Source organism: Ailuropoda melanoleuca, chromosome 15, assembly GCF_002007445.2.
Source record: "Ailuropoda melanoleuca isolate Jingjing chromosome 15, ASM200744v2, whole genome shotgun sequence".
NCBI classification, from domain to species: domain Eukaryota; kingdom Metazoa; phylum Chordata; class Mammalia; order Carnivora; family Ursidae; genus Ailuropoda; species Ailuropoda melanoleuca.
Genome location: NC_048232.1, coordinates 31,807,351 through 31,879,439, shown reverse-complemented (window position 1 = coordinate 31,879,439; position 72,089 = coordinate 31,807,351).

Here is a 72,089-nt window from a genome sequence, read left to right as displayed (position 1 = left end):
GGTTTTTCAGATAAGTAAAAGAAATAGCAAGGGGTTATGAAAATCCCTTATTAGTAGAGGAAACAGAAACTTAGGAATTTGCCTGATTCTTAAGAATCAGGTAGGTACAGTATATGACAATTAACCTTCAACCATGACCATCCAGTAGGATGCAGATCTCCTTACTAAAAAAGGCTTTGCTTCAAATAAGAATAGTTTTCATGTTGCAGTCTATGGACACTTAGAGGATTAACAGCAATGAGCCATGTCCTCAAGCAAGGACATGTTTTTGGAGAAGCTCCACAGCCTTAATTAAACTTGCAAAATAGCCCAAGCTTAACTAAAAACATCAGTGATGTCCAGTGGTCGGTGTGGTGTGATCACAGGAGCCCGGACCCACTTCCCCCTTTAAAAATGACCGGTCTATTTTTGCTTCTCTGACAGCTGATTTCTTATATCTACCAGGCTCCTTATCTCTATCTGACCCCCCCGGATATTCCCAACCCCTAGCTATTGTATACTCTTCGCCTTTGCCTTGATTCTGGACTCTGAAAGCTGCACCCACTTCGGTGAAATTCTATGCTGTTTTCTGCCCATCCATACATATGTCAGACTGGCAAATCCCACTTCACTGCAAGAAGATTCCTGTTCTGTGAGTTGTTAAAAACATTTATGAAAGCCTTTTGCAATATGCATCATTAAGGTCAATAGAGACATTATGAGTAACTTAAAATATAAAGCCTTCAAGTGTATTTAAGCAAAATATAATGGCTGTAATTTCTTTCTAAATCTTTAAACATACATACATTAGAAAATAAAGCTAATACACTCTGTTATTTAACTGGATAATTTCAAAATGAATATACTCTTGGATAGTTTCCATAATTGACTGGGTCATATATCCACATACTTTTTTTTTTTTTAATAATTTTTTTTTTTTTTTTTAAGATTTTGNGTATTTTACTTATGTGACAGAGAGACAGCCAGCGAGAGAGGGAACACAGCAGGGGAGAGGGAGAGGAAGAAGCAGGCTCCCAGCCCAGGAGCCTGACGTGGGACTCGATCCCGGAACGCCGGGATTACGCCCTGAGCCGAAGGCAGTCGCTTTAACGACTGCGCTACCCAGGCGCCCCCCACATACTTTTTAAATAATGGAGAAATTATCATTGTTTATATATGAAATATGGATAGCACATATCAAATACTGGCTTGCTGAAGGACAAAGCAATGAAAATTACTTTGTTATTGAATTTCTTTGCAATGATAAATGTTTGATTAAGTTAAAATGCCAAGCTACAGAGAAGTGGAAATTCTAGGATTCAGCAAAAGAAATGATGGTATTTTCCACGGAAGATCAAAAATTATATAATATAATTAAAACATTTTATTAAGGGGAAGGAACATGCTCTAAGAACTGTCCTAGAATCACAATTATGACTGTAGGCTTCAGTCACACTAACATTTGACTGGTTCAGTAACTGTTTTGCTGGGGGCACAATAAAAAAATCTTAATTTAATTTTTTCACTATTTTCAGGGTCAGATATCCCCAGCAGGCCCTAGAGCATTTGTCCACTGACCTGCACTTTTCAGAGGAATGTGAAGGAGCAGTGATAACTAGAAATCTACTGAGCTTTGATTCTGACCCTCCATACTCCCCCTGGCAATGCATTTAAGTCCCAACCATGAAGAACTGAATCTCTACTCATGGACTGACATCATGAGAATTATGCCAGCCTGAAGAAAAACTTAATCAATTCTGAAGGAGGAAAGACGGAGTAAAAATGTCATGTGTAAGGTGGTTGGCAGGGTGAGAACATCTTGCATTTGTGTGTACTTGTTTATAAAATATTTTGCATAGATTACTTTATTTGATACTCCTATCCACTTTGTGAGGTAGAGTCGAGTGTTTTTAGGCTTTTGATAAATTATAATTTTTCCTAATTAGTATAGGAAGAGGAAACATCGGGGAGGGTATGGTGTACACATAATATGGTGTTAAATGCTGTATAAAATGGGGTGAGCTCCCCAAACAATCCTTCTGGTATCCTATCTACATCTTCCCACAACTGCTAACGTGAGCAGGGAGGGAATCAAGTTATGTTACTGAGATGGCCTTTTGCTGGCAGTTCTGAGCATGCAAATGTGGAAGGTTCCCTTCCTCATTCCTTGCCTCACACTTCAGAGAAGTTGCCACATATTTAGTGCTTTACTTTCCTTTACTCAGCAGCTTCTTTTTAAAGCTTACCATCTGGGGAGGAACCTACTTTCCCATTAGTAATATGGACATGCTTTACCACTGTCATTCCACGCCTGTTCTCCCAGCTCTGCGGAAAAGCCAGAGGAAATGAGAACAAGAGCAATTACAGAGGCTGTTCATGTTTCCCTTGCTGGGATTTGGTTTCCTTGTATTTAAAATGAGGGTCTAGGACAAAATAAATCCCCAAGACCCATGTCAATTCAAACATGAAAGTTTTGCAGTTTGTTAAAAAAAATTTGGAAGTCAATCTTTCTTATAAAACTTATCTGTAAGGCCACTGGAGAGTCTTTAGAGGTTCCATTAATTTATACTTTCACTGCCAATGAACATTTTGATCCAAAGCCACATCTAAACAATCCCATAGCTATTATCACAGCCTTGCAAAGAGCATCTGAAATGCTAGTAGAGACAACCCTTACCTATAAATGACTCAGGAATATGAACAGCATGTGCAAATGCCCCTTCCTCCCTTTGTCTCCTCACCTCTGGAACCCCTGGTGCTCCTGCCAAAAAGCCACTCTGGGCAGGCAAAAAGCTTTAGAGAAATTGGAGGTTCAGAAGTAAAGAAAGGAAAGATACTGTGAAAAAGGAAATGCAGCATGGAGCTGACCAGGGACAGGTACGCAGAATGAGCTGACCTTCACCAGCCCAAAAATATCTTTCCCCTACTGTGCCTGAAGTTTTGACTTCACTTTGGCATGCTGACTGAAATCGCATCACTGAGACATGCTTTCTGGATAATAAGCAGGTTTTTTTTTTTTTTAACGCAACTAACTTGAGATTTCAGAGACTGTCAAGCCCTTCATGCATTTATGAGTTCATTGTTTTCCTCCTCATGCCCAGCTGAGATCCAACAATTCTGAGTTTTAACCAGAGTTTTGAACACCTGGAAAGGAAAGGCAGGTAATTTTGGTGAAAGATAATTTGAGAGGATGTGCTAATTTTGGCTAATGTTGCTGGAGAAGTTTAGAAGTCTGTAAATTAGGACACTAGAAATTGGAGGAGTTGTGGAAAGTTCCTATCCAAGAAAGCAGTTACTGGCCACTTTGCCAGATGCTTCATGCTTTTGAGAGTTAGGTAACATTATTTCTTTTACAGATAAAGAAACTGAGGCTCACAGAGATAAAGGAACTTGCCCCGGTTGGGGTCAGATCATGTTACTGCCAGCATTTCACACTGCTTTCATGCTTACTCTCTTTCTTACCCTTCTCCTTTTTGTTCTCTTACCATCCTCTTCTCCACTGCTACTAGGACTTAAATGAAGAGGAAAATGTCATTCAGCTGCAATTTCTGTGATCCAACCTGGAAAAAAATTAATGTTTTGGGTTCCAAATAGTCAATTTATAAATGAGCTATTGGGATACAATTGTTCTTAAGTTGAGTAATTCATACATTCTTGATTTTTTTCCAACTACATAATTATTTGATGAAAACTGTTGAGATAATTCCTTATTTGTAATTTTGTGTAATTATTACACAGTACCGTAGTCATGCTAGACTGCAAACTCTTCAAGTAAGGACTTTCCTGCACTCGTCAGTAAATGAGTGAATAAATAAATGTGAATGAATAAAATCTAATCAAAATGGCCTACTTGATAATACAGTTGTATACAGTTACTTTTCAGACTGGACACCACAGAAAACAATGGGCTAGCTCTGGATCTGGATGCCAACAAAAGACTGGTCAAAAGCAACTATTGGTGGCACATTTATGTGGTTTAAAATGAACGGTCTGGACATGAATATGTTTAATATCTTCTGAAATTTGTACTCCCCTCTTTTGTCACTTTGTATTCTTTATTTTTAAATCCAAGAGTTTCTTTTGACAAGGGAGTTGATAAGAGTGGAATAATTATGGGACCCAAAATAGTTAAATTTGAAATTTTAAGAGCATTGACAATTTCAGGATCAGAATAATACACTGAGGGTACATTGCATCATAAATCATGAATTAAAAAAACCTACAGTCACATGGAGTTCAGTAGCTGAGGTGTTAATGGAACAGTACCATTGTGGAGCATGTTAGGAGCAAAAGCTTGAATCTCCCTCTATTTCCATGATCAATCTTTGGTTCAATTTAAGGGAAAAAGATTGACCACTATTAATGATAGATCTTTTGTAAATTGAGCTATCTGAAGTAGCAGCTCAAAAAAATTACTTAATAAGGCAGTATCTGCAGTGACATCATTATTTCCAGGGCATGATGTAAATGCAGGAGAAAAGACAAATATGATTTGAACCATGATCCCCTTGCCTGAAGGAAGGGGCAGAGGTGCCCTATCAGACAATAGGAGCTGGATGTATGGGAAAGGGTTCAGGAAACTTGGCAATACTAAATGCAGTTATTTAGGAGCTATGCGCTTAGGTCCAAACCCCACGACCACTACATCTGACCTGTGCAGCCTGGGCAAGTTACCTAAATTTCCTTCATTTTAAAATGGGGGCTGATAATAGTACACACTGTAGGGTGGAATCCTGAGATCTAAATTAGTTAATATGTGTAAAAGTATTTAGAAAAGTGCTTGGCATAGGGTAAGCCCTAAGTCAGGCCTATTGAAGTCCCTGCTTCTCCGGATCTCATTTGCCCCATCAAGATGATACAGTGAGTCAGCACTGAGCCCAGGCCATGTTCTCCAAGCAGAATTAGTGATCCTTCGGGGGAGTAAGCATTCATCTTTGTACCCTTCAAAACCATAGCATAGAATTAAAGTGGGGGAGATTACAAAGTTCACTGCAACCACTTCCCTGTTAACAAAGGCTGTTTCCTAACTGCTGCTTAAGTTCAATTACAAGAAATCTACTACTACCTAGTGGCCAGCCTGCCCCCTTAGCTTGGAGATGTGAGGTCTAGGCCAAACATTGCCCATGGAATTGGAAATTAAAGCTTTTGCTCCTATGAAGTGCTAAAATGGTATCAGTTAATCAACGCCTCAGCTTCTCTACTGCAATGACTGACGTGTGGCGGTATTTTTTTAATTCATGATTTATGATTCAATGCACCTGCTACAAGTTATTCTGATCCTGAAATTTTCTATGCCCTTAAAATTCCAAATTTAACTCTCCCTCTTTGCCCCAGTAATGTCCTTCCCTGAAAGCATTCCTTTACATACCCATGAATTTCACCTTCAGTCACAATTCGTTGCCCTAACAGTCACTCCCGAGGCTGAGTCTGTCATAACCTCTTTACGTAGAACTCTCCCATCAGCATTTCAGCCCAGAAAATTCCAGGCACAATTGCCTTCTGGGGATCTAAATCAGGTTATGGTAATGTGACAGCTCATTCAATATCCTGTAACTCCCCAGCCTCTTGCCATCAACTCCCATTCACAAATTCATATTTTATAGAAAAACTTTAAATGAAAGCTAGATTAGGCAAAGACTGTAGTTTGTTCCAGCTACCTGCCGGGATTTACATACTCCATGGAGGAATTTGACTAATTCCAAACAGCAATTAAACACATTCAATATTGCTTAAAAGTTTGGGTTTCTCAGAGAAGGCAAGTTGACTGCATACAAAGGACAGTGGTCTGGAACTTGAATGAGGCACCAATAGATTTCAAGTTTCAAACTTACTTTTTATAACATGGCTATGCCACAGCTCTTTTGGTTCAGGAAGAAAATGTCTACGTTGAGAGCATGTTTGGATAGATCATACTTTTGAGAATCTTGGGATATTTGACTATGGGAAGAGTCTAGTACGTGGGCCAGCAGCTGAGTGGAAGTCAGAAGCTTGATCAATGAGTTTTACTGTTAAACCACTAAATGAGTATGTGTTCTTGGACAAGCCACAACTCTCGTAGCAATCATTGTTCTCATCTATGAAATGAGGGTAGGGCAAGATGACTACTAAATCTCAACCCATGATCCCACGCTGAAAGGCTTTTCCATGTACATTCAGCAGCCAAATCCAACTGGCAAATCCTAAAAAGCCAGAGTCTAAATGTAATTCTCCTAGTGAAATTGGCTCATGCTGATGGTTCTATACTTGTCCACTCTCTTCGGAACTATATTTGCAAGATCTTATCCTAATACCAAATTGATATAAATTCTATTTTTCCTTTAATAGGAGTAATGAGATAGGTTTTCAGTTTTGAAACATGTCTGTTGGTCATATCTGAATGTAAACTTACAAGGTTGGATCAAGAACAAAGATTGCTTTTGCCCAAATCAGTAGAACTTGTCCTAGACTTTTTATTTTTATTTATTTATTTATTTAAAAGATTTTATTTATTTATTTATTCGACAGAGATAGAGACAGCCAGCGAGAGAGGGAACACAAGCAGGGGGAGTGGGAGAGGAAGAAGCAGGCTCATAGTGGAAGAGCCTGATGTGGGGCTCAATCCCATAACGCCGGGATCACGCCCTGAGCTGAAGGCAGACGCTTAACCGCTGTGCCACCCAGGTGCCCCTGTCTTAAACTTTTTAAAAAAAATTCTCATTTATGAAATCATGGTTTCACATAGGAAGACACCAAATAAGGAACACATGCTAACTCTAGAACATCTAATCCCAGTTCTATATCCAGGGTAAGTGGTCTTATGTCTATGTTACTTCCTTCCTAAAGGTAAAGAAGTAGAGGTGGTCTTTAATATACATTCCTGCTATAAAATTCTGTTATAAATTCTGTTATAAATTCCCCTCATGTCAGCCTAAATTCTTGTGGGAACAAATCTCATGTGGGAAAAATAAGAGTCAGGTAGATTAAAAACTATCTATAGGGGCGTGTTCCCTCTCTTGCTGTTCCCTCTCTTGCTGGCTGTCTCTCTGTCAAATAAATAAATAAAATCTTTAAAAAAAATCTATCTATAAATACTTGTTTAATAGAAAACAAGTGAAGCACAGGTACCCATTGAATTCTAGTGCGCTCAAATTTATTATGAGCATGAGGAAGAACAGAAGATTTCAGAGGAGGAATATAAACATATGCCATCACCTTTTCTGGCAACTCCTTAAATACTCACTTATAAATTCACATTAGGAGTGAATTTATACCTCCCACAACAAACTCAGATGGCTTATATGCCATGTTTGCAGCTAAACAGAATTTTTTTAAAAATTATATAATGTTCTCTGCACTATCACAAGATGAGTCCTGTAGGTATATCCTTTGAGATTTTCAGTTGCCACAAATGTACCTACTCTCATGCATGGCTAAAAGATTCCAGAAAGTTTATTGTTGTGTTTGGGATTGTTCAAGAAAAGACAGACATTAAAGAAGCTTCCTAAATCAGGACTATAGCCAGAGCAATCTCAGCTATTTCGGAACAGATGTGTTTTACAATGTGGTTAAAAGATAATCTCCCAGGGCGCCTGGGTGGCTCAGTCGTTAAGCGTCTGCCTTAGGCTCAGGTCATGATCCCAGGATCCTGGGATCGAGCCCCGCATCAGGCTCCCTGCTCGGCAGGAAGCCTGCTTCTCCCTCTCCCATTCCCCCTGCTTGTGTCACCTCTCTCACTGTCTCTCTCTCTGTCAAATAAATAAATAAAATCTTAAAAAAAAAAAAAAAGGTAATCTCCCAAGATACTAAAAGCTGTTGTGTTATCTGGGGAGAGATGTTGATGGGCTGTGTGACCTTGAGCAAGTCGCTTAGTTTCCTATTTATAAAAACAGGAACCTAAACCAGATATCTTTTCCAGCTCTACAATTCTATACCTCTGAGTCTAAGAATTAATGCTTTCTCGCTGATGAAGTAAACCCTGACACAAACGATACAGTGTAGTTCAGATATAACCCAAACAAAATCACATCTCCGCCAGCACAAAAACGTCAAGAGCAAGCAGGATTTACATGGGAATTAGATCTAGCCTCAGATTTCAACATTATTATGGGTTCTCGTCAGAGTGCCCTGAATTATTCTCCACCCTGTTCAACTGTGTAGTAAATCTTCAGGATGTGAGATCAGTGCTAACTCAGATAAATAAATGAATCAATGTTAAGCAAATGTAGTAAATCATAAACTTCCCTCACCTCAGTCTCCCTTCCCTGCCAAATTCCTATGGAAACAAACAAACAAAAAAGTCAGAGGAGAAAGGAAAGCAGAAAATATTTTTGGCCTACTACATTATTTGTATGACCAAGATTGCCCTACATTTTGTCAGCATGCCCTCCACCTGCCCTCCCACCTAGCAGAACTATTTTCAGCACATAGGCCAATGCTTATTTTTGTAGATGTATTAAGCCATATCTCCTGTTATGCAGTTTTTGTTAAGGAAGTTATTCCTTAAGCCCATCCAGCTGTTTTCTCAATTGTACCTTTAGGAATAAGGGGACAGGAAGCCTGAGAAGACATAGCTAATTCAGCACCATCCCTTACAACTACAACCCAAGAAAAATATCTCACAGGAACTTACCTTGTTAATAGCAGGTCAGCAGCACATCCTTGTATGAAGGACAGTCATCTCAGTTTCTTCACTTGGCCATTGTTAAGTCCTGGATAATTACTTTTCTCATTCTAATTTAATTTGCATTAAGCCCAGTGTGTTTAGTTTTTGAGACCTAACACTCAAATCTGTCAGACATTGGCCTGTGGTTAGGAATGCAAGACTCCTGGGAAAACATCTGGTCTCATTCTGAATAAATGCCTGAATTCACTATATTCTCATCTGGGAACTCTCTGAAAGTCCTTTCTAATGAAGTATACGTTGTACATACAGTATTTAAAATAAAAATAGATTAACAAATGACCACTGAGAGAATGATGAATAGGAGAATGTTTGATACTTTACTATGAATTAATCATTAAAATGTTTCATAAAATTATCCCATTATTTTAAAGAACCACATGCCAATTCAAGACATTCCAAATTGACAAATAATTTTGAATGGATTGCGGCATTTTTAGCTTTCTCTTTTATCCTCACATTGTCATACTGCAAAGTGTAAAGTGCTGAATAACCTTTTTATATATAGTACCTATTATGTGGTTACTAAGGGATGCAGAACTTGACAAAAAAGACTACAAGGGTATTTAGCTATAAATTAACTAATAAGCATCTGATAGATACTCTTAGATTTTTAGTAACATACAAACATGCACACACATGTACTGACATACATATGTGTATGCATATGCATACAAATACATGTGTGGATATATACACCGGACAATAAACTGGGAAAGTTTCTATGTCCATTTATGGACTATATTTGAGAAAAAAACATTTTTTTCCAAACATTGATGCATGTCTAGCTAAAGTCTTAGGAATACTGTGTATTACCTTCTTTAGTGTAAACAGAATCTCCAAGAAAAAATTAACTTAATTCTAACTATTTATCTTTGTCTAAGGGCTGGAAAGCTGAAAGACGATGCACACTTAAGTTGATAAAATGTTGTTGAAGCATCCAATGTAAGTGGACATGGAGTTCAGTTGAATTTAATGCGAGCAAGAACGATATGATCCTTGTATTTCTGCATTTTCTTCTTCAGAAGTTTTGACCCCCAAATGGCACTTGACATTTGTGGTATGAGAAAATACAAATGGCCAAAGCAGTGCATGTCAAACTCAAGGCCTTAGCCCTCTGTCTTGATTCAATAATTCTCATGAGTTACCATTAGTTTTATTCTAATCTGGCATGGACAATTGAATGGTATTTTATTTTTTGTAATAAATAAATACAGTAATATTATTTCACCCCATTATTATTTTTCATTAATTGTTCTCAGCAAGTAGTTCCATTGAATAGCATACTCTCTTCCAGCCCTCCTGAAAATATTTAAAATTTGTAAAAAGTTACATTAAAAGATCTTATAACAGAAGAACAAAACCACAATATTCTAATATTTAATCTGAACTACAAATAATCGCTGAAAATTCCTGGATTATATTAGCTCATAAAAGTTGTACCACCTCACCAGATAGGATCCCTGATTGATGTGATAATTGTGACACATGCCTGTTTCCTCATTCTCTGAGACTTATCTGAATTCCCTGAAATTGATCCTTTCACAAGGTTCTCTGAACACTTTATTGGTATACATTCCTCAGTTCTTCCCCTCCCTCACCTAAGTCCCACCAATGTCTAGAGTTTGCTAAAAATATCTACTCTACGGAACATATTTGTAACAATTTTGACCTGGTGGTTCGGTTCCACTATAGCATTTCAATGCCAGGAGCTCTCTGACATTGTCACAAGCTATTTTAACCCTCAACATTTTGATACAACCTAAAAAAATAAAATAAGATATTATAAGATAAGCTTTTAAACTAGTAATTTCTGTGCAAAGCCACTCTGTCCTTGAACCTTTTCCATTTCAGACCTGCAGCCTGTAAGGTGGGCATCAGCAAAGAGATGTGGGTCAAGAACAAGGAGTCAGAGGTGGGACAGAGGTTGGTCAGACCAACTACAGAAGACTGAGAGCCATGTTCAATGCTCACCCCCAAAATAGACAACCAGCCACTCTGAGCAAACTATCGGCTTTTTCTCTGAGAAGTCATCTATATTTTGAAAGCTCTATATCACAATTTCTCAGACTTCTCCTTTATATTCAACAATACATAATTAGAAAGATATAAAAGCAAAAAAGCCATTCAGGTTGTACGAGAAATCTACAATTACATTTCTCTTAATAATATAGTTCACATATAGAACATCTTTGAACATGAAGAATAGGACCAAAAGCTCATGGAGGCAAATCCATTTTAAAAATGAGATTTCACTTCTGTCATGACAGCATAAGACCCACTCCCCAGGAAAAACTGGTAAAAATCATTAAATATATATTAAATCATTAAAATTATAAAATATGTATTAATAATTTGTATATTTAATTTATTTTAAATATATACTACATATCTCTATGTTTCTATAGAGATATATATACACACTCATACTAGAGTCTTGACTGCCCTGTCTTAGTAGGAAAGATAGAGGTTCTATAATCAAAGAGGCAAGAAGACCTGAGGATATTATGCTGCCTCCTGCAACTGATTACTAAGTTCCTAAAGCAGTGGTATCACACAGAGAGAAGCTTGGCCCTGTCTCATCCCCAAGTCCTAAGTCTTGGCTCAGAGATTTTTTGCCTGGGAAGGCATGAAAAAGCTATTCTCTTCCCAAAGAACTGACTTCACTTGCAACTGAGTGCAAAGAAGTTAAAGCCTAAGGACACTCAAAAATAGCAAAGGTTGCTGCCCCCACAATTAGAAAGAGGTTGGTGGATTCATTGACAAAAGATGCTAAACCATAGTCTGAGTAGTTTGCAGGAGCAAACTGGGAAAAGACACAGTAGGGAGGAGACTTCAGAGGTTCAGAATGTATGTTAAATACTGACCAGATAGCAAGGTGTGGTCATAGTAAGAGGCAATTAAAGAAAACCCTATCAAAACACTGTCATCCCAACATGACTGTGGACAAAACTAAGACTGTAACCCTCCCTGAGACACAGCGTCATGAGAGGCTTCACACTGAGGAATAGGGGTGGATCACAGATCTCAGCACAATAATGCAGCCAGTCATTAAACAAACAGTCAAAAACCAGATAAATTAACAAGGTCCCAAAGCCCCTGGGGTGGGGAGGTAACCACTAATAAAAGCTGCTACACCATAAGATTGAAAATATCTAAAATGTCCAAATATGCAGGAAAACAGGTAAGTATTACCTATAAACTGGAGGGCAGGCAGGCAATAGAAACTCTTTGAGAGTGACCAGATACTGTCATATTTAACTGACAAATAAATATGCTCAAAGAATTAAAGGAAAACCACGATTAAAGAAGTAAAAGAAGGTTTGGTTACAATGGTACCTCAAATAAAGAATATCAATAAGGATATGGAAATTATTTTAGAAGAACCAAGTGGAAATTCTGAAGTTAAAAAATACAGTACGTGAAATACTAAAAATTTCCTAGAAGGGCTCAACAGTAGATTTGAATTCCAGAAGAAAGAATTAGCAAATTTAAAGACAGGTTGGAAGAAATTATGCAATCTGAGGAACAGAGAGAGAGAGAGGGAAAAAACGAATGAAGAAAAATGAAAAAGGTCTTAGGATAATGTCGGACACCACAAACTGTACCAACACATATTTAATGGAAGTAAGAAAGAGAAGAGGGGAAGAAAGGAGCAGAAAACAAACAAACAAACAAAAAACATTCAAAGACATAATGGCTGAAAAATCCTCAAATTTATTAAAAAACATAAATGTACACATATGGGAAGCTTGACAAATTCCAAATAGGATAAACAAAAGTGATTCACTAAAAGAAGAGAATACTTGAACAACATAACAAAGTAAACCGGACAGACGTCTATAGAACACACTACCCAACAGCAGCAGAGAAAACATCATCCTTAAGTGCACATGGAAATACACTTTTCCAGGATAGAACATATGCTAGGCCATAAAACACACCTCAACACATTTTTAAAAAATTTTTATTTAAATTCGATTAATTAACATACAGTGTCTTATTAGTTTCAGAGGTAGAATTTAGAGATTCATCAGTTGTATACAACACCCAGTGCTCATTATATCAAGTGCCTTCCTTAATGTCCATCACCCAATTACCACATCCCCTACCCCCTTCCCCTCCAGCAACCCTCAGTTTGTTTCCTATAGTTAAGAGTCTCTTATGATTTGCCTCCCTGTTTTCATCTTATTTTATTTTTTCTTCCCTTCCCCTATGCTTATCTGTTTTGTTTCTTAAATTCCACATATGAGTGAAATCATATGGTAGTTGTCTTTCTCTGAGTGACTTATTTTTCTTAGTGTAATACCCTCTAGTTCCATACACATCATTACAAATGGCAAGATTTCATTCTTTTGATGGTTAAATAATATTCCATTGTAGATATACACCACATCTTCTTTATCTATTCATCTGTAGATGGACGTCTGAGCCAATACATTTGAAAAGATAGAAATAGTAAGAACAATGTTTTCTGACATAATGGAATAAAATTATAAATAACAATATAAAATTTTTAAGAACTTACAAATAGGTGGAAGTTAACATAATCTTAAATAAGCAATAGAAATCAAAAGAGAAATAAGAAATGCTTTGAAAGAAATAAAAATGAAAAAAAAATACAAAACCTATGAGATGTAATTAAAGCAGTACTGAGAAGGAAATTTATAGCTGTAAGTGCCTGCATTTAAAAAAAAAATCTCAAATCAATAGCCTAATTTTCCATCTCAAGACACCAGAAAAAGAAGCAGCTAAACCTAAAGCAAACACAAAGATGGAAATAATAGAATGGAAATTAATGAGATAAAGAAAAGAAAACCAATAAAGAAAATTGATGAGACCAAATCTGGTTCTTTGAAAAGATGAATAAAATGGACAAACTTTTAGCTAGATTGATGAGCGTGAAAAAAGTGAGAAGAGTTGGATTTCTAAAATAAAAAATAAAAAGGGATATTACCATTACCCTATAGAAATAAAAAAGAATTTTACAGAAATACTATAAACCATTAAATTAGATAAAAAATTAAATAAGAAATTCCTAAAAGGCACAAACTGTAGAAACAGACTCAATCTGAACAGACCAATAACAACAGATTGAATTAAGAATAAAAATAAAAAAAAAAAAACTACCCACAAAGAAAATCCTAGGTCCATATAGATGTCTTCCTGGGTGAATTCTACCAATCATTTAAAGAAGAATTAGTACCTGTTCTTCACAAACTCTTCCAAAAAATAGAAAAGATGGTAATACTTATCAACTCATTCTCTGAAGCCAGTGTTACCCTGTTACTAAAACCACATCACAAAGAAAACACCTACAGACCAATATCTCTTATATATATATGGAAAAAAAATCCTTTACAAAACATTAGCAAATTAAATCCAGTAACATATAAAAGGATTTATCAAAAAATGCAAGATTGGTTTAACATCTGAAAATCCATTAAGGGAAAGAATCATATCAATCAACTAAAAAAACCAAAATCACATGATTATATCAACAGTCGCAGAAAATACATTTGACAATATCCGATACCATTTCCTGATTTTATATATATGTAAGTATATGTATATATATTTATACTTATTAATATAAGTTTACATATATTCAGGAAACTAGGAATACAAGTGAAATTTCTCAATGCAATAAGGGGCATCTATGAAAAACTGACATCTTGTTTAATGATGAAAGACAGTTCTTTTTCCTCAAGATCAGGAACAAAGCAAGGTGTCTGCTCTCACCACTTCTATTCAACATTGTACTGAAGGTTCTTGTCAAGACAATTAGGAATGAAAAATAAATAAAATGCATTTAGGTCAGAAGGAAAGTAAAACAATCTATTTGCATATGACATGATCTAGAGATCGACAATTCTAAGGAGTCCGCTAAAACTGTTAGAACTAATAAAAGTTTTCAGCAAGGTTGCAGGATACAAGACCAATATAAAAGTCAATTGCATTTCTATACATTCACAATGAAAAATCTGATAATGAAATTAAGAGTACAGTTCCAATAGCATTTAAAAAATAAAATATTTAGGAATAAATTTAACCGAGGATGTGCAAATCTTACACTCTAAAAACTATAAAACATTGTTGAAAGAAATTTTTAAAAGATCTAAATAAATGGTAATTATTCATAGTCATAGATTGAAAGATTTAATTTAAGATGGCAATATTCCCCAAATTGATTTACAATTCAATGCAATCTCTATCTGAATCCCAGCTGGCTTCTTTGAAAATTGACAAGCTAATTCTAAAATTCGTGTGGAATTGCAAGTGACCAAGAATGGGCAAAACTACCTTGAAAATAAAGGATAAAGTTGGAAGATTCACATATCTTAATTTTGAAACTAACTACAGAGGGATGGTAATCAAGAGAGAGTGGTACTGATGTAAAGGTAGACATGCAGATTAATTGAATAGAATTGAGAGTTCAGACATAGACCGCTGTGTCTATGGTCAACTGATTTTGAGAAGGGTAAAAGGTTGTTCCATGGGGAAAGAATAAACTTTTCAACAAATGGTGATGGAGAACTTGATAGCCTAGTGAGAAGAATGAACTTAGATGCTTTATTTCATACCCCATACAAAAATTAATTCAAAGTGAATCAGAAACCTAAATGTAAAAGCTAAAACTTAAAACTCTTAGCAGAAAACATAGAGGTAAATCTTTATGGCCACAGATAGGCAATAGTTTCTTTGCTATGACACCAAAAGCACAACCAACAAAAGAAAAAATTAGACAAATTATATTTGATCAAAATTAAAAAACTTTTAGGCCTTTATTTTTTTTAAAGATTTTATTTATTTATTTATTTGAGAGAAAGGAAGAGAGAGCGCACAAGTGGGGACAAGGGAGAGGGCAGTGGCAGAGGGAGAAGCAGGCTCCCCGTTGAGCAGGGAGTCTGAGGCAACTTGGGGCACAATCCCCGAACCCTGGGATCATGACTTGAGCCTAACACAGACATTTAACTACTGAGTTACCCAGGCACCCCCCAAAAAAAACTTTTGCGCTTTAAAGGATGCTATCAACAAAGTGATTTTGTTCTTCAAAGAACAGTCAAGAAAGTGAAAACACAATCTTTAGAATGGGAGAAAATGTTTGCAAACTATATATCTGAAAAGGTATTTGCATCCAGAATATATAAAGAACTCTTACAACTCAATAATAAAAAGACAAATGACTCAGATAAAAATAGGCAAAGTATCTGAACACACATTTCTCCAGAGAAGACATACAAATGACCGTCAAATAGGCCTATGAAGGAATGTTCAACATTATTAGTCATCAAGGAAATGCAAATCAAAACAACAGTATTTTACCATTTCATCTACACTAGGATAGCTGTAATCAAAATCTCAAATAATAACAAGAATTGAAAAGAATGCAGAGAATTCCATCATACACTGCTGGTAGGAATGTAAAATGGTGGAGACACTCTGAAAAACATTCTGGTAATTCCTTAAATGGTTAAACTTAGAGTTACTATATGACCTAGAATTCCACTACTAGTTATTTACCCAAGAGAAATGAAAACATGTCCACACAGAAACTTGTACACAAATGTTTAATAGCATCATTCATAATAGCCAAAAGGTGGAAATAATCCAAATGTCTGTCAACTGATGGGTGGATAAACAAAATGTGGAACTGCCATACAGTGGTGTATTGTTTGACAGTGAAAAGCAATGAAGTACTGATACATGCTGTAACAAGGATGACCCTTGCAAACATTATTCTAAATGAAAGAACCCAGTTGCAAAATATCACATAGCATATGATTCCATTCATATAAAATTTCCAGAATTGAAATACAATGCAAAAGTTGATGTGTTGCTGCTTTGGTCTTGGGAGAATGAATAAGTAAAGGATAGGGAGTTTCTTTTTGAGGCAGTGAAAATTTTCTAAGGCGAATTATGGTAACAGTTGCACATAAACTGTAATATACTAAAAATCACTGATTGCACACTGCAAAAGAGTGAATTTTATGGTATGCGAATTGTATCTCAATAAAATCGTTAAAAATCTATAAATTCTAAAATTATCTTTTTAATTATAAAAGTTCCATAATTTGGCACTGGTAATAATAAAAATAGTTTTAAAATCTTCAAATAAATAAAATGTAGTTCAATGAAAAGAAACAATAACTGCTTATAAAAAATGTAAACAATGCAAAAATGAATAAAAAAAACTCATAGACTTGATGGGTGGGTGTAGAGCGAGAGGCAGGAATATAACTTTAAAACGTGACTTTATTCTTTGATAGGGTCATTTTTGTGCAGTTCTGTCAAAACTGATTATTTAAAATGGCTTTGTCCAAATGCCCCACATTGCTGTGGAATCGCTCTCTTTGCTACAATCAATTCATCTTCCAAATTTTTTGATCTGCTAACAGCTTTGTTGCCACCTTCCAAGAATCCGTGGCCCATTCTTTCATTTCAGGCCATTAAGTTGACTTTTTTAAAATCCATGATTCAGTATCATTATGCTTCTAGTAATTTTATTGAGAAAAGAGAGTAAGTTAATTGTCTTCCCCTAAAACTTAATCATTCTCTGTTCTCTTTATCCTTTTGCTTTGCTGTCAAAAGACTCAAAACCTGTTTTCTTTGAGGTTTGGTTTGGTTTTTTTTTTTCTTTCTCAGTCAGCCCTTCAAGGCACTCTGCCCATATTTTTTCCAATTCTGTTTCTGTCTCTATTGTAAATGTTTATATATGTTTTTTTAAATAAAATATTAAAATTTTAACATCTTTATTAAATATTTGTATACATATTTATATAAAATTGTTACATAATTCTATTCAGCAATAACAATGTAGTTTTAAAAAATTTTATATTAAGATAGAAACTTAGACTAAAGGCAACACCTAGACTAACAGATATAAAAAAAAAACTAGAGCATAAATCCAAAGTGTCACATAGTTTGTCTTTTTATAAACCAGGAAGAGAGCTAATTTTGATTCAGCTTGTAAAACTACGTGCAGCACCATTGCTTACAAAGTAGACTTCTTTACTCTGGACATTTACAAAGATTTTTTTCCAACCCACCACTGCTAAGCATGTTCTCAGCTACTAAGAGGGTTGCCTTGGGATTATTCTTGGCTTTATTTGTTGTTGTTGTTGTTGTTTTCCAATTACAAAAAATACATCCATTGCTCAGCTTTTAGTTATAAATGCTACTAAGCTTACTTCTTCTCTAATTGCATTATTTAACCTAATTCTCAAAATAACAATTGATAAGCATTGCTCTAACTAAAATTGCAGCAGTAAAGCCAATGGCCTATTATTTCAGAGCTAACACTACTAAAATAACACAAATTCTAGAAAGAGTAAGGAACAGAAAGAAATCCAGTGCAGATGTTTCAAATAAAAGTACTTTAATAAGGGAGTTATACAGAGAGTTGTGGAAAATGTTAAGGTGCTAGCAAGGAATATTGAGACACCCAGACTTGGAACAGTGAAAAAGTGTTAACACCAGGAGGGCTGAAAAGGCAGGGAGATGAAAATGTGTTGTCAAAGACTTGTGAGAGCATCTGGAGAGCAGAGACACCCAGAAGGAGCTTCTGTCACTGAAGAACACGGGCACAGGCACAGACAAGGGAGAGAATAGGGAAGATCACCCAGATCTTTCTTTCCTCTAGGTATTTGATTTTCAGTGAGTGTCTCCCATTAGCCAAATCTAAGAGAAAACTGCCAACCACAGAGCCCAAGAAATGAAGCCTATGGTTATAGCTGCCTTACACATAAGGGAGAGAAGGCCAGGACAGGGAATTTACCTGCGGAGGCAAATGTAGACTAAGCTAGCGTAGGTACTAGAAAAAAGGAATCCAGGAATCTCAAGAAATATTCCTGCACCAAATATGCAGGACCCAGAGGTAGCTGCCAATTTTTAGCTCTTCTGCAAAAATAGTATACTTTCCAAAAGGTATTTCCACTGATGAATAGAATGTTCATTTCCCTTCGCTGTCTCCTCAATACTTCACCTCTGATGAAGAACCCTTTTTTCATAGTCATCTTCTAGTTATCTAGAGGATGCATTAAAATTTTCCTGGGAAGAAATTTAGAAGTTGAAATAGACATACGACATTCCTTTTATGGGGTCTGGATTGAATACTAGAAATGGTCAATCGGACTGGGGAAGTCAGGTTATTGGTCAAGAGCCACAGTCTCTCTTTTTCATGAAGCTGCTGCCTGTACATGGAATAATTACTACTGGCATCCTTACCCAATTTGGTTTCAAAATGTAGGGCTACCTGGCCGTTACCTCATAATTGTCATAATAACTAAGCTATTACTATTACTGAGCAGTGCAGAAGTCATCACTGAATAGATTCAAATCTCTATAGTGCCTACAGCCTCGATCATAAAACAAGCACTTGTGAAGTACATCATGTTATTTGGTCTGTCATACAATATCGGCATCATTACGCTTGTGCCAGTCAGGGTGGCAGCAGGAAAAGAATTCCACTCTGATGACTCAATTGAAGAGATTTTAATGAGACAACTGCAGAGGAGAGCACAGGGTTAAGGATATTTGCAAAGGATTGAGGCACCCAGAAATTTTCAGTCGTGGGAAGCTATTACCACCCTTGGGCAGAAGGGGCAAAGATGGGTCTAGATAATGTGACCAGATCCCTGTGAAAGCTGGAACTCTGGAGGAGGGACAGACAGAAGTTGCGCTCATGTGAGATGACACGGCTGCTTCCAAATATAAAACATAGAAAGAGGGAGGAGAAGGTAAATCCCCCCACTTCTCTCTCTTTCTCCATCTAGCCTTGACTGACCCCTAACCCTGACTGCATCTCACTACCTGACAGTGGCAAAGGCACTCAGGTAGTGTGGTCCATTGGAGCCAGCCTGTCTGGTACATAGCAAGACAGAGAAAAGCAGGTTGGGGCAGGGGTGTTTCTAATGAAAAATAGCACAGCATCCCTTCATAACTTACTAAAAGTACCACGTAGTAATAAAATATTGGGAGAAGCCTAGATTTGACTCTGCCAAGGAGACTTAATTACTGAAGTGCCAAAAGATATTGTTAGGTATATAACAAATGTCGTAAACCTAAAAACAGCTGCTTAAACTTTCCATCTTAGGGCTGACAGTGTGGTTCAGGCATAGAAATACTAAGTATACAATCCATTTTGTGGAATTTTGTATGTATTTAACATATATATTCTGTTTTTGTCTTATCAGTAACCTCTTTCAAAAATTTTTTTTCAAATAACAACTTTATTCCCTAAACCAACTAAGTATGATATATTATTTTAAAAGAGCGGGATTGTTAATTATGGAAATTACTTCAAATATAAATTGAATACTATGATTTGGCATCAAAGCACAGTGGCAAGGGATTTTCTATGTCACCGTTTTTTTTCTTGATTAGTATGCACAAAATTATATGCCTCCTTTCCACTCCGGCATTATTGCATCTGTCACATCACAAATAATATGATCAGTCAGAATGTCCCCATGGTCAGATGCATTGTTTTTCTAAATTTGGCATTTTAACTGCTTTTTCATTTTACAATGTGGGCAGCAAAATTGGTTTTAGATCCAAAAGATAAACCATATTAGTAAACCGTAAGAAGAAATATTGCATTACAAATGAAAATTTCACCAAAGTTTCATTTAATTGTAGCCTTTATAAGGACAGCATCCCTCCAGTTTAATCTTCAGATACAATTGTTGCCATGCCTTTTGCTCTCTTGCTGTTAAAGCTACATCTAATAAGGTTAACTCTTCCTTTGATATAATTTGAAGCAAGCTGTTCACACAGTTGTAGCTATAATGACTCCAGAGACTTTTAGCTTCTTGATATTTTTATTAACATTTTAACATCTAGGACTAAAAGTAAAATAATTTATATTTTAAATATTTACTTAGATCTCTTATGATTGGTAATTTTATAATCTCATGAGCCTTCAGAGAAAAATTTTGAAAAGTAATTTAAACCTATCTTTCCTCAAAACACAATGAAACTCTTTAAATGGCTTCAAATTCAAGACAAATCCACATTCACCTTTCCACTTTTCCCACATCTCTTTGAATGGTACCTCTCACATCCTCACTAAATGTGTGTGCAAATACATACACACACACGTAAATCCATTGTAGCCCTGGAAAAGCAGGTGGATTAAGATTATTTGATGATTCAGAAACTGTATAATTTCTGTAAAATAAAAACAACAAAGATCATATTGCCAGAACACCTAATTATATAGATGTATGGCCTAAGAACCAATTCAGGTCAAGGAGAGACCTCTAGATAAGTTAAATGAATGCATTTTCTTAACTAAACTCCAGAAAAACCTCTCACTTTGAGCATGTCATGGAACTCTGCAAGCCCATTGAAAGCACTGACAGCTGAGTTCATGCTATGTTCTGTGCACACAGAGTGCAACTGTGGCATTTGTCATGTTTCTTCTGGCCATACTGCTCCTTTCAGTGAAATAACCCTGTCACAGTAGACCCCTAGCATGGACATTAAGACTAGAGAAACACAAGGCAGTCTTCTCCCTAACTTTAGGTTTTTCACACCTCTGTCACCAAATGAGCAATAACCTGTCAAAGATGGCAGAGATATCTCCCAAAGTGCTCCACTTGTAAGGGCTCTTCTTCCTACTTCTTTACTTGAGGGAGTTGGTGGTCTATCAGCATACCCCCCTCCCACACAGCCTAAACAGAAACACACCAATCAGTAGGTCCAGGAAAAGCCACCTGTATGCTTGGTGTTTGGACTTCTTCTCTATCTACACTTACTTTTCTGGTGAATTCATAACTTTAAATACCAACACGAAGCCTGTGACTCACAAATTATTATCTTTACCCTGGGTGTCTCCCATGAACTGCACATGAACACGTCCAAATGTCCATCTCTTTTCAGATGTCTAACAAGTATTTCAAATATAGCATGTACAAAACTCAACTCCTGGTCTTTCCCTAAAACCTGCTATCAAGTCTCAGTAAGAGCTTTTCTTTCTTCTTGACACTTAGACCTGAAATCTGGGAGACATCCTTGACTCCTATTTTTCTCCCATACCCCACATGCAATATACCATCAAATCCAATTGTTTTCTAATTCATCTAGAATCCCACTGTCTCTCACTGCTGGCACTTTATGACCTTGCCTGAGCACCATTGCTCCTCCCCTAGGATAACTTCAATAGTCTTCTCTAACTGGTCTTCTTGCTTTCACTCTTGCTCTCTTATTATTATCAACTCTGCAGCTAGTGTAATCCTCTTAATATTAATCAAATTAAGTTTTTGCTTTACTCAAAACCTTCTGATGGCTCTCCACTTCAATCAGACTAAAAGCAAAAGTTCATAAAATCTCAGATTATTTAGTTCTGTATTATTCCTTGACCTTACCACCAATTCTTCTCCCTTCAATCTGATCACTACAATCATAGTTGTCTCCTTGTTGTCTGTGGAATATTCTAAGCACATCCCAGCTTTGGTCTCATCACACTTATTGTTTCCTTGGAATGAAACACTTTTTATCTGATATTTCCTTGCTTTGTTTCTTCATCTGCTTTGGACAGATCCTTGCTCGAATGTCATCCTCTCAATAAGACCCACCCTGATTCCTCTATTCAACTTTTTAATATCATGCACAAAAATAAACTCAAATATAGATTAAAGACCTAAATCTGAGACCTGAAGCCATACAAATCCTAGAAGAGAACACATAACAACTTCTTATGAGATATGAATCCTGAGGCATGGAAAACAAAACAAAAATAAACTATTGTAACTACATTGGAATAAAAAGCTTCTGCACAGTAAAGGAAACAACCAACAAAACTAAAAGGCAACCCACAGAATGGGAGAAGATATTTGCAAATGATATATCTGATAAAGGATTAGTATCCAAAGTGCACAGCATACTTATAAAACTCAACACCCAAAAACGAAATAATCCAATTTAAAAATGGCAGAAGACATAAATAGATATTTTTCCAAAGAATACATACAGATGGGCAACAGACACATGAAAAGATGCTCAACATCCCTGATCATCATGGAAATACAAATCAAAAGTATAATGAAATATCATCTCACACCTGTCAGAATGTCTAAAATCAACAACACAAGAAACAGCAGGTGTTGGTGAGGACGTGGAGAAAGGGGAACTCTCTTGCACTATTGGTGGGAACACAAATTGGTACAGCCACTCTGGAAAACAGTGTGGAGGTTCCTCAAAGAGTTAAAAATAGACTACCCTATGATCCAGCAACTGCACTACTAAGTATGTATGCAAAGAATACAAAAATACTAATTCAAAAGGAACATGCCCCCTGATGTTTATAGTAGCATTATCCACAGTAGCCAAATTATGGGAGCAGCCCAAGTGTCCGTAGACTGATGAATGGATAAAGAAGACGTGGTATACATGATGGAATATTGCTTAGCCATAAAAAAGAATGAAATCTTGTCATTTGAGAGGACGTGGATGGGGCTAGAGAGTACTACACTAAGTGAAATAAGTCAGGGAAAGACAAATACCACATGATTTCACTTTATGTGGAATTTAGGAAACAAATGAGCAAAGGGGAAAAGGAGAGAGAGGCAAACCAAGAAAAGACTCTTAACTATAAAGAACAAACTGATAGTTACCAAAGGGGTGGTGGATGGGATGGGTGAAATAGACGATGGGGATTAAAGAGTACACTTGTTGTGATATATAGAAATGTTGAATCGCTTTATTGTACACCTGAAACTAATATAACACCGTATGTTAACTAGCTGAAATGTAAATAAAAACTTTAAAAAACCTCAGAAAACTAAGGAACAGGACAAGGTATTTTTTTTAACAACACTCATGAATCTTGGTTTCAAAGACATCACATCCACAGAAGAGTAGGCTGCTATGCCAAAAGAACCATTGGAGAACCAGAAAGTCCTCTTGGAATTTAAAAATGTACTTGATAAAATTTAAAAACCAAAAAGTGGATGTAATTGCATAATAGTTGCTTCAGAAAACTGAACTGGTGATTTGGAATCTCATCTTGAGCAATTTTTCCATGACTTAAAAAGAAAACAAAATAGAAAGTACAGAAGAGAGCTTAAGAGACAAGAACTATGGACCTAAAACATACAATACTGACTTATTAAAAGTATCAGGAGAAGAGAATGGAGTAAACGTTAGAGAATAAATGAAAGAAAGAAAAAGAAAGAAAGAGAAAGGAAGGAAGGAAGGAAGGAAGGAAGGAAGGAAGGAAGGAAGGAAGACAGAAAAAGAAGGAAAGAAAGAAAGAAAGAAAGAAAGAAAGAAAGAAAGAAAGAAAGAAAGAAAGAAAAAAGGAAGGAAGGAAGGAAGGAAGGAAAGAAAGAAAGAAAGAAAGAAAGAAAGAAAGAAAAAGAAAAAAGAAAGAAAGAAAAGAAAGAAAAGAAAATCTACTGAGCTGATGGACTTGAGTTATCAGGACAAAAGTGCACCACAAGTATAGCAAGAAAGAGTGCATTAAATTAAAATAAAATATGTTTATAGATATCTTCTTGTCAAAATTCTACAAAGAGAAGAATCCAATTTTCTAGAAATAAAAATAGTTAACTAGACGAGAGAGACACACAAACTAACATTAGATGTCTAAATTTTAATCGTAAATACTAATACCTAAGAATGTGTATCTAAATGTGTAGATTTAATATATGTTTCTATGCTCTGACATAAAAGTAATCAGTTAAAAACAAATTAATACTTATGTGAAAGAATGTATTGTTCTTTAATTGCCTTTTCTTACATAAACATTTTAAACTGAGCTAAAGAAACTCTTCAGGAAAGAAATTGTTGTTATTTCTCTCCTCTTGGATGAAAATTCTTGATTATCTTAGACTTTCTATGGACTAAAGCACCATAATAGAAGGTATTAGGAAGGGACACCAAAGCACATTGAAGGTATAACTACATTTTAAAATAGAAATAAGCATACTACATCATATTCATGCACTCAGATCAGATAAGACTGATTCACAACTGCTCACAAATCTTGTACATTAATTTGAAACAAGATCTATGTATTTAATAAATGGAAGCTGATTTACATTAATCATGTGGGAAAGTGTGAAATAACTATAATTAGAAGAATGAAGTATATATTTGTGTATGAGATACATATAAATATGTACACACACACACACACACACACACACACACACACACTACAGTTACTGGGAGCCCCTTCCCTTACCAAAGATATACTTACCAAAGATATACTTAATAATTGTTTCCTAGGATTTTTGCTTTCATAGTTGATATACCTCACCCTATTTTATATTCCCCAAATTATAAAGGTTCTCAAACATATTATCCGTCATTATGTCCACCTATTTATGGCTTTAGTGAAATGACTATTATTAGACCATTAGGGGGACAAATCACTTCAAAATATTTTATATTCCCTAAAAATAATATAAGCAGAAAAATGATTTGTAAAACCATGATTATCAGCATAAAGCAAATAAGAAAAATCACTTATATTACACAAAATTTAAATATTCAAATAAATGACATGCATTTTTAACTTATTCTACTTTCCTACAATGATAGCTATCATACTGAATAAAACACATTTCACATATCATGTCCAATAAATCATTTAGGTTCATAACACATATATATCCACACATATATATACCACCTTTCCTAGTTTATAATTTTTAATTCAACTGAATTAAAGTTAATATGATAAAATTGTACATATACCTGTTTACACAGTATGGAAATAACTGTCTATACACCAGTGTTGCAATTACTGCAGGCGTTCTGATATAAGGGTGAAAGAATCTATGGTTTTACAGATGCCACCTAAACATTTAGGTGAAAGATGCACTACAAAACCAATACTATATTGCTGGAAAAAAATAATGTGCAGAATAGTTTTCCATCTATACCTCTCTTGTGATCATTTTAGGTAGACAACCTAAACATCAATCCGAGTTTCCTTTCTCTATGTATTGTTAAGTGTTTCCAAGGCTAGAACACTTCTTTGAACCAATGTTCAGGTAAGACCCTCTTGCTTCTCAATGTTTTTGTCTGATCATTGAATACCCACTGAGTGTGGCCTTTGTTGTCTTTCCATTAGGAAGTAAGTGTTAACATCCGTAACCAGTGACGGTTATCATCCCTATCAGATGCCTTTCACTATCTTTTGAGGTCGGGGAGAGGTCACCAGGTATACATTTCCTATTCTACATTGTTTTACAGCTTTCCTCACTTGTAACAAATACTTTAGTATCTTTTAGCTTCTCTAGTAGCACTAAATCTCTCCAAGTTTCTTTAAAAGAGGTATTCCCAAATTAAAATCCATTCTCTCAGTGTCTTTATCAAAAGAACTGGAAGGAATTAGATAGTGACTGTCATAGAGTTTGGCCCATAATATCTCCTGTACTGCTGATGTGATAGAAGTGTTCTGTGCTCAGACCCAGTACATATCATGTGCATTCCTCTGAGGTCAGCAGCTCAGAGCAGAAGAGCTCAGAATTTATGTTTCAGAGACTGTTCCTTTCAGTCATAATAAACTATAATCGAAAATGTGCAAATTATAGATAATTAGAATATGCCATCCCTCCTCTGTTATCCACTTTGAAACAAACATATAGGAACACACTTTGTATTTTGAAAACAAACTCATCTCCTCAAAGCACATGTTTAAGATGCTTCTCTAGGGTATTTTGAGAAATGCTGATGCCACTTACTGAAAGGTGTGACTTGACATTGGAGAACAGAACAGACTGTGGAAATTGTAGCTGATTCAACATATCATGTTCACCTAAGGTGGCCTTTTATCCAGATACTACATTCCTATGAGAGAAGTAGATAAAGGGAATTTGTAACATGGAAAGGGGACTGCTATGGCAGACAACCTAATATCATTCCACTTATCTTTCTATATTTTAGTTTCCCCAGACATACACTTCTCTCATTTAACAAATAATCATTGAACAACAACTCTATGTCAGGCAGTGCACATCCTGAAGATGCATAGGGAGCAAAGACAAACAGTCCCTTTCACAAGATCACTAATGCCCTAGTGACAAGGCCTCTCCATCAAGGTGCTCTGATGAGGCAGTGCTGAATATGGCCATCACCATGGGACACACCCAGTTTTCACAGTGAAGCCCATCTAAATAAATCTGGTTCACCAGCTGGGAAATCTGGTGTCAAGCGACCTTAATAAAAGGGTTGAAATATAAATTTTGGAAACCTCTCTCTCTCCAAAACCTGCCTGTCAGACAATTTCTATAAAGTTCTAGCAAATCCCAGAAACTAGAGATAAACAACTTTCCCATGAGATCCATAAATTATGAGAAGCATTGAACTAAAGAAAACTGCCAAGTTTCCAAAAGTTACATGTTTTTCTAAGCTTTATCTGAAATTCTGGTCATACCATAAAGCCAGTTAGAAAATAAAAAGTAAACTATCCATGAATCTCACATGTCATAGTTGTCTAATATTTCCAACAGAATTCTTTGACAGGACTACACTTTGTTTTTAAGTTGTACATGTAAAGTTAACCATTTGTACTTGCCTTTAATATGCTTAAAGATAAACCTTGACCTGAGGTTGAAGTTTGGGTTCTCTTCCTCATATCCCACAGCGTGCTGGACTTCACCTTGCAAGACTTTACCCCACAATCCTGTGGCAGCCTGCTTTCCTGCCTGTCCCCTCCACAGCCCAACCTCTTTATGAAGGTAAGGTCCATGTCTACCTTAGTCACTGCTGTATGTCCAGTGCTTGACAAACAGAAAGGACTTATAAATATTTCTGAATAAATAATAAATTAATGTGAACCTTGGGTTTAAAAGATATGGCATAGGTGTCTGTATCTTAAATAAAATTGATTTTGTTTAAAATTTCTATAAGAGTTTATTTTTTTATATTTTTAAAGATTTTATTTATTAATTTGAGATAGATAGAGAGAGAGAGAGAGAGAGAAAATGAGCTAGAGAGCAAGAGCCCGGGATCAGAGGGAGAGAGAGAGAGACGGGCTCCCTGCTGAAGGGCTCCATCCCAGGATCCCGGGATCATGACCTGAGGTGAAGGCAGGCACTTAACCAACTGAGCCACCCAGGTGCCTTGAGTTTATTTTCATCTTCATATCTATTAAAGTCAAGATAACTAAAGTCAAGAGCATGACTCTGGAGTCAAACTTTGTAGATCAAATCCTGGTTGCATCAGTGACTTCAACTTACTTCTCTGTTACTTCAAGGTAGGTTCCTTTTAAAGTACTGGTGAGCATAAAATAAGAGAAATACTGTAAAGTATTGAGCTCAATACCATTTAGATGCTACTTCTGTTTGCCAATATTATTTTCACCAGTAAAATAAAGTGTAAAGTGATATTCCACCATACAGGGAAAGGATCTTTGGTCCACACCATTGGTTGCTCTGTGCAGCATTTTCAGGGACTTTGCCTCAAAATTAAGCATGGGTCCTAGCCCAAAATTAGGCATATATTTTCTTTCTTTGTCTATTCAGATGAAGTGGCTTTTTAGAAGTAGCAACAGACTTTAACAGAACAAATATTTCTCTAGCTGGTCCCTCCTCCAATTTCTGCATATCATATCTATAGAAAACCAAAAAGAACAAAACAATAATAATCAACTTCACTTGAATCACAAAATGCCATGCTATGCTATACATAATATGCTTTCCTTCACAGCTGGCACTTGTGTAATGTTGGTGGGTGCAGCCTTTACACAGGGTGGTTTAATAATTCCATACCTGGAAAATGCATACAGAAAGATATTAAATATGATGTTGTTTAATACAGCAAAAACAATTTAAAATCTAAACTTATTATTTGACTACATTAATAATTTAACAAAACCATCCTTTGTTCGAGGCTTCAGAATTTTTAATATATTATGATCTTGCATATATTTTTAGTATTTATAATTAGAAAGTCTTTTTTTTTAATTGGAAAGTCTTTATCTTCCTATCAGAAATGTATTTAAAACTACCCAAAAAAATGAACAGACATAAGAAAAAGAAAGAAAGTAAGCAAAATAGCAGTTTTGGAGAGGATGTTCACCAGAATGTTAACTTACAGGTGTTCATATTTTTAATCATATAACATTATAGTGTCTAAGTTATTAACTATATGTATTGCATTTTCTGTTACACAGACAAGTTTGAAAGCCATTGAAATATAAGACAAGATCTTCACTTGTCCATCTCTATTGAACTTATTGCAGTGCATTGATAATTATTTGTTGGATAAATATAAACATATATGAATAAATGAATGAATAGAATCATAAAAACATCATACATTTTATCTGGAGAAAAAGCAATGAACCAGCAGCCTTGGTAAGTAATCCCCTTTGCACTGAGAAGAGAAACAGCCAAACTAACCAAGTTCGAATGAAGTTTAGAACTAGACAGAGTTGTGTTTTGCATCCTCCACTTCCCCCCTCTCAGTTTCACACTTGAACGCTTATTCTCCCATTCTCTTCCATTTTTAACAAAACCTGCTTTTACAAAATTATTAGTATCTGTCATCTGCATGTTGACGTGAATTCAGTTTATTGTTCCTCTTTCCAGGTGTCTTGGTGAGGTTTAGCTTGGCTAATCTCCTTTGCTGTAGTCAGGTTCTCTGGTCATCAGACTCCAAAGTCATGCCTAAGATGTAAAGTTGGTTGATGCAATTTGCTTAGAATGCAGCAGTTCATACACTAGTGCTATGTTTGAAACACATGTGAGTAGTTGGCTTTTAGTTGCGTATTCTAAAAGGATTGCTAAGTTGTGAGACTGTACACATGTGCAGCTTCCACATCAATGCTTAGGCCCCACTGACAAGAAAAAACAGTTCATTAAGGACCTACGTGGTCTCTGCAGATGATATTGGCTGATTTGATCCCTGACACTTGGCCATTCTCTCCCAGTTAAGAGCATATCCAGCTGGCTCCATGTGAGAGAAGGCCTAGCGGCTGTGTCTCAAGGTTAACCTAAGACTTCAGGAACTACACCAGATCCTAGATTGCTGCTTCTACTGAGTCCCACTGGTGAAAGAACTGTTCCTCCTTTAAGCAATCAAGACTCACTGTCTATGTATACCCTTTCAGGATGACTCCACCTGTCTCTTTCCTCCCTCTGCATAAACAGAATCTGATAAAGAGTTGAGAAACCAATACCTTGGACTTGCCTCTTCGCCAAGACTTATGATACATTTTGCCTGTGTTTAAGCCATACTTTGTGAGACTGTATCTTTATGTAAGGATTCATGTATTCAAAGGAAAAATACATTGATTTTTCTCTACTTCTTCGGCTAGTACACTGTGAAAATTATGGAATGAAATGTTTTAAAAATCCATTACCTGTGACCAAGATCCTGCCTCAGCACCCTTGGCCTTGCTATTCTCACTTCCTGGACTGCTCTTTTCCAAATATCTGCTCCTTATCTTCTTCAGTTTTTATTCAAATGTCAGAGCCTATCATGGGCATTCTATGTAAATATGCAGCCCATTGTCCACTAGGATTTCGTATTTCCCTTTTACATCCTTAGTTTTCTCCATTACAGTCATTATCATGTTACTTCTTCCATATTCATCTAATTTATTGGCTATTTGCCTTCAGGGATGCATACACTCCACTAGGGTGCATATTTTTGTTGTTTTGTCTACTGCTGTGACCTCAGTGCCTAAATCTGTATCTGGTACCTAGTAGGTATTCAATAAATGTGTTAAATAAACAGTTGTACAAATATTTTATAATTACAACAGTTATTGGTGTACAGTTTTATGAGAGAGGAAGTTAAGTCAGTTAGGAGAGGCAGAAAAGGCTTCACTGAGGATAAAACAATTGAGGATGGATGATTGACAAATTCAGTCAGGTGGAGAGGCTGGGAAAGAACATCTGGCAGAGTCAATGGTGGTGGCTTTGAGGCCAGAATTATGTGGTTCAAGACCTGAGAGAAGACAGATGCTGCTGGAGAAATGAGCAAAGCAAAGGGTGGTCTGAATCTGGATGGATGTGCGGGCAAGAGCCCAACCATGAAGGGGCATGTGAGCCATGTAGGAATTTTGGATTTTGTCCTAAGGGGGGGGGCAATTAATCATTTTAAATAGAAGAGTAGTGTGATTGTACTAGTGTTTTAGAAAGTTTATTTTAACTCCAATATGGAGAATGACTGAAGGAGTTCAAGATGAAGTAGGTGGTCTCTACTCTCATAAAGCATACACTCTCATGAAGAAACAAAGTAATAAATAATCAAATTTTGTATTTCATCAATTCAGAGCACTCATTTCTTTTCATATTTTAAAATTCCTGAAACAGGAATGGATTACCACCAACAGTGTCTTAAATGTGATAAAGTGTGGTGAACAAGAAAACATGAGATAATGATATGAGGAAAAACATAAAGACATGACAGAGAGTGAATATAATACTCCTTTGGGCTGTGTAGTCAGACAAGGCCTTCTACATGCTGAGTTTAAAATGAGATCTAATTGACCAGAAAGAGCTTCTATAGCAGATATGGAAAGAGAACATACCAACCAGAGGGGACAACTAGTATTAGGACCCAAGGACAGGAATGAGATTGGTGCATAGCAGCTATCTTTTGCGTAGTGACTTAGTGACTTAACACAACATCTGTATTTGTCACAAAGCTTAGCAGCTTGGGCTGGGCTCAGCTATAGCAACTTATCCCATGACCTCTGAACTCACTCATGTGCTGGGCTCACTGCATGTCTGGAGGTTGAGTGGAGGTTGGCAGAAATAATAAAGGAAACTGAGCTGTGTGTCACTCATGAAACAGCAGGGTAATTCAGGCTTCTTCCACAAGCATCCAGGGAGGGAAAGGTTCCCAATGTGTAGTGTTTATCAAGCCTCCTCTTATATCATATTTGCTCTTGTCTCAGTGGTCAAAATAAGTCACAGGGCCAAGTCAATCACTGTGGGAGGGCCACAGAAGGGTATGCACACAGGGAGAGGTGATGCATTGGGACTCTTTCTTTGACAATATCCCACAGTGATTTGAGGAACAGAAAGAAAGTATAGCTATAGCTAAAGCATAATCAACCAACAGAGGGAGGTGGGAGATAATGAATTCAAAAGAGAAGGAAAATAAGATTCAAATCATGTAGGGTCTCACAGGCCGGAAAATGTCTGATTGTTTTCAAAGTGGTTGGAGGGATACCATAATGTTCTTAGCAGCAGAAAAAATTAATTTAATTTATAAGTTCAGTCTGGCTACTTATAATTCATGATGAGAGATGTGTATTACTTAATAGGATGAGAAGGTAAACAGGAAGCCAGTGATCCTGGGAAGGGACAATTGTGGTATGCCCAAGGGTGGTGGCAATGAGATATGTGGATGAACAGAAGATCCTTAGGAAATAGCAGTGAGACCTTGATTAGATCTGGAGGATAAAGACCATTGAGATTCTTGGTCTCTGCCTAGTAACTCATTCTGGTTCCCGCAGCTCACATGGTTCCCAGAACTCATGAAGGGCCTTGTTCAAAACTAGCACTTAGTACATTTGCTTAAAAAAAATGGATACATTAACAAATTAATCACCCCTTTGATTTTTAACATCAACTGTAACTGCCTAGACACAGGCAGGGGCTGCTAACTAATTCAAGTTTTTCATAGCACTCTGGGGTGTTTTGCTGCTATATTTACTGTACTATTTGTCTTTTGCTGTGTGCAAATTACCTCAAAATGTAGTGACTTACAATAAGAAACATTTATCATCTCACAGGAATCAGGATGGTTCTGACTCAGGGTCTCTCGGGAGCCTGCAGATAAGATGTTGGCCAAGACTGCAGTCATCTGAAGGCTTCACTGAGATGAAGGATCCACTCGAGGCAGCTCACTCATATAACTAGCAAGTTGGAACTGAGCACTGGCAAGAGGTCTCAGTTTCTCTCCAAGGCTGACTCCTCCATGCATACCTCTCCACAGACTGCTTGCACCTCATCATAGCATGGCAGGTGACAGCAAATGTCTCCTCTTCAGGACCTAGTCTTGGAAATTACACGTCATCACTACAACCACATTCTATTAATTACAAGTGAGTCACCAAGTCCAGTACAACATCTAGAGGGAGGGAGATGAGTCAAACAATTTGTGGGCAGATTATAAAACCACTAGATTACTAACAATAATCACCATCTTTTGAGTACCTAACAGGTATCAAGAACTGTGTTTGCTATTTTATATACACTCTCTCACCTTCACCCTCAGATTGGACTTTATAGATAAGGAGACCTAAGGCTCAGAAAGTTTACTGGCTTGTCTAAGATATCAAGGCTAGAAAGTGATAGAGCCAGGACTCTGAATCCAGTCATTGTAACTTCAAAATGGTTTCCATTTTATACCACTACTGGGCCTTCATCCTTTCCCTCAACCACATACAAAACTTTAAGAAAAAGCTTGGCATTTCAGAAAACTAATCACATATAATTCATCATCTGTTTCTTTTAAGCCATCTGCTACACAGAAGCACTGACCATGTTCTCAAAAACATAAAAGCATATTAATTTGATTCTATCTAGAGCTGTGATAATCATTAAGACTTATAATTTAAACTTATTAAACAAGTTAATGATATGAATAAGATTAAATTTAAAATCTGATTGTTTTCACAGACATCAATTATGCAAAATTAAAAATCATAATATTTTCAGTAAAGCAGGTCTAGTAAGATTCATATAATCTAAAACTCTTGGATGAATTTGTCTCTTGTACTGGAAATAATTAATGCTAAAATTTCTCCTAAGACACAGTTTTTAATTGATTCACTATTTCAAGCTGACTTTCTTCCTTATCTTCTTTTATTCTATGTTTTCCTTTAAATGTGGTGTGATTGAGACTATTTCAATGCCTTGAATCCAAACTACTAACAATAGGATGTTAATAAAGAAATATCATTTGAGGAGTGCTTCTGACGCTTGTAACCATGCTAAGAAATGTAAGCTACAGCTACACACAGAAACCAATCTGCTGAATTTGGAGATATGCTTAGCTCAGATAGTGCCTGCTATGAAAAATAAGTTTATTTTAGAGTGCCCTGAACGTCTATCCTGAACAATGTTAGCTGACATAAAGAAAAATGCACTAGAATAGTGCCTCCATAGCTCTGAGAGAATGAGTTGGAATCCTATTCCCCAGTCTCTAGCCTGTGGCAGGCACCTGCCTTCCATATCAGCTCTTACCTGTCTGAGTGAGGACCAGGCGGGCCTGAGAGAGGCCAAGGGCATGTCCATTTGCCTTCTGGGATTCCTTTTCAGATCTCCCACTGGGAGTTTCAGATATTCCCCAGAATGCATTTTCCCATTTTTCCCCTGCCAAGTCACTACTCTCTCTCTATGTGTGTGTTTGCCTAGTTCATGTACAGGACATATTCCTTTACATTTTCTCACTCACTCTCTGTCTCCCATACTTCCTTTCCTCACACACCCCTATTAGGGAAAAATCTGCCTCTGTCTGCCTGTTTTAGATGTGGTTTCTACTAATTTTGAAAAGAAAGTATATTCTGGGAGAGCCTGAATAATAATAGCTAACATCGGTAGAAAGAGGTCACTATGTGCCAGATACTCTTCCAAATGCTGGTCATGTGTTATCTTAATCCTTATCACAACCTTTAAGGAAGGTAACACTATTGCCCATACTTTATAAATATGGAACCAAGGCACAGAGAACAAGTGATATTCCTACTATCCCGAAGCTAATAGTGGCAGACCCAAGGTTCAAAGCCTTGTTCTTAATAACTCCTCGCCAGCTGCCTCTAAGCTCTCTCTGGCTGCAACAAAAAAGATGCAATCTGAGTGCTGGAAAAGGTTTAACCTTGATCTCTAATGTGCAGATTGCTTTTGCTCTTTCAGCTCTACGTTTCAGGAAGTTTATAATCCTATTAATGCATGGTTTATTATTCCACGGATTTGAATAGAACATGGATCAAATCAAACCCCTCAAAACACAACTACACACTAGCCAGTAAAAGAATGGTATATGTTTATATTTACATCATCCTGAATACTATAACATCTAATATTTGTAATTTACATCAGAGCTAAAGAAACAATTTGACCTGAACACCCATCCTGTGAAATGCATTGGAGAATAGGTGTATCTTCCTGGTTTGGGAGGAGATGTCCTGAGGAATTACAATTCTACCACTTACAAGTTGTTTGTTCTCTGTGCCTCAGTTTTCACATCTGTAAAATGGGCATAATTAATGATACTGACTGTGTGGGATTGAGGATGGAAGGAGTTAATAATGTTAAGCTATTAGAACAGTGCCTGACACATAAGAAACCCTTAAATCTATTAGTTGCTTTTCAACTTGAGCAGGTGCTGGTCTCACGCCCCCTTTTATAGATAAGGAGACTGGAGGGATGAGAGATTAGATGGCTTGCATCAAATCATAAACCAAGTAGTAAAGCAATTTTTGACCCCAAGCCTAATATTCTTTTCACAACACACAGTCTTATAAGAAGCTAAAAGAACACAACTCCATTTTACAATTTGCATCTGTCACTCTCACCATATCCCTTGTCTTCTCTCCACCCCATGCCCTAAAACACCATGTTATGGTGCCATGTTTACAACATTATTTCACCTGCAGAACAACTCTGGTGAAGACAGTGAGGTTGCTGATTTATGATGTACACTTTTTGAAATTGCCAAATTATGCTAACAATTAATATTTCCCAAGCATACAAGCACCTCCAGTTTTAGAGACAATATCCTAAATTATTAAATGTTCCACAGTGAATTCCTTAATTATCCAATGCCATTTTAGAAATGCTGCTGAGTGGCAGACTGTCATCAGAGGCAGCCATTGGATAAGAAGCAGAAAGAGGCAGCTCGGCCTAGGGGATTTTGACCTTTTGCTCTTGCCTGTGGCTGGAGAGTGACTCTATCCGTGGAGTCTACAGAGATGCTGCCCATGGGGGGAGGAGGTCATGCTCTGCTAGAGATAGAAGTACACACACAATCAACTGATAAGCCCCACTGGTGACACTTCTCTTCCCAGAGGTCCTTCGGGCAACTCATGTGAGACACAGTGTCCCCTTTCAGCTTTCCTGTACTAAGGTGCTTCTTTTCACCTGTGCACAAATATGAGGGGTTTTGTTGGGGGAAGGGATAGGAAAATCATCACTCCTAAGTATGGCTCTTTATGAATCATGGACTTCTAAAAGTTGCCATGTTCAACAGGTACAGAATGTAAAATAATGCAAATTCTCCTCTAGAATCTTACAACATGCTAGAAGCAATGTGACCAAATTCAATTTCTGCAGGATTGGGATCAAAAAGAAGCTAAGTTAATGTGTAAGCAGGAAAATATTTTTTTAGAGGGTGGACCTTGAAATTTGACCTTACTATTGAGGAAACAGTGGGAAACAGAAGACTTTTCTCACATAGTAAGAATGTCTGCCGGTACAGAGGGGGACCCAAGAGGCTGAAGTGCTTTAGAGCTGAGGGGCTATTTAGTGATGTGGGTGTCTATGTTGAGGAACTGATGACCAAAAAGTTCAGAGGTTATGGGAAGACAAACGGATGGTTATTCAATGGAAAGACAATTTTCATTTGAATGCCCTTGATACTAAAAGGTCTTCAAAATGCTAAGTTCAGACACTCCAAATATTCCTTGTTACAAGGCTTCATTTAGAACAAATGACGAGTGTTACCCAAGGCATGCTAACATACTTCATCTGAAAGAATGATAATTTTAAGTTTTATATAAATATTTCATAGCTCCACATTCCTTTCTGGCTAATGGAGAAAATGATATCTTTATCAATCAAGTGACTTAAAGAGAGAGTAATCAAACATGCATGGACATGGGCATTAGTGATATGTGTTCATTCAAAGAAAAAATGTAGCATCATCCTATTTTTTTTACTTATTTCTCTTTCATAACTTTAAACATATTTGGGGACATGTTTTAGATAGCATATCTTAGAGACTGGGTCAGAAGATTACCTCTCAAAATCAACTGGGAGAAGCATGGTATTTCTAGATCACAATACAAAAAAGCACAATGCCATAATATAAATAACATCGTACAAAATAGAAACCAATGTCAAAAGCGATATTTCACAAGGGATATTTCACAAATGATAAAATCCACCATGAGGCGATTCTTGAATCTTTATATTACGAAGTTTTCATTTTAATATCGTTTCTTTGCTTATTTTGTAGGAAAATAATACCTATCACCCATTTAACCCATCCCCCTGCCCGCCTCCTCTCCAGCAACCCTCAGTTTGCTCTATATAGTTAAAGTCTGTTTTATGGTTTGGGGCACCTTTTTTGACCAAACATTAAATACACATGCACGTATGCACACACACACACACACACACACGCACAAGTCCCAAAGTAAAAATTAATTCAATTATCCAGTTAAGATGAGCTTCTCTTCCCAAACTCTGCTGCTTTCCTCAGTTCATCATCAGCTCCATTTTTAGGATATTTTAGGGAAAAAAAATTTTTTTGGCTAGCTTCTCAAAGGTAATAGGCTCATTCCCCCTCCCTCACATTGACACAGCCCAGGTTGCTTGGGCAAGGCAAGGGACAGGATCAGTGTCACCTCTCCTTTCCCTGAGGATAATGACCCTCCTTTACGTGCTTAGCTGCTTCCTACCGAAACCTGAGGCCTTTTGCCTCAGGCTGTCTCTCTTCTTAAGAGAAATTGGACACAGCTTAAAGATTTGATTATTCTGACTTCCACAGTTCATTAAGATAGCACCAGAGCACTGAGTCCAGGGACACCCAAAAGTGCCCGAATTCTGCACAGCACTTAGCTTCTATTTCTGGTTATTTGCATCAGTCTGGAAAGTGGACCATATAACCCAATCATGAACATCATATACAGCGTCTATTAGTTTGATAGAACAGAGGTCATCCCATTTATGCTCAAAGCTGGTAATTATTTCACCTTCCCAAATCTCATAGTCCTTTCTCATGCCATCACAGACTAGTAGTTTTAAAAAAAGATGAAGAACAGAACACTGCATGCACAAGACTAACAGTTGTCATAAGCAATTTCCCACCTCCCCTGACTATTAGCAACATCGATGTCTCCATGATGGGCTGGCAGTTACAATGGATCAGGAGGCCTAAGTACTTCACCTGCTAGCCAGGGTCTGTCTTCACAGTCCTCCCCTACCACGATTTTTTGACATTTCTTCCAGAAAACATTTTTTGAAAAGAGACAGAAAGGGTCTAATGTACCATCTGAGTTCAAAGCTTTATCTGAAATAAATACATTGACAATTCTTCCAAAACATCAGTTCTCCTGTGTTTATTGTTTTGCACTGGTATTTTTACTCCAATCTTTTCAAACAACTGGCAACTCAACTCCCAGAAACAGGATAATTGCCAGCCCTCTGGTTGCTTCCCTTCCCACCTGAGCTGACCACATGGGAAGTTAGGGCTCTGATGAGGCATCACTCACCTATGGCAGAATCATAGTCTCCTGTTCCTCTGGACAAATGAAAGAATTCCAATTTATCATAGCTCCAGAATTTGGAGGGGACAGCTATAGACTCTGCCAAAAAGACCCAGCCCCCTGACCAATCATTTTCTATTAACTAATACGTTAAAATGATTACTCAATATCTTGGAAACGAATGGGGAATAATGCTGCTCAGTCTGTAAAAACAAGGCACTGTCTATACAGAAACACGACACCCTGAATTTTTTTTTTCAATTCCACACTTAAAGAGAATCCCAGACCAGAATGCAGGAAGATCTCCTGGATGACCTTCTCTCCATTTCCTGCCAAAGGAGGAATAGGCTCCTGAGACCATCCAGCAGACTGTGAGGAAGTCAGGGTTGCACTGCTCCAAAAATCTTAGGGCTGAGCAAGGTTTCGTCATTAAGACAAGTCTTGGCACTCTGACCAGGTCATTGTTTAATGAGAAAAGAGATAAATGCCTAAAATTTCACCATGGATTCAGAGTCAAAATGCAAGAAGGTGAAGTAAAATTTCTTTTTCCAGACAATAAGCTTTAGAAATATCAAAGAGCTCCCATGTAAAGCAGAGATCTACCAGATGAGTAGTCAGTAGAGACTGGAATTTAGGAATTAGTCAAAATAGAATAGGTATGTGGCTATGCAGCTGGTGCACAATATAATTCACAAGCCCTTTTATTAAAGGCTGTGATTTGCCTTGGCTCATTTAAATTTAAAAAAAAAAGAAATATTTATTCATTCAACAGCATTTTGATGGTAGTAACAAAAGCCAGCATTTATATGGTAGATTGATACTTATAATAACTATGTGACCTAGGAAATATTATGATTCTCGTACTGACCACTGACCACTGACTCCTGAGGACTATTTCTTACCTGCCTTTTCAACAAAGGTTACCTTGGTTTCCCAAGTTTGTGATGTCTTTTTCTTTAGTGTCTTAGCTAACAACTCTGCCTATACACTAAATCTGAGTCCTGTGCATTTTATTTTTAGATTTCTGCATACTGCCTAATTAGTGGGCTTGTCCATTTTGTTCATATTTGTCTTTGTCCTCTGAATGTGGCCTCACCCAGCATGGACTCCCCAAATAAACAAACAAACAAACAAAAAAAGCCAGTCTGGAATGTAAATATGATATAGTCATTTCATCACCTACAAAGCACTCTTGAAACTCCCTTTATACATTCCATATACCCACTCATCCCCACCAATGTAAAGTGCAAAGAGAAGACATAAGAGTAGACATATAATAAACCAGAACGAAAATTCACTGCTTCTGTGAAATGGCTCATGTCCTAACTTCCTCATTAACAATGACCTTTGTTTAGATTGTTTGCTGCCCTTTATTGATAATGACAAAGTTAAATCAACCAAACTCAGTATTGTGAATTTAAAAATCCACAGTATAGAATAAAAGAATAGTAAAGGAAATCAAACAGAAGTAACAATGAACAAAACCATAACATTACCATAGCTAATATGGATGAAGTTAATTATGTGAAAAATAAATAATTAGGGTGCCTGAGTGGCTCAGTTGGTTAAGGGTCTGCCTTCAACTCAAGTTATGATCCCAAGGTCCTGGGATCAAGCCCAGCATCAGGCTCCCTGATCAGAGAGGAGCCTGTTTCTCCCTCTCCTCCCCACTCGTGCTCTCTGTCGCTATCTCTGACTCTCAAATAAATAAAATCTTTTAAAATTAATTAACTAATTAATTGAAAATAATTAATTAATTATTGTGAAGAATAACTAACCATATCACCAACCTAATTAACTAGTGGGTATACAGTTGTCATTATATAACATAATGTTTTGATAATAATATTTCATATATTATATATAATAAATTATATAACAGAAAGTCATATTATATATAGATCATATTTAATGATCTAAGGAAGGAAGGGAAAAAAGAAAGAAGGAATGAATGAGCAAATGAAGGAAAGTTGGTGTATATCATTACTCGATAACTCATCACAGGTGCAGGCAGAGTGCAGGATCCCTACCCCCACTTTACGTTTCTTTTCAATTCGTCCTCCACACTCTTGTCAGGATGACCTCTAAAATAAGTGTGATGATTCTATGCCCCCCACCCCAGCCTACAATTTTCTAGCATGCAATGGTAGCTTTCAATTTTTTTCCTGTAGCTCACAGAAATACATTTTATGTCTTGACACACGTGTGTGCACACACAGTTACACAAGTAAAAAGTATATTTCATGGAGAATGGATTGGTGGTTGACAGGAGCTGGAGAGTGAAGCAGGTGGATATAGCTAGAAGGGGATAGCACAGGGGAGCTTTATGGTGAAGGTAGAGTTCTGCATCTTGATTGTGGTAGTGAATACATGCAGTAGAAACACATGGATTTCTATATGCACACTCAGACAAATGAATGTGTGCAAAACAGGTGAAATCCAAAGAAGCTGTATGGAGTATACCAATGTCAATTTTCTGATTTTGATAGTACTGCAGTTGTATAGGATGTTAACATTTGGGGAAGCCCAAAGAGAGGTGCACAGGAACTCCCTGTGAATTTCTTCGCAATTTCCTGTGAATCTATGGTTGACTCCAAATAAAAAGCATTTTTAAGTTAATAAAAAGAAAAAAAATTGCAAACATTACTTAACCTTAGTATAGGTGATGTATTCTGATATTTTCTATTCTCTTCCTTTGCATTTTTTTTTAACACAGGCTATAGTCTGACAAATTATTTCATGACCTGTGACTGGATTTTGAGACCGACAATTTGAACGACACTGACCTAGAGAAGAAAGCCATAATTATTAAGCACAATCAGAAATCGACCTTTCTGTTTTCATCTCCCATCACTCAACATTGGATTTTATTGTTGTACAACCTTGGAACATACTAGTCTCTCGATAAATGCTGAACAAATGAACAAATGACAGAGCACGAAATATGTTGGTCTTTTTCTACTTCATCTTGTTTTTAACTAAAACTAATAGGACAAACTTTATGGGGGTCTTCTGTGTATTTTAGTAACGTTTGGATTTATTCTAGTGATAAAAATATGTTCAGTGTAGAGAATTTAGGATATAGACAAGTAAAAAATTGGAAAAGAAAAGCATCATTAACCCCATACTCTCCAGAGCTAATTACTTGTATTTTGATATTTCCCTAAAGAGTTTTTATGCATATATATATATATATATATATATATATACACACACACACACACACATTTTACAATGCTGGAAACACAGTGATTATATGAATTTATGTTATTGTTTATTGATTTACCATCTATTTTGAGCATTTTCCATGTCATTCAATATTCTTTGAAACACCATTTCTAAAAACTTCACTATAGGGCTGTATGTTAACCTGTTCTCCTGTTTGAACACCTAGCCTGTTTTCAGCTTTTGCCACTATAGGTAATGCTACAGTGAGTGCCATTGAGCATGTTTTTTCATAAAAAAAGTCTTTCACTATCCTTGAGTAATATCATGCTTTCATTTCTAGTTTAATAGGCAAAACAATAGTATTAGTTTGCATTGGTGTTTGGGAGATGATAGTAGTTAATGGAGTCTGTGGGATGCCAGAAGCAAAGACCCCCTTGAGACACTCACTGGGATCAGGCTTTGGAACAATGTGACCTGGACTGAGAGAGTGTGAGCTGGCTTCCTATCAACTGAATGCTTGCTCTCCTTTTATTAATGTTGAAGGTAAAGTTCTTGTAATAATAAACATTGCTCAGATTACATAGGAAAACATGCAGTCCCACCATTTCTGGGCCATACAAATGCACACCCAATTTCACTCTTTGCAAAGCTCTGTCCTGCCACATACCACAAGGCCTCCAGCCAGAGGCCACCAGCACTCCAGTACAGGCTCACCTTCTCCTGTCTCCCTCCCTCCAACCATGTCCCACCTGCACTCATCCTTTCCATGTTCTCCAGAGCAGCAGTGAATGTCAGCCTCTTATCGGTCCCTTGGCCCTTTCCAGCCATGGGGACTCTCCAGACCTCTAGGGTACTTCCCTGCCAACAGTGAAGTCAGGTAGCCTCAGGAGCTACTCCACTCCTCCACTGCCCAGCAGGGCCTGTGAGTGCTAGGGCAGGACCATGTTCTCTTCACCCTTCACTGGGCATTACAGGTTAGGAGCCCCTCAAATACCACCTGCCTCCTAGTACCAGCTGCCCCCAACTTTCCTCTCTCTCCAAAGGACCTTTCTTTCTCTTTCCAAAGGTAGGCACAAATAACACCTCTTTCCTGGTAAAGAGAAGCAGATAAATATAGCATTAACTTCAAGAGTGTTGGAATAGGAGTTGGGTCAGGATTCTAGCCCCAGGGCTTCCTTTCCCTAATCATGTGAGGACAGGCACAGAGCAGAGTGCCATTATTTCTCTATGATTTTCTTTGCCTCCAAATGGTGATATTTGTAGTTGCCTGAACAGAATGAGAACAACATGAGGTTATCATGGTGCCTGTGCTCTGCAAAGTGGTACCATTGTTGCAGGTGGACAGTAGCATTGTTGCAGATGGGGGCAGTAGCATAGCAAGGTCCTCCACAATGCCCACAGTCACCTTTATAGGCCAGGCACCTCACCTAGTAGGAAATGTGCCTGGGAGCAAATGCACAGACAAAGAACAAAGGCAAACACTCACGTCCCTTGCAACTTTGCTGGCCAGCACACTCCTTCTCCATGTGGTGCTGGCTATCATTGTGCCCAAAAGGTAAAAATAGCTCCACTTTCAAGTTTCACCTCAATAAATTAGGACAAGGGTTAGAGGCCAAGGTTCTAGCAGAGGGAACCTTGTAGCAACAATGGGATGGCCCCTTAGAACAAGGAGAGGTTAGCCCTGGGGCACAACCTTCACTAATTTGCCTCCACTCACTTCGTCTGGCTCTGACCGCACCACCCACCTAAAGATCAGATGCATGTTCCTTGATATTGAATGGTCTTTGAAAAATGAATATGTTCAACAGAATCTATTTATCTTGGGGGAAATGAATATAATTCTAGACAGTGTTCAAAAGACACTATTTTTTTAGCCTGCACAGTAGCATATGGTTAAGGTAAGGTAGCATGTCAAGCCAAAGTCTTTTGTGAATCCAGGGCAAAGCTCTTTCCCAATGACATAAGGTAATTATGAATAGAAGGGTGATCCTCCTTCAAGTCCAGCAGGAGCTCAATTCTGACTATTCATATTGGTCATACCCACTCAGAATGACAAAATCATTTGATGGACAGTAGACAGATATGCATTATTCACAGAGGCATCTTCAAAGGAATTCCATAAATTATAGGTTTCCTGAAACTGAAAGTTCCAGTGAGCTGGCAGTGAATGCCAGGGGTGAAGAAGTGTAATCAGCATGAGTATTGTTCCTGGTTAATTTGTCCCTTATAGGTGGCTGCATTTTATGCCCCAGGAAGAAGGGCTCTCTTTGTGTGTTCTCAGAACTGGCTTTAGCTCTTCCCAAAGACTGCCTACATTCACTGATTCTTGACCTCGGCTGCACATTAGTATTGCCCTGGAGCTTTTTAGAACCCCATTGTCCAGATCACTCCTGAGAGATTCTTCATTGATCTGGAGTGGGATCTGGACATCAGTATTTTTTTAATTTCCCTAGTTGATTCAAATGTGCAGCCAGGCCTAAATATAGTAAACTAAGCATTATAATTCCTTAAGAGATTTGCACATTTTTTTAGCCAATGAAGTTGTGCTCTTGAACAACTTGCCCTGTATATTTAGATTCCAAATACATAAATCAATGTCCATTTAAGTCTGGGTTCTCCAGAGAAAGAGAACCAATAGAATGTATATAGAGAGAGAATTATTTTAAGAAATTATCTCATTTGATTATGGAATCTGTCAAGTCCAAAATTTACAGAGCAAGCCAGCAGGCCGGAGACCCAGGGAAGAGTTGATGCTAAAATTCAAGTCCAAAGGCAGAAATTCTTCCTCCTCAAGAGACATCAGTCTTTCCCCTTAAAGCCTTCAAGTGATTGGTGAGGCTCATCCACATTTTATAGGGTAAGGTACTTTGTTTAAAGTCTACTGATTTAGATGTTAGCCACATCTAAAAAGTACACTCACAGCAACAGCTAGACTAGTGGTGTTTGACCAAACACCTTGTGGCATCATATCCTAGCCAAGATGACACAAGAAATTAACCATCACAGTAACCTTCAATGCATGTATCTGTGCCTTGGCCATCTGGACAAGTGTTTTAACTTTGTGCTCCTCCAGTACTTCTTTGGTTATTTACATTATTTACTGAAGATTAATTTGTTGATGTTTGTATCTCCAAAGAGAACAGGTATGGTCACCATTAAGTGATGGTCACCAGTAGGGCTAGAGAGTGCTGGGGAGAAGTGCAGAAATCATTTGAGACTGAAGTCTTTGAATCAGTTGAAGAGAGAGAGCTGACAAGATGTCAAACAAATGGACACATGAAGTTAGGACCTAGAAATAAAGTAGCAGGTTCCACTGCCACTTAGGTATATCTGAGAGAGCTGAAGGCTCTCCATCCTAGGGCAGTCCCTGACACAATAGTTTCAATCCAGGCAGACAGGGAAGAAGGAAAAAGTGGGTTATCATACAAACCCTGTAAATGAGGAGCCAGAGCCAGACCTATAGGGAAAGATTTACTCACCATGACAGCCCAGTAAGAATCATTGTGACATCTAAAATATGTCTTCAACACAGCTGTAGACCAATATAGTTTATCCTCCAGGTGTATGAATAAAGTATAAGACTTAATACCAAGGTGAAATATAAGATGTGCCAATCAAGGAGCTCTGACAAGTGCATTGTGTTAGATACCTGCCACTGCATCAGGGAACACCCTTGCTTCCTGGTTTCCAGCAGGAGGTGGATCAGAAAACTGAGGGCATGGAGAATCATGAGGTTGGTGAATACATTCTCCAGGATCCCATTCTAGAGTGGCCATAGGCTGACTGACAGCATCCCCCACCAAAGTTGCTACAGACAAACTCCTCCACGCAATCCTCTTTTTCTCTCTAGTCCCAGGCTAATAAAGGTGAACATTGGCACTTTTTCTAAGGAACTGCAAGTCAACATGTTTAGGGAAAGTGTGGGGTGTTGATTCTGAAGGCAGTGGAAGGTTATCTTGCAGATGAAAATTGTAAGTTTCCTCCATTCCCATGCCTTTCTCATTCGTTCCTCTTTCATGTCAGGACACTGAAGATACAGGACCACCTAACATGAATGTGAGACTCAAGCTGCATATGCCCAGCCCTGGGTTCAGAACGAATGGCAATTATTGGTTCAGAAGCAAGGCCACTATACCAGTGACTTAAGCCAGATTCTGCCTCTGTCATGTCCCACCTGTGCAACCTTGGAAATGTAACCCCGGGCCTCAGTGTCCTTATGGGTAAAGTAGAGATAGTAAAAGGATCTCCTAAAGAGAGCTGTTGTGAGAACTAAATAAGTTTGTACATTTAAATTACAGCAAAATACCTGCTATATAGACATACCTTCTAAATCGAAGCCAGTGTTTTTCAAAGTACATTCTACATACTCCTGAGCGTCCCAAGACTTTTTAAAGGTGTTGGTGCATGTGGTCAAAACTATTTTCATAACAACATTAAGACCTTATTTGCCTTTTTCTTTCTGATGACATTTGGACTGATGAAACAAAAGCAGTGGTGGGTACAACTACTGATTACTTCACACAAATCAAGATTCCAAAAGGTACCAGGGGCCAGTTATTATAGTCTTCATTGCCAAACAGCCATTTTAAAAAGTCGATACACATAAGAACTTAAGAATGCCCTCAATGTGACAAAGAAGTAAATTGATTAATTTTATTAAATCTCAAGTATGAGTGCATGTCTTTTTACTATTTAGTATGACAAAACAGGAAGTATGAAAAAAGCACTTTTGCTGCATACAAAAGCAGGGAAAGTACTTCTGCGATCATTTGAACTGTGGACTGAACAAGCCACTTCTTCATGGAATAGATTTTTACCTGAAAGAACTATTGACAAACAAATTACGTTCCTTCAGATTTGAGTATTTGTCAGGCATTGTCTCTAAAATGAATGACATGACCTTGTCAACTCAAAGGAGAGGACTGACAGAACTTGCCAATGATAAAAATCTAGCTCTCGAGTGAAAATGAGAATGCTGGAAATCTTGTATCTGCCATCATGGACTTCACAGCTTCCCAATGAGATGGAGGGATGATATAACAAATGTGATCTTTTGATGTTATTTAATGGAATATGTCAGCCTTTAGAAGATCGGTACAACTCAACGAACTAATATTATCCAATTGACCAATATATGAAGTTACAAAATTACACACAGGTAAAAGATCCATCCAAAGTACACAATAACCAATGGTTTATAATGTAGCAGAATATGAAAAATTTATTGATATGGTTTCAGATTCTATAATTGCAACTATATTTTACTTCTTGTCAAATTCTAATCTAGTGTAATATCACAGAAGAATATTCACAATTATTTGAAAATGCTATTAAAATACTTCTCCCCTTTCTAACCACATATCTATGTGAGGCCAGATTTCCTTCAGCTTTTTCAATCAAAATGACATATTCCAACAGATTAAATGCAGAAGCAGATAAAAGAACCAGCTGTCTTCTTTTAAGATTTGCAAAAACAATGCCACTCTTTTCACAAAAAGGTTTTGTCTTAGAAAATATAATTGTATTTCATTAAAATATTATTTCAACTTGTAAGAGATTTAATATTGTTTTAAGTATAGTAATAAATAAATGTTTCCAAATTTTTCATTTTTAATTTCCAATCTAATAAATACTGATAGAAGTCACCAGAATAAATAAAAATTCTTTGGCATGTTCAATAATTTTAAAGAATGTAAAGGGATCTCAGTATCATAAAGTTTGAGAAATACTGATCCAAGTTATCATTATCACACAACTGAAGCTAGACTGGGAGAATACCTCCCAAAGTAACATGCCATTTCTACAGCATCTGTGTTAATATTGGCCAGTCAATTTGCTCTCCCTGTGTCTCTTCATCCACCCAAATCCTGCCCATTCTTTAGCAAGCACATCTGAAGTGCCCTCATGTCCAAGGAGCCTTTCCTGAGCACTGTAAGACACGCATCCCCCAGCCCTTACTTCTACTGATATTATGTCTATGCCTCATATTATGTCCTTTAGTTGTCCAATGTTACACATCTTATCACACCAACTGGATTGTAAAATCTTTGAGAATAGTGATTCGGCTCAGTAATGATTTTCCTATATGGAGCACATAGATAGCGTCTCTGCATAATTAAATTTAAATGCGATCATACAATTTGAATGTATATATCAGAGTGAATCATAAACAGGCTTTTGCCATACAGCTTCCCCCTTAGAAAATGACCTTCTCTCATGACCCTTATATTTTCATCTTTGTGTAAATGAAGAACCTTCTATACACAATTGTTCTTTATTTGCTAACGGAACTTTTCTTAAAGTTGGCTAATGCTTAGCTCCATAAATGCTAACTGGAAGAGGGAGCCCTTTATGATCCTGGCTCTTTATTACTACACACTTTTGAAATGCATCTCCCAGAATCTCATGACCAATTGTATTCTCTGAAAGAGCTACATTCCCAACGAGAATCTCTTTAAAGTTGGTTGAGACATAAGAATAATTTTGGAAATGTGTATAGGTTAAAAAAGTAAATTTAAAACAACAAATGTAAAATAATTATATTAGAATGTTGTGATTATGGATGATTTTTCTGTTTCATAAATTTTCTTTAATGTGATTTGTATTATTTTTTAACAATTCCATTGTATATTTAAAATCCAGTTATACATTTTTAATAATAATTTTTTATTATATTTTGTTAGTCACCAAACAGTACATCCCTAGTTTTGGGTGAAAATTTCCATGATTCATTACTTGCATATAACACCCAGTGCACCATGCAATACATGCCCTCCTTACTACCCATAACCAGCCTATCCCATTCCCCCACCCCCCTCCCCTCTGAAGCCCTCAGTTTGTTTCCCAGAATCCATAGTCTCTCATGGTTCATTTCCCCTTCTGTTTACCCCCCTTTCATCTTCCTTTCTTCTCCTAACAATCTTCCTACTTCTTATGTTCCATAAGTGAGTGAAACCATAAGATAATTGTCTTTCTCTGGTTGACTTATTTCTCTTAGCATTATCTCCTCCAGTCCAGTCCATGTTGCAGCAAATGTTGAGAAATTGTTCTTTTTGATGGCTGAGTAATATTCCATTGTATATATGGACCACAGCTTCTTAATCCAGTCATCCATTAAAGGGCATCTCGGCTCATTCCATGATATACCTATTGTGGACAATGCTGCTATGAACATTGGGGTGCATATGGCTCTTCTCTTCACTATGTCTGTATCTCTGGGGTAAATACCCAGTAGGGCAATTGCTGGATCATAGGGTAGCTCAATTTTTAACTTTTAAGGGACCTCCACGCTGTTTTCCAAAGTGGCTGTACCAACTTGCATTTGCAACAACAACGTAAGAGGGATCCCCTTTCCCCACATCCACTCCAACATTTGTTGTTCCTTGCCTTGTCAATTTTTGCCATTCTAACTGGTGTAAGATGGTATGTCAAGGTGGTTTTGATTTGAATTTCCCTGATGGCTCATGATTTTGAACATATTTTCATGTGTCTGCTAGGCATTTGTATGTCTTCACTGGAAAAGTGTCTGTTCATATCTTCTGCTCATTCATTGATTTGATTATTTGTTTCTCATGTATTGAGTTTGAGCAGTTCTTTGTAGATATTGGATACCAGTCCTTTATCTGTAGTGTCATTTGCAAATATCTTCTCCCATTCCATGGGCTGCCTCTTAGTTTTTTTGACTGTTTCCATGGCTGTGCAGAAGCTTTTTATCTTGATGAAGCCCCACAAGTTCATTTTTCTTTTGTTTCTCTTGCCTTTGGAGATGTGTCATGAAAAAAGTTGCTGTGGACGATGTCAAAGAGATTGCTGCCTATGTTCTCCTCTAGGATTTTGATGGATTCCTGTCTCACATTGAGGTCTTTCATCCATTTAGAGTTTATCTTTGTGTATGGTATAAGAGAGTGGTCAAGTTTCATTCTTTTGCATGTAGCTGTCCAATTTTCCCCGCACCATTTATTGAAGAGACTGTCTTTTTTTCCTCCGGATGTTTTTTCCGGCTTTTTCAAAGATTAGTTGCCCAAAGAGCCGAGGGTCCATTTCTGGGTTCTCTATTCTGTTCCATTGGTCTATATGTCTTATTTTGTTCCAGTACCATGCTGTCTTTGTGATCACAGCTTTGTAGTACAGCTTGAAATCCAACAACGTGATACCCCCAGCTTTGTTTTACCTTTTCAACAATTCCTTGGCAATTCAGGGCCTTTTCTCATTCCACACAAATTTAAGGGGTGTTTATTCCAGTTCTTTGAAAAATGTCATTGGTATTTTGATCAGGATTGCTCTGGGTAGCAGAGACATTTTAACTGAGTTAATTCTTCTGATCCATGAGCATGGAATATTTTTCCATCTTTTTATGTCTTCTTCAATGTCTTTCAAGGGTGATTTGTAGTTTCTAGAATATAGATCCTTTACGTCTCTGGTTAATTCCGAGAAAACGTATGATTTTTGGTGCTATGGTAAATGGAATGGATTCCCTAGTTTCTCTTTCTTCAGTCTCATTGTTCGTGTATAGAAATGCAACTGATTTCTGAGCATTGATTTGTATCCTGCCACATTACTGAATAGCTCTATAACATCCAGTAGTTTGGGGGTGGAGTCTTTTCGGTTTTCCATATAGACTATCATGTCATCTGTGAAGAGAGACATTTTAACTTCTTCTTTGCTGATTTGGATACCTTTTATCCCTTTTTGTTGTCTGATTGCTGTTGCAAGGACTTCTAGTACTATGTTGAATAATAGTGGCGAGAGTGGGCATGCTTGTCATGTTCCTGATCTTAAGGGAAAGGCTTCCCGCATTTCCCCATTGAGGATGATATTTGCTGTAGGCTTTTCATAGACGGTTTTTATGAGATTGAGGAATGTACCCTCTATCCCTACATTCTGAAGGGTTTTAATCAGGAAAGGATGCTGTATTTTATCAAATGCTTTTTCTGCATCTATTGAGAGGATCATATGATTCTTGATTTTTTTCTTGTTGATATAATCTATCACACTCATTGATTTTTGAATGTTGAACCACCCTTGCATCCCAGGGATGAATCCCACTTGATAATGATGGATTATCCTTTTAATGTACTGTTGGATCTTATTAGCAAGGACCTTGTTGAGAATTTTGACATCCATATTCATCAGGGATATCAGTCTGTAATTCTCCTGTTTGATGGGGTCTTTGCCTTGTTTGGGGATCAAGGTAATACTGGCCTCATAGGATGAGTTTGGTAGTTTTCCTTCTGTTTCTATTTTTTGAAACAGCTTCAGGAGAATAGGTATTATTTCTTATTTGAATGTTTGGTAGAATTCCCTGGGGAATCCATCAGGCCCTGGACTCCTGTTTTTTGGAAGGTTTTTGATCACTGCTTCAATCTCTTCATAATTAATTGGTCTGTTTAAAAAATCAATTTCTTCCTGTTTCATTCTTGGTAGTTTATAGGTTTCCAGGAAGGCATCCATTTCTTCCAGGTTGTTTAATTTATTGGCATAAAGCTGTTGATAAAAGTTCCTAATGATCCTTCCTATTTCACTGGTGTTGGTTGTGATGTCTCCCCTTTCATTCATAATTTTATTAATTCGGGTCCTTTCTCTATTCTTTTGAATAAGTCTTGCCAGTGGCTTATCTATTTTATTTATTCTTTCAAAGAACCAGCTTCTAGTTCTGTTGATCTGCTGTACTGTGCTCCTGTTTTCTCATTCATTGATCTCTGCTCTAATCTTGATCAACTGCTTTCTCATGCGTGGTTTAGGCCTGTTCTTCTGTTCCAGCTCTAGCTTCTTGAGGTGAGAATATAAAAACCACATTTTAGATTTTTCCATTCTTTTGAGTGAGGCTTGGACGGCTATGTATTTTTCCCTAAGGACTGCCTTTGCAGTGTCCCCTAGGTTTTGGGCTGTTGTGTTTTCTTTCTTGTTGGTCTCCATAAATTGTTTAAATTGATTCTTAATTTCCTGGTTTACCCAATCATTCTTGAGCAGGATGGTTCTTAGTTTCCAAGTGTCTGAGTTTCTTCCAAATTTTTCCTTGTGATTGACTTCCAGCTTCTAAGCACTGTGGTCTCAGAATATGCAGGGAATCATCTCAAAGTTTTGATATACGTTGAGACCTGTTTTGTGACCCAGTATATGATCTCTTCTGGAGAATGTTCCATGTGCATTCGAAAAGAATGAGTATTCTGTTGTTCTGGGGTATAGTGTTCTGTATATATCTATGAGGTCCATCTGGTCTAGCATGGCGTTCAACGCTCTTGTTTCTTTGTTGATTTTCTGCTTAGGTGATCTGTCTATTGCTGAGAGTGGAGTGTAGAGGTCCCTTACTATTAACGTATTTTTATCTATATGTCTCTTTATTCTGGTTAAGAGTTGGCTTGTGTATCTTGCTGCTCTCCTGTTGGGGGCATAGATATTTATAATTATCATATTCACTTGTTGGATACTTCCTTTAAGAATAATATAGTGTCCTTCCGTATCTCTAACTACAGTCCAGTTTAAAATCCAATCTGTCTGATATGAAAATTGCTACCCCAGCTTTCTTTTGAGGTCCATTGGCATGAAAAATTGTTTTCCACCCCTTCACTTTCAGTCTGAATGTATCTTTAGGTTCAAGATGAGTCTCTTGTAGACAGCAAATGGATGGGTCATGTCTTTTTATCCAATCTGCAACCTGTGGTGTTTTATGGGAGCATTTAGGCCATACACATTGAGAGTGATTATTGAGAGGTATGATTTTAATGATGTCATGTTGCCTGTAAGTCTTTTGTTTCCATAGATTGTAAATTTCTGTTCTGTATCACTCTTGGGGCCTTTTTACTTTTATAGAACCCCCCCTTAATAGCTCATGTAGGGCTGGTTTCATGGTTATGAATTTGGTCAGTTTCTGCTGATCCTGGAAGGTCCTTATCTCTCCATCAATTCTGAATGACAGCCTTGCTGTATAAAGGATCCTTGGCTGCATGTTTTTCTCAGATAGAGCTTTAAAAATAGCCCGCCAACCCTTCCTCTCATTCCAGGTCTGTGTAGACAGGTCTGATGTTATTCTGATATTTTTGCCTCTGTACGAGAGAAATTTCTTCGCCCTGGCCACTTTCAATACTGTATCCTTGGATCTAATATTGGTGAATTGCACTATGATGTGTCGTGGTGTAAGTTTGTCATGGTTGACCTTGGGTGGGGTCCTCTCTGCCTCTTGGACTTGAATGATTGTTTCCTTTGCTAGCTTAGGGAAGTTTTCAGCTACAATTTGTTCCAATATCTCTTCTAGACCTCCCTCTTTCTCCACCCCCTTGGGCATGCTGAAGATTCTAACATTAGAATATTTAATTGAGTCAATAATCTCCTGTTATCTACATTCTTGAGATCGGATTTTTTTGAGCCAAGTTTCTGTTTTAACTTTCTCTTTTACCATCCCATCCTGCAATTTACTAATTTGTTCTTCTGCCTCATTTACCCTGGCTGTCAGAGCATCTAGTTTTGACTGCATTTGATTCATAGCATTTTTAATTTCCGCCAGATTCGCTCTCATTTCTGCCCTTAGAGATTCTATATTCTTGTTGTTATTTTCATTAATATTTTTTTCAAGTCTACACATCATCTTGACCATCGTTACTCTGAACTCCATTTCTGATAATTTGGTTATATCCACATCCATCTGTTCTGTAGCAGAGGCCACAGACTCATTATCTTTTCTTTGCTGAGGTTTCCTCCTCCTCGTCATTCTGATGAGGAGAGGTTGTGGGGTTGCCCAGAGCCCAAATTATTGACCAGGACCCAGGCACTGTGCACTTGTTTTATAGGGACCTTAGGGATGTGGGCTTCTTGATTTTTCAGCCTGCCTTCTAGGGGAGGGGGCTGCCATGCTGCTATTCAGGCAACCCTGTTTGGGTAGAGTCTCCCTGTCCCCTGCAAGGGGGGATGGGGATTGGCACAATGTGAGCTGGTATTTCTGGGCTTCTGTTCTCTGGCAGCTTTCCCTGGCAGTTTTCTGTGACTCTTCTGAGAGTCAGAGCAGCAGTGGCCATATCCTAGCCTCTGCCTCAGAACAGAGATCGTAGTCCGCTCTCCACTGAGCTCTCTTGGCCTCTTTAACTCCGTTTCTATTGGTGCTGCCAAAAACCCTGCAGCATCCCGGGTTGTGTGCCCCACGTGACCCAGTCCTCATTTCCAGGGCCTGCAGGTCTCTGTCCTTTGTGTTTGTAACACTGCCAGCCACCCCGGTTCCCACACGAGCTCCCGAGCTCTCTGTTTCAGTGCGGTTCGCACGCACTCTGGAGAGCCGGTTTTCAGTCTGGTCGCGCACGCACGCACCCCCGAGTTCTCAGTTTCAGTCTAGTTCCAGTGTACGCTCCGGAGCTCTGGTTGTCAGTCTGGTTGTGCAAGCGCTCCCGACCTCCCAGTTTTAGTCAGGTTCCAGTGAGCGCTCTGGAGCTCCAGTTTTCAGTCTGGTCACGCACATTCCTGGGCTCATGGTCTCAGTCTGGTCTCTGTGGGTGCCAGTCCGTGAGTCAGCTCGCTCCCTAGCGCAGGTCGCTACTGCTTACCGGCGCCCAAGTGTGGCGGCTCCCCCCCTTCCATTTATCTTCCAATATCTGTGCTCGGATTCAGGGCTCCCCTCTTTGTACCTCAATTCTCAGTGCTGGAGATGTTCATTTGTAGAGATCCAGATGTATCTTCCTGCGTCTCAGGCTGATTCCGTGGGTTTTCAGGTTGTTCTGGTACATATCCAGCTCAACTCAGGGGACCAGCTGAAAAGGGGACCTGTACTCCTCCACCATCTTTTCCCTCTCCCCAGTTATACATTTCTTAAAGGGAACTTGTACCAGTTGGGATTTGTGAGTATATATATCAAAAGCCAACTGTGAGAGTTATACAGAATATAAATGATATTTCAATAATGTTGTTTAAAAAAAAAACACTATGGCTTACTTGATGGGAGTATATACGTATTAAATGTTGGGTAGTGGGAGTTCACAAAAAATCCTGAGAAGTTTAGGGATAATATTGGCAGAACACTGAGTAAGCTTAGTAGCCCAGAACCCAGCCAAGTCTGCACCAGAATGTTTGGCTAGGGTCCCAGTGCTGGTGCTGCCTGGACACTCCCCATTGCTATAAATTTCTACAGATCACCTCACAGGGTTGGGTGGAGCAACTGATTGGTCACACCAGTGGCAAGAAGTGGGGAAAGGGAATTATTTGTCCCCTCCTTTTGCTTTTGTTGGCGATCTTGGCCCTCCCTTCTACCAAGATCTGCATAATGAAGGAGAGCCTCCAAGTTGAAGAGTGTTCAAATGCTGGAAAGTCAAAAACTGACACATGTTCATGCATAGTACTATATAAAAATAGTGTTTAAAAAGGCCACAAATAGAAATTATAGTAAAATTCATTGCAATGAGTTAAATGAAGAATGCTCTCCAATCACTTAAGAAGAAACTATTTTCTACCTTTTGAAGATAATGTTGAAATGCTCAGTTCTATTATGCTATACCCTAAGGCAGAAGATTCCTCAATGTACCATCATCACTCCTTTTAATTATTCCAAACCCTGTGATTCTTCAAGGCCAAATTGAAGTCCCTACTCTTTCATGAAGTGACATTAAGATTTTTCTGCTAAAACAATCACCTACCTATCAGCTGATATACATGTAATTGCAAATATTCTAGAATTTAAATAAATGTTAAGATGAGAAGGGTAATACTGATGCCAACTACACTTATTGAGAAAACAATACCCCAGAGACTGATGTTAAGCAGTTGGCAGTCAACAGGAGCATGTTTCAACCACTCACAGTCTATCTGGAAATATAACACAGTGGTTTACTGGATTCACCTGGAACAAGTAGGCTCCAGTTCAAGTCCTACCTTCTCTATTTCCTGGCCATATAACCTTGGGTCAATTTACTTAACTCTCTAGAGTTACCTCAACTGCAAAGTAGTAACAGTAGCACCTACTTCTTAGGGTTGTCATTGGGATTATGTGAGATAATACATAAGTAGCAAGAGCCTTACTCATTTATCACTTGATAAATGTTAGTTATGATTATTATACATTGACCCTAATTCAGGTTCGAAGCTTAATTCCTCCTTGTAAAGTAATAAGCATCCCTTTGAATTTTTCTAGAGTTAGCCTGAATTGTAGGCAACAGCAAATTACTCACTTGATATTTAAGTAACCACTTAATATTAGAAGGTAAATTCACTATTAGGTAACTTATTTTTTTAAATGGCTTGAATTGTTTCATTGTTTTGTCCCAAGTTTTAACTGGTTCACATAAAATTCGGTCCTGTTAAATGATTATATCAAGCATTTATACCTCAGGGCTAAAACGCAGGACAAAGATGTGATCCTTCCCTTGGAAAATGATGCTTGGGCAAGCAGGAAACGTTAAAATTGGCTTAGGAAAAGGAAGAGGAAATGAATTTGCATGCTAGGGAGGGAAGTGGGGACCAATCACATATAATGCACTGCACTTGTGAGCACCTCCAAAGTATTCTGAAATGTTATTCACTTCTGAGAGAGGAAATCTGAGTTGACATGTTATTTTCTGAGCTGTTTATTAATGCATTGACTGGGGAAGAAGCTGATCGGTCTTCAATCCCATCCCCCAATTAAAGTCAGTGTCTTGTCACCAGCTTTCTCTGCTAGCTGAGAGAAGGGGAAAACTAAGATTCTGAAAAAGCTGTTAAGAACAGTTAAGAAAAGAAGAAACCTGATCTTCACCCCCTCCTTGCATGAGTATAATAAAACTTATGCTTTCAATGGGAGCATCTGAAGTGGAATTTCCATTAATCTTGGGCCAAAAAAAAAATGCCTTCTGTTCAGCTACCAATCAATCAGCCCAAATGAAGGAGGCAGTTAACGTTTTTTACCAAACTGAACCTCTCTGCCTCTGGACTAATATCAGAGCTAAAGAAATTAATCAGGCACATAGTGACGGCAGAGCTTCAAAATGTAATCTACATTGATGGCTTCTAACTCTGCAGTTCACCAGTTAATGGGAAAAACAGACCTTACTAGGGGCTAAGAGGTAATCTTGCTGCCATGGTAAAGCACATAAATGCTATTTCAACATAAGATAGTAAAGTGACCAGAGCCCATTTCTCCCTTGAGAAAAGAGAAGGAAAAAAGGTATTAAAATGTGTTTTGTGAGATGGAAGTTAAAAAGAAGGATTTACTGATACCAAGAGGTGTTCAAAATTAAAATCAGTTGCCTCAAACCTGATTTCAGCTCCTTTGATTGATTCCTTTTCCTTTGGCATTTTAAAAAATCAGAAAAGCTTGGGTGCTACTCTCCAACTACAGCTCCTGACCAGAAATGCACTCAAGCAATTTTGTTAAATGCAAAATGGGAGTCAATAGATCTAAAAAAAAGTCAGTTTCAAACTCTCTCAGACCAAGCACAAAACCTACTCACCAACTCTGCCTACGCTTATAGCCAACTGTTTAAACTAGAATCCACAGAATAAATCTACAGGACACCAGATATTTGAAAATTCAATTCAACAAGCATTTATTTAGCAACTATTAGTGCAAAGTGTTAATGTATTATGCTAAATGCTATAGAATGAAGTGATGAATGCATGTCTAGTTTATGCCTTCAGTCAGCTTAAAAGCTTATTGTAGGAGAGATAAATAGGCAAGCAACTATAGGAAAAAGCAAAATTATGTAAGGAGTGGAAGTGGAGAAATAAGCAAATGCTGTGGAACATAATTGGGATGACTCTCTTTTTCCCTCCACCACAGCCCTGTCACCTTCATTAGACAGTTGCCAAAGTAAATGACCCAATGGCTGAATCACTGCCACCTTCCCATTATAATTCTGCACATGTCACTTTCCTGTAGAGCCCTTAATCAGCACTTTCACTTCATTTATCGTGATTGCAAAGACCTGACTGTAGAATGTTGTCAGAAAGTTGTTTTTTCACCCCTGACCAGTACGGTTTGGAAAGTTACTATCTTCAGAGAAAGTAGACGCTCATAGAACAGTGCAATTTTCCTCTTCAAGGTCTTTGCAAAAATACCTGATATGTATTGAATAGTATTTGCAAATCAACATATATGAAAATTTCTAATTAGCATATTACAGGATCATACACCTCATCTTTTTTCTTCCCTCTGATCTCTTGCTGGTTGTAATTAAACCAGCTGTGGCTATTTATGCCTTTTTCATGTCCCAAGAATAGCCTTCCACTCTTTCTATCAGAACCATCAGAAAAAAATAAAGTCATAACATTGCCTTGGATGAATCACACCAGGATCTCATTTGAGCCAATAATTAAAATCCAGTTTAATCCATAGCATATAATTACTCTAATCTAGCAGGCCTCAGTGAGAGGCTACCATAATAAACACTCTTCATGTACCTGATGGAAATAACTAAAAAGAACTATCCCGCCAACCACCTTCCTCAGCTCCAAAAGACCCACAAAACATTACAACCATAAAGAACATTAAAAACTTTCCTTTTAATCCAAAAGGAGAAATAGTTACTAGGCACTGTGCTAGAAATATATCACTTTGCCTATCTGTACCCAATAACATGTACATTATTGTACCTCTCCTACAAATGGATAAAGAGATTTGGAAGGGTGCAGCCAGGATTTGAACCCAGGTCTCTTGAACCAGGTCTCTCTACCCGGTGATCTGGTTCCTGCTCTATGTTGACTCCCCGAGGGTCAACTGAGTTCATGAACTTTATGCGACAGTGAAGGATGCCGGCCACTCCCACCCTGCTGGCTATCACTCCAGGGCTCTAATGGTTATAGAAGATAAGTTCAGAGAGGTATGTGCCTGGAGGACAACAGCCTGGCTCAAATCTGATGCTGCTAAAAAAAGAAGTTCTTAAGATTCCCATAGGACCCTGTCCCTATCTTATTTTTCCTTTTTCTTATTCTTTATTCTAACATTATTTTCTTGATATCAAACCATAGAGAAAAATTTAGTTAACCTTCTCAGAAGTGACCACTCTTTGGTGTGCATTATTATGTATCATTTTAGATATTTTCTGTGCATTTGTATTCTATAAAGACATCTTTTTCATTAGTATGGTCATTATATTTCATTCTGTGATTTGCTTTTCCCACTTAACATGTATTAGAGCTCTTTTCACACTGTATTCATATCTCTCTCATATTTTCCACATCACATTCATATAATTCTGCTTATTCATTTGAACTCATACTGAGTGTCTCATTGTATGAATGCACTATGATTTCGTCAATGACATTTAGTTTGTTCTCAGTTTTTTGTCTTTGCAAATGGCAACTGTTTATAAAATTGGTAGAATAAAATATAGGAGAATTTAAAAAAGAAACCCTAGGCAAAAGAAAATCTATTTTCAACAAGATACACAAACCCAGAAAAAAAAAACAATTATAGTCTTCAAACAATACCATTCTAAATTATTCAAAATATAGGACATTAGAAAAAAGAGAAAACACTTGCAATGTAAATATCAGAGGGAGGTTAATTTCTAGAGTGTATAAAGAACTCCTGTAAATAGGCAAAAAAAAAAGTGCTACATTGAAGAGAAAAAAACTATCTTACATGGTTGAATGTGTTGCTTTCTTTTGTCTGTTTATTATAATTAGTCATAATAATATATTTTCTAATTTTGAACCATCCTTGTATTCCTAAGCTCAATATGTCATATTCAAGAAAGACTTCAAATAAATTAAAATTAAATTTCTTTAGTACTGCATTGATTTGTTCATGACATTGAAGTATAGTTTATTTGGGGGAAAAACATTTTTATTATTATCTTCAACAGTTTTCTGTTAGAGAGGTTGTTGATATGTTTATTGTCTGAAAGTGATCATTTTTGAAAAGCAGAACTTGATTCACATTAATTAGAACTTAATTCTGTAATATTCTTTTTCTGTTTAACATTCATTCTTGTTGGTTTCTGTCTTCCTTTTTTTAAGTTCTTTCTTTCTTTCTTCTTTCTTTCTTTCTTTCTTTCTTTCTTTCTTTCTTTCTTTCTTTCTTCTTTCATTTTTGAGAGAGAGATAGAGAGAGAGAGCATGACTGGGGATTGGGATGACAGGGGCAAAGGGAGAGAGAGAATCTTAAGCAGGCTCCTGGCACAGCGTGGAACCAGACTGGGGCTTGCTTTTCAGAACCTTGCAATCATGACCTGAGCTAAAAACAAGGGTCAGATGCTTAACTGACTGAGGCACCCAGGTGCCCTGTCTGTTCCTTCTTTTTAATTTTTGTTTTTATTTATTTCATTTTATTGTATTTCTTACTATTGATCAATTTTTCTTTATTGCATTTTTCACCTCTAGTGATCTAGAAGTGATAAATTCTAATACCGTTTTAGTAATAGTCACTCTTAAAATTTCTACACACAAAACTAAGTATGCTTATTTCAGTATTCTCTTTATTTTTTTTATTATGTTCAGTTAGCCACTGTATAGTACATCATTAACTTTTGATGTAGTGTTCAATGATTCATTAGTTATGTATAACACCCAGTGCACATCAGTATTTTCTTTAGAAACAGAAGGAGCCTTAGTGTGCTGCTACATTCACCCTTCCTTCACCGCTGCTAGATTGGTAAATATCACTCTTTATATATTATACATCAATATTTATTTAATCCTTTCCATATTTCTTTGATCACTACTACGACCATCATCATTTCTTAAATTTATTTTTCATTTTGATGCTATTATCAAATAATTTTTTTCAGAGATGGTTGGTGTACAGTAAATCCTGAGTCCCTGAATGTCTCAAATTGTCTTGACCTCTCCTCATGAACATGAGTGCTCCTTTACCATGTGAAACATTCAAGGTTGAATATGTTTTCCCCTCTTTTGGCAGAGGAGGAAGTAATGGAGGGGTATGCTCGGTCAGCCAGGTGGACCCACTTTTGGAAAGGGCTTCATTGTCTTCATTAACGAGAACTCTGACACCAGTGGGATTCTTATTCCTCTGTATGTAAGTTGCTTTCCTCTTTTCTGAAAACCTGTGCTTTCTCCAGGTGGTCTCCAGCTTTGGTCTTTTGTTATTCATTGTGCACAGTACTGTCGGTATTCTTTCATTCTTAAAGCTGACAACTGTCTCCCCTTTGTGTAACTTATCTTTTACTACTTTTAATTCTCCAAACAGTTAAGAGCACAGGCTTTAGAAACAAACAGCCTGTGTTTGAATCTCCTCTGCTACTTTCTATCTGTGTGGTTTTAGGCAAATTGCCTAACCTTTCTGCTCCTCAGTTCCCTCATTTAAAAATGGGCTTGTAATAGTCTCTATCTCTTAGAGTTGTTAAGAATGAAACAAGTCCATTTATGAGAAGTTCTTAGAAGAGTGCCAGGTACATAGTAAGTGTTAGATAATTCACTTTTTTTTTTTCACAGTTCTGTTCACTGAATCATTTCTGTTTTCTCTGGAATTGGTCAGCACTAACCCCCATGTTGGCTTTCTTTAAATATTTAACAATTCTTGATCATTTTTATGATTGAAAAGCTAAGTTACCTCAGTTAATGAGTACAGATATCTGTCATCTGTTTTGTCCACAGTTTCAAGGCATTGTTTTCCCAAAATATACCCCCCTGAATATGAGAGCTCACTGTTCTTACTGACCACCTGTTTTTCCCCATACATGTTTTAGGCTTTGCTTCCTCCACCCTTTCTAGCTTCCAGGAATTCCTCACAGGTTATCCAAGGATAACTTACTCTTTAGCTTTCCAGTTCTCTTATACATATATTCTTTTAAAGGCTTATTTCATGTTATTAAAGGGGAGTAGAGTCAAAAGGGAAAGCAACATGTGTTCTCAGCCCTCTAGATGTAGCCCTTTTTCGACTTCTGTTCTTTTGTGTACCTGTAGGATAAACTCCCCAATCAGTGGCATGGCTTCTAAAACCTTCTATTCCTAGGTTTGGTTTCTACTTATCTCCTCCAATTTACCTCTCACTGCCCTCCTATCATATTCTATGCTGTAACCATATTTAATCTCTTTTATTTCTTAATACAATACATCTCCTTTCACCTCTTGGTTTTCACTCTTACTCCTTTCTTCATCTAGTAACTGATCTTTCTTTGGGCCTCTGATCCTGTTTCCTCATCAGTAAAATGAAGCCTGGGAATCAATTATCTTTAGGAGTCCCTCTAGCTCTTAAAGTTTATAGTTCTATGCAAATATACTCATTGATATCTGAACATTTTCTTGTTACTTCCTCAGTATAGTTCAGTATCACATAGTCTAAAGAAATGTGCAGGATGCAAATGCTTAATTTTTACCTTAGTTCTCTATATAACACCTCAGACTTACAGAACTTTTAATTGCAGCCAAAGTATGCCTCAAATGCTGAGTAAGAAATTAATATGTCAGCACAGCAGGTTAGGATGGGGATTACTAAGAATAGTAGCCCAGCTACCTAGTTAACACCTCTTTTAGTTTGGAGCCATGAGGAAGAAATGGTTTCTGACAGAGCCTACCAAATTTTCATCGATTAATAGAAGAAAGTCAAATCCTGATTTTGAATTACAACACTTTTAATAGACATTTTTAAATTTTCCTCTCAACACCAGGGGCAATATATGTGAGCATGTGCAGTCTTGCTGATAACAATTTGCCCTCTTGTAGCTGAACAGAGAGAGCAGACAAATAGTTTGCCTTAGATTCCAGTCACACAACCAGTTCATCCCATGCTATGGGGCCAGAATAATCTTCTATATCCTGCTGTAAATATCACTTCTCCAGGACAACTCATAACATCTTCTTAGGTTCTATCTCTATCCCCCACTCCTCAGTTTGTTTCTTATGTTTCCCTTCCCCCAGGAATGCCTCTCTCTCTGGAGACTTAATACCATCATAATCCCTATGTCATAAAAGACAAAACCTGTCGATAAATGCTGCAGCTGTGGTCACGGAAAAGGAGGAAATTCTCTTTAAACCACCATCTCTGAAATGAAAAAATATCTGGTCCAGAAAGACATTATATGCAGTCTGGAAAGGTCTTCACCAAAGTCACACGGGAAGTAGTGGTTTCACATTGCTGCAAACACTGTCGTTATTGTTCACACTGATGAATAGTTTCAGTTCTCACTAATATGAAGTTCCACCAAATGAATATCCTGGAAAATAATCTGAAACTCCAAGAATAACACAAGTATGAATTTACTGTCAGGGTATCTAAAAGATTCAATCTATTGACCTCTTCATCCCCAGAAGCTATGAGGACCATATAATTTATCATCCATATTGAAACAGGATTGAGAGTAAAAGGAGCTCTATTAGCAGCTATATCAGGCCAACAGGCATAAATAAGACTATCTTGGCAAAAAGGAATATATCCTACTGGAGATAAATACACTAACTGCAGAATTAAGTCTCTACATAAATCATTTGTCTTATTGCATATTGTGGTTCAAAGAATTAATCAATTCTATTTGCTCTTAGAGGGAACATTTATTCACCACTCTTCATGTTTCCATAAGGAGGCACTTGAGTGGGACTTGCCCTCCCTGCCTCTCATTCCTGTCCCCCAGCTCATTTGGCATCTGGTGATGAGTGATCTTTTAACTAATGAGTCAGTAGAGGAAACTGACCTCAGTGTTTTCTGCTCACCCTCCTGAAAGCCAGCCTGCCTGCAAATGGCATAATACTTGATTCTCTCTCTGTCTTGTAGTTGGTGCCTGCTGCAGGTAGCAACCTAGAGATGCCCAAGGCCACCAGTGACAAGGGCGTAATTGCATCTAATCCAGATGGAACATTTGAACAAGACTTTTTGCCCACAAATCAAGAGCCACATTCTCCACTGGCTTTATCAGTAAAGAAGCTGACTTCAGATCTGTATTTTTTTCCTCCTGGTTCTTAACTCTCAGTTACTGAACTTGAGAAGAAGAGTAATGGGTGTTATGTTTTGATCCCTTACCATTTTTGTTTGCACTGCTAGCTAGAAACAGAAGCTGGAAACAGAAGAGTATCCTGGGGCTGTATAAGAAAAAAAGCAAGCATTAAATTGGGTACACAAGCATCTCTTATCTTTTATGGTAAAATAAATACCCTATATTTTATTTAAAAATAAGTAATTTGAATATAAGGTTTTTTAAAAAGGTTTTTTTATTTATTTGACAGAGAGAGATACCAAGGAGAGAGCACAAGCAAGGGAAGTGGCAGGCAGAGGGAGAGGGAGAAGCAGGCTTCCCGTTGAGCAAGGAGCACGATGCAGGGCTCAATCACAGGACCCTGGGATCATGATCTGAGCAGAAGGCAGATGCTTAACTGACTAAGCCACCCAGGTGTCCCTGAATACAAGATTTTTTAAAGGACTCAGCATGATATTAATTCACACACAAAAAACTCTAAAAAGATTCAGCCATAGGAATTTTTCTTTTTAAGCATAGAAACCCTGGCAGAAGTACTGGAGAGACTACATAAATACCTTAAAGTAGTTCTAAAGGTGGGAGTTTCCAGAAACACAAATCCCATAGGTACATCACCGCAGAGAATGTCACAGTACCAATGTTGCATACATGTACATGCTCATACACACCATGCATGCACAAGTATCATACACAGTCACACACACATCTTTCTGAACATTACCACAAGACAAAGATGTCCACTCTCACCACTTTTATTCAACATAAAAGTGGAAGTCATAGCCATAGCTATCAGACAAGAAAAAGAAATGAGAGGTTTCCAAATTAGTAATGAAGAGGCAAAACTGTCACTATTGGCAGATAACATGGTATTATATATAGAAAACCATGAAGACTCCACCAAAAAAAAATTAGAAGAAATAAGTGAATTCAGTATAGTTGCAGGATAAAAAATTAATATTCAGAAATCTGTTGCATTTCTATACACTAATAACAAAAGAGCAGAAAGAAATTAAGAAAACAATTCCATTTACAACTGCATCAAAAAAAATAAAACACCTAGGACTAAACTTAATCAAGGAGGTGAAACCTATACTTGGAAAACTATAAGACATTGATGAAAGAAATTGAAGATAACAAAAACAAATGGAAAGATATACCATATTCATGGATTAAAAGAATTAATATTGTTAAAAAGTCCATACTACCCAAAGCAATCTAAAGATGCAATTCAATACCTTTCAAAATACCATTTTTCACAGAACTGGAAAAAAATAATCCTAAAATTTGTAAGGAACCACAAAAGATCTTGAATAACAAAAGCAATTTTGAGAAAAAAGAACAAAGCTGGAGGTATTATAGTCCCAGATTTCAAGATGTACTACAAAGACATAGAAATCAAAACAGTGTAGTACTGGTACAAAAATAGACACATAGATCAATGGAACAGAATAGAGAGCCCAGAAATAAACCCACACTTATATAGTCAATCTATGACACAAGAAGCAAGAATATACAATGGGGAAAAGAGAGCCTCTTCAATAAATCGTGTAGGGAAAACTGGACAGATACATGAAAAAGAAAGCAACTGGACCACTTTCTTACGGCATACACAAAAATAAACTCAAAATGGATTCTTTAATCCTAAATGTGAGACCTGAAACAATAAAAATCACAGAAGAAAATCTAGGCAGTAATCACTTTGACATCGGCCTTAGCAATATTTTTCTAGATAGATTCCCTCAGGCAATGGAAATAAAAAAAAAATAAACTGTTAGGACTACACAAAAATACAAAGCTTTTACACAATGAAGGAAACCATCAATAAAACAAAAAAGTAACCTACTGAATGAGAGAAGATACTTGCAAATGATATATCTGATAAGAGCTAATACCCAAAATATATAAAGAATTTATACAACTCAATGCCCAAAACAAACAATCCAATTAAAAAATAGGCGGAGGATCTGAATAGACATTTTTCCAAAAAAGATATACAGATGGCCAACAGACACATGAATAGATCCTCAACATCAATATCATCAGGGATATGCAAATCAAAACCACAGCAAGATATCACTTCACAACAATCAGAATGGCTAGTATCCAAAAGAGAAGAAATAAGTTTTGGCAGAGATGTGGAGAAAAGGGAATCCTTGTGCACTGTTGGCGAAAAGGTGAAAATTGGTATAACCACTGTCTAAAACAGCATGGAGGTTTTTCAAAAAATTAAAAATAGAAATATCATTCAGTAGAGTAATTCCAGTTCTGAGTATTTACTTCCCCCAAAATGAAAACATTAATTTGAAAAGATATATGCACTCCTATGTTTATGGCAGCATTGTTTACAGTAGCCAAGATATAGAAGTAACCCATATCCATTGATAGATGAATAGATAAAGAAGATGTGGTGTGTATACACACACACACACGGCCATAAAAAAAAGAATGAGATCTTGCCATTTGCAACAACAAGGATGGACCTAGAGGGTATTGTGTTAAGTGAAAAGTCAGACAAAGACAAATATTATATGATTTCACTTTTTTTTACAACTCTGCTTTTTTTTATTATTATTATATTTTGTTAGTCACCATACAGTACATCCCTGGTTTTTGATGTAAAGTTCGATGATTCATTAGTTGCATATAACACCCAGCGCACCATGCAATATGAGCCCTCCTTACTACCCAACACCAGCCTATCCCATTCCCCCACCCCCCTCCCCTCTGAAGCCCTCAGTTTGTTTCTCAGAGTCCATAGTCTCTCATGTTTCATTCCCTTTTATATGGAATCTAAAAAACAAACCAAAGCTGAAATAGAGCCATAAAAGTAGAGAACAAACTGATGGTTCCCAGAGGGGTTGGGGTTGGAGGAGATGGGTAAAATGGATGGGGGTAGCAGACTTCCAGTTATGGAATGAATAAGTCATAGCAATGAAAGTTACAGCATAGGAAATATAGTCAGTGGTATTGTAATAGCATTGTATGGTGAGAGATGATAGCTACACTTGTAGTGAGCATAGTATAACACATAGATTTGTCAAATCACTATGTTGTACACTTGAAACTAATGTAACATTGTGTGTCAACTACACTTCAATTTTAAAAAATCAAGTTTGTGTCATTTTACTTTATGTCTAAAGTGAACAATAGCTGAAGTTGGTAATAGACATGGAAAGAAAATCTTCCTAATGAGCAGTTACCAAGAAGGGAGCATACTTATTGGGGCATATATTGGTCATTTTTCCATGTTATGTTACAGAGTACAATAATCTTCAAATGTCCAGTACTCCTAAATGTTGCTGTTTTGTTGATGAGACCAAATAAATAAATAAATAATAAAAAATAAAAAATTTCATTGCTATAGCCATCCCAGCTACCTTTTAAGATGACTAGTTATTGCTAAACAATTCCACAATACAAACTATTCTCAATGTAATATTACTTCAAAGGATACAAATGAAATATCAACTATTTTTGTCAGATTTGCTTCAGATTATTCTAATTCTTTTGTTTGCTTTATTATTTCTTAGGATTGGGAAAGGCAAATTAATTAACAGCTATCTGAATTAAGAAAATTCTAATTTTTCCTGATAAGTTATGGCAGTTGTATAATTAATATTTTAACCTGCCTGCTGCCCTACCAATTGGAATACAAATGGCATTCAGATAAGGATCAGTTGGCACTAGATATCACTACACACTTTTACCCAAATGCTCACATAAGCTTGGTGTTCAGAGAGCCGTAGGTGTTAGTTTATATAAATCTACCAATAAGTTTGTACTTCTAAAATATAACAAGGGTGGTAAAAAGGAAGGCAGCACACCAAGAATTGACTTCAGATTTAGAATTGTGCAATTCTGGGGTACTTATCTTCCCAGGTCTTTGTATTTCCACTAAAATATTCACCCCCATTGGTCTAATTATAGCCCCGGAGGAAAATGGAGTACATGCAGTGAGTGGGAGTTCAATTTTAAAGACTACCCACGTGAAGAGAAACAGGCAAATGTGACTTCTTGCCGGCTTCATCACTGAGCAAAAACGTACTTTTCATTGAGTGAAGGTTTGCAAATTTTGCCATAAGCAAAACACATTTTTATTGCATCTTGAGTAATTTCCCATGATAGAAGAATATTTCCACTTCAATTTAGATTTTTTGTCTCACAAAATACTAAAACTTTGTCAAGAGGTAAAATACCTAACCCTAATTAATTAGGGTAACAAGGAAACTGCAAGATGAAGCAGGGGAGTTTCCACACTCTTCCATATAATTCTTCTGGAAATGTAAAAGACAGGACATTTGGAAACCCCCAGCATAAACCAGGTACTGTCTTGGGGGGTTTGGGGGCTTTCTGTGAGCACAACACATTGAAACTTCTGGATCAGGAGGTAAGAAACTAGGTAATAAGTTGTCCTCTCAGCCCAAAACAAGTCATATCTGCAATCCTACGCACACAGCACTAGAACATACTCAGCAGAACTGCCCCTACCAATCAACACTTGTACACACCACTTATTTGACAGAGATGCAGATTAAGGCCCACCTGGCGTTCAGAGCTCCCCAGTAAGCTCTGTAAGCTGAATAAGTGCCCCAGAAGCACACCAGATCAGGCTTTTTACTGCACATGAGGGAAAATAACCCAACTCTCATACACATCTTTCTCTATTACTGTACTACAGAGTTCATGAAGACATAGACCAGGTCTTATTTATGTTCATATGTCCCAAAATGCCGAGGAGGCTCTGGCACATGACACATAATTGGTTCTAATGAATGGTTTCTGCTTTGTTTTATTTTTCTATGCCTGTGTCTTTTTAAAAAAATAAATCCATCTTAAAGAGATCATGTTTCCTGAACCTCATTGAGGGAATTGACTCTATGTTTACTGGAGATTTTCCCCTGAGAGATTCATCCCACCAAAGGGATTGGTCCCAAGGTCATCTTCACAAATGAGTTTTCAAACTACAGGTTGCATCCATTCGTTAATGATTTGAACTGATCCAGGATGTCATGATGACCCTACTGACAATAATCCAGATAGTAGAATATAAGTTAAAGAGTGCATTCTTAGTGTAGAGGGTGTACCTGAGTGTTGGAAGTACCATGTAGCTCCATAGGTCTTGCCACATGCCTGAGGCTGTGCATCCACCAAATAATGTGTACTCCCAACAGAGTTAATCAATGGAGTGAATGGAGCCACCATCCTGGAGAGGTGTCGGCATACTTGTAATGACCATTTCTGTGCTGGGACAACTTGAAGTGGGTGAGAATGCTTCCCTGTATCACTGTAGAAGTGTAACTGGCAACTAGAAAAATTTCCAGCTCAGTCTTTAGGGAAAATATGAGAGGACAGAGGAAGAACAGAGGAAGTGTAATCAGAAGCTCTCTTTCTGCACATGCTGATACAAGTGTTAATCTAGGAAAGAAGCAGATCTCCAAACGTGATTTATCCTAACAGATAAAAGCCTACTCTGAAACAGAAATAGAAGATAAGAATTTCTCTCTAATTGTGTTCTAAAGAAAAGAGAGGATTGATAAGATTAATAAGATCTTTTATTATCTTTTATTAATAAGATTAATAAGATTCTCTGTCACCATGAAATTAGGTATTTTCCACAATCAAAAATTTTTTGGAACTTCTGAAGGGGGAAAAAATCACAGAAGTAGGAAATAATGGATATGGACTATTTTGCTCACGTACTTCCTTCAAAATGGAAAATATTAATCTCCTTTTTCTTTTTTTAAAAAAAATTTTATTTATTTACCTGAGAGAGAGAACATGAGCAGGGGGAGGCACAGAGGGAGAAGCAGACTCCCCACTGAGCAGGGAACCTGATGCAAGGCTTGATCCCAGGACCTTGGGATCATGACTTGAGCCAAAGGCAGAGGCTTAACTGACTAAGCCACCCAGGCACCCCTAATCTCCTTTTTCTTAATTAAAAACAATAACATAAGTAAATACAGTTTCTAAATATATCAACAGCCAAAAACTAAGCCAACATTGGTGTCAGATATTTTTCAAATAATATTTCACTTATTAGTTTGGATAATCAGTTAGTGCTCTAAACCAGTCCAATTCAAGGACACCATGGAAATTATTCTTGGGTCTCAGAAAAGTTGAATTTACAATTTAACTCATTATATTTTTGTCTCAACATAGGACACATAATGAATAGTTCCACTGCCTTGCCATCTTTTCGTGTCTTCCTCAATATTTTTCATCAGTGTTTTTTAGTTTCTAGAGTATAGATCCTTTACCTCTCTGGTTAAGTTTATTCCAAAATATCTTATGGTTTTTGGTGCTACTGTAAATGGAATTGATTCCCTAATTTCTCCTTCTTCAGTCTCACTGTTAGTGTATAGAAATGCAACTGATTTCTGAGGATTGATTTTGTATCCTGCCACATTACTGAATTGTATGAGTTCTGGTAATTTGGGGGTGGGGTCTTTTGGGTTTTCCATATAAAGTATCATGTCATCCGCAAAGAGAGAGTTTGACTTCTTTTTTGCCAATTTGTATACCTTTTATTCTTTTTTTTTTTTTTTGCCTGATTGCTGTTGCTAGGACTTCTAGTACTATGTTGAACAATAATGGTGAGAGTGGACATCCTTGTCGTGTTCCTAATCTCAAGGGAAAGGCTCTCAGCTTTTCCCCCATTGAGATTGATATTTGCTGTAGGCTTTTCACAGATGGTTTTTATGAAATTGAGGGATGTACCCTCTATCCCTACGCTCTGAAGGGTTTTAATCAGGAAAAGATGCTGTATTTTGTCAAATGCTTTTTCTGCATCAATTGAGAGGATCGTATGGTGACTTAGTGGAAGAGATGATAGAAAAGAAGGAAAGAGAAATAACGTGGTGGGGAGGATCTCCTTTTTCATGAAAAAAAAGCTACAGGAGATTACTGACTCAATGAAATGTTCCAATGTCAGAATTATTGGCATCCCCGAGGGAATGGAGAAAGAGAGGTCTAGAAGAGATATTTGAACAAATTGTAGCTGAGAACTTCCCTAATCTGGTGAAGGAAACAAGCATTTGTGTCCAAGAGGCAGAGGGGACCCCTCCCAAGATCAATGAGAACAGACCAACATGATGACATATAATAGTACAATTCTCAAATCTCAGATCCAAGGATACAATCTTGAAAGTGGCAAGGGGATGAGATTCCTTACGTACAGAGGGAGGAACATCAGAATAATGTCTGACCTGTCTACAGAGATCTGGCAAGCCAGAAAGGGCTGGCAAGACATATTCAGAGCACTAAGTGAGAAGAACATGCAGCCAAGGATACTATGTTCAGCAAGGCTGTCATTCAGAATGGATAAAGAGACAAGGAGCTTCCAAGACCAGCAGAAACTGAAAGAGTATGTGACCACCAAGCCAGCCCTATAAGAAATATTAAGGGGGGTTCTATAGAAGTAGAAAGACCCCAAGAGTGACACTGAACAGAAATTTACAGAAACAATCTATAGAAACAAGGACTTCACAGGCAACATGACAACATTAAAATCATATCTTTCAATAATCACCTCAATATGAACGGCCTAAATGCTCACATAAAATGCCACAGAGTTGCAGTTTGGATAAAAAGACATTACCCATCCATATGCTGTCTACAAGAGACTCATTTTGAACCTAAAGTTACATCCAGACTGAAAGTGAAAGGACGGAGAATTATTTTTCATGTCAATGGACCTCAAAAGAAAGCTAGAATAGCAAGTCTCATATCAGACAAATTAGATTTTAAGCTAAAGACTGTAGTTAGAAATACAGAGGACACAATATTATTCTTAAAGGGCATATCCAATAAGAGATTCTAACAATTATAAATATCTATGCCCCCATCAGGGGAGCAGCCAACTACATAAGCCAACTGTTAACCACAATAAAGAGATATATAGATAATAATGCTTTGCCCTTTCTTAATAAAAGAATGTGAGAGGTATCATGAAAACCTAGAGATACTAAAACTCTCAAATTCATTTTGTCTAAACATCATTTTTCTTACATATCCATGTCTTTACCCTAAACATTGATTTCGACAAGGAAGTGTGAGAGTTGTATTTTAGTGATATACCATGAGTTTCTCAGACATAATGAGAGAAAGGGGAATTAATTTGGTATTAAAGACATCCAAAGGAATATTTGATATCTCTAGCACAGCAAAAATACAAATTAATTCAGAAATTTTTAATAGAGTGGTGTACAAGTAATCTCTTACCAGAGTATAACTAAGAATTATACAGCCTGAGCTGAAGCTCAAACTGAATTTATGAGCTTAGAAATCCAAGTATAAAATAAAAAGGAGGGGCGCCTGGGTGGCACAGCGGTTAAGCGTCTGCCTTCGGCTCAGGGCATGATCCCGGCGTTATGGGATCGAGCCCCACGTCGGGCTCCTCTGCTGTGAGCCTGCTTCTTCCTCTCCCACTTCCCCTGCTTGTGTTCCCTCTCTCGCTGGCTGTCTCTATCTCTGTCGAATAAAATAAATAAAATCTTTAAAAAAAAAAAGAAATTCTTTAAAAAAAATAATAAAATAAAATAAAAAGGAACTCATTGAGGTTTTTAATAATCATAGCCACATCACCTTCATATAAAGGGGAAAGTATACATTTCAAGTTAGAAGAATAAGTTTGAACTTAAAATGATGTTTGGTCCATGCCTGACCATGGAACAGTCAATTAATAATAATTTATCGAGAGGCTAATATGCTCTAGGCACTGTTCTATTAATTTTATATGTGTAAAGTCATCAACACTCAAAATAATACTATGACATAAGCATTATTATTAGCCTCATTTTCTATATCAAGAAACTAAAGCACAATATGGTTAAGTAAGTGGCAGAAAGTTGCAAAGCCAGGAAATAGCAGAAATGGATTTCAAACCAAGGAAGAGTCAAACAGACCGCACACTATCACCCCACTATACTGCCTCTCAACTTAAATTCATTTAGTCTTAATCTAAACCACAACATGTGGAAAGATACCAACTACCTTACTGTTCTGAAGCCAAAATTTGAAAGCATCTTGGTAAAGAGCTAAGACTCACAAAGATGTAGGG